Source organism: Pseudorasbora parva, chromosome 4, assembly GCF_024679245.1.
Source record: "Pseudorasbora parva isolate DD20220531a chromosome 4, ASM2467924v1, whole genome shotgun sequence".
NCBI classification, from domain to species: Eukaryota; Metazoa; Chordata; class Actinopteri; order Cypriniformes; family Gobionidae; genus Pseudorasbora; species Pseudorasbora parva.
In genome coordinates this window covers 13596413-13657360 of record NC_090175.1, presented here as the reverse complement: position 1 = coordinate 13657360, position 60948 = coordinate 13596413, and the positions used below count along the sequence as shown (strand labels likewise).

Here is a 60948-nt window from a genome sequence, read left to right as displayed (position 1 = left end):
AGAAATGAAATGGTTAGAATATTTAGTAGCCTATACTTTATCCATTTTTGCTTTGTATTTTTGTTTCTGGGGACCCCTTAGAACCTTCTGCAGGACCCCTGGGGGGTCCCCGGACCCCGGTTGAAAACCCGTGTTCTAATCTACAGACTATATATTAGTAAATTACCACAATAATTCAGTTTTAAATATTGACTACAAAAGCAGTGCTAGCCTTTGCACTGTAAAACATACAATGGACCCTTTTCATAGACTGTGATGAAGCGTTTTAACGGTCATTAATATGGTAAATCCTCCAACGTTTTTTGTATTTAATTTTTTTTTTAAATGTATGTACATTTATAACACGTATAGTTATATAGTTTGTATTATATTACTTTTGCATTACATTAAAAAAAAAAAGTACTGCTGCTGTGAGGGTGTTTAGCATCTATGGGAGTGATGGTAAAAATAACATCTTTCTCTCATTTCACTGCATGCCGTTATTAATCTTGCTCTTTTTTCCCCTCTTTTTGAAAGTTGTGAAATCACTGTTGTTGCGTTTTTCTTTTGCTATTTAAGCAAATGGGGACACAAAAATATATTTAGGCTAATTCTCTCATTCACCGCTATAAAAGTTAACCCAACTATGACGACTTCCACTCTGAGAAAACCGGAAATGTGAAAAGGGTCTATAATGATAATAAGGGGAAACCCTGTTGGACCTCTTGATATTATTGGCAGCAAAGGTTCCACGAAGAACCTTTAAAGGGACAGGTCACCCAAAAAGGAAAATTCTGTCATCAATGACCCTGTTCACAATTCCGGATTTCTCAGAAGCGGAAGTCATCGTGAACTGTTTCTATCCACATATTTTTATGCACATTTTGGGATATTGCAATAAAAAAATGTTGGATAGAAGTGGCAAGATGAGGCCTACATTTTAATAATGTGTGTAAAAACACGTTTGCACCTGGATACATTTTTCTTGATGGCAAGCAAAAAAAAAACATGTTACTGCGCGATGGGACAGTATAACACTGGACCAACCAGCGGGCTGATCTGTTTGCACAGCATCTGAAATGTTCTTTAGGTTGTTCTGAAATGCTTGAGCAAAGTCTGTTGACAAAGTGATTTGATTACCTCTTAGTCTACACGACTGCATTCCCAAACAACAGAAATCCAAGAAAGCAAGTTTACATGACTCTGTTTTGTCTGCGAGCTCTAAGGCGTACAGGCTCATACATTTATTGTATGCAGTGGCTGCTCCTACTGCAGCAACCTCCATTTTTCGTTTATAATTCTGATGGTTTTGTTCTCTTTATCTCATTGGATGAACACACTGCTTTATTCACAGATGTTTTATGCAATATTCCAATTTAGCTCATAAGTTAAATTTGCAGCTTTGGTTGGAAACAGCTATTGTTAGGTAAACTTCTATACAGCAGTGAAAGAGATATAGGCCTATAGGCTATATTTTTTGTGTTCCCATTTGCTCATTTAGTAAAAGAAAAACTCAGCAATAGAGTTTTCCAAACTTTCAAGAAGAGAGTCAAAAGAGAGAAAGATGTAAATTTTACCATCACATGGTAACTTCCACAGATGGTGTATTAGAAACACCCTTACTGGAGTAATTGATGCAAATCTAATACAAAGTAGTGTTATAAATGTACATTTAAAAAATGTAAAAACTTTGCAGGATTAATGCTGACCGTTAAAACATATCATGTGAAAAGGGTCCATTTACTTCAACTTCAACTTCATTTATTTATAGAGCACTTTCAACACCACAAGTGGAACCAAAGTGCTGTACATGAGGAATACAAGGAAATTAAAAAAATAATAAGCGCAAAAACAATACAAACATATGACATACACAACTTACAAAGCATTATCAAAAGCTAAGGAAAACAAATACGTTTTTAGCGCACTCTGAAAAACACCCAATGATGGACAAGTCTTTACAGACAGCGGAAGGTTGTTCCAAAGCCTAGGAGCTGCAACAGAGAAAGCCCGGTCACCTTTACATTTTAAACGTGTTCGTGGAACCACAAGAAGCAACTGATCATTTGAGTGCAGAGACCTGCTGGTGTGACAGCAGCTGATTAAATCAGTAACAGACCATGCAGAGACTTAAAAACATACAACAGCGCTTTATATTGAATTCGATATCGTATGGGTAACCAATGCAGTTTAATTAAAACTGGAGTAATATGTTCTCTCTTTTTAGTGCCCATTAAAAGTCTGGCAGCTGAGTTCTGAACAAGCTGCAAACGGGAGAGGGAAGCCTGACTCACACCCAGATACAACACATTGCAATAATCCAAACGCGTTGACACAAAAGCATGAACAACCTTCTCCATATTAAAAGTAAGGATAGATTTCAATTTTGATAGTAATCTTAGCTGGAAGAAGCTATTCTTAACGACAGTGTTGATTTGCTGCTCAAATTTCAGCTCACACATTTACATTTACTCACCCGCAAGTTCTTCCAAGCTGGTTGAACACAAAAGAAGATATTTTGAAGAATGTCTGATGGACCCCATTGACTTCCATAGGATTTGTTTTCCTTACCATCGACTGTTTGGTAACCCATATTCCTTAAAACATCTTTTGTGTTCAGCAGAAGGAAGAATTTCATACAGGCTTGGAGTAACTTGGGGGTGAGAAAATGATGACAGAATTTTCATTTTAAATGTTCACTAAATGTTCTTTGTAGTGTGAAGGGTGTTCTTTAGATAATTAGGACAATGTTCTTTACATTGAGAATTTTTTTTTTTTTTTAAAGAACTGATTACTGATAGGTTACAAAAAGCATAATATTTACACACTTTTGGGACAAGAGTTGATCAATCGTTCACTATGCAATTAATATTGTTTTTCTGGTATTTGATGTACCACAGCAAGACTATGACATTCTGCCATAAGGGATATTCAGTGAGTCATCTGCAGCCTCAGACAAGTTCAAATACATCTCACTGATAATGATCAGATAGTGTTGGAAGCAAATGTTTTTCATCTGAATCAACATTGTGGCATTTTCACACCTTTCCAAGTATCTCCATTGTCTTTCAGTTGCTTTGTGTAGAAACATATGGTTACTTGCCCTTGTTTTCTCTTAAAAGCATCCTTGCTTCTCCAGATCGAGATCCCCAATGTATTTATCTTTGTTACTCAGTGGTGGACTCCCTCACCTGTTAAAACAGCGAACACTCCACCCACATACAGATGAAGCCTCAGAAGATGTTCAGACAGAATTAATGAAATCATTTAGTCAGTGCCTCAGGTGATTTCACAATTTGTGGGGATCCACAAGGGCTGGTTTAAAATAAATAAAAGTCATGTTGACAGGATCGGCGCTTCATTTGCAGCCATGGATATTAACATTGCTCTCAGTCTGCTTGCTGCACTTGTTCTCACCTCACAGCCATATGATACAGAAGGTATGTTTCTGAAAATTATTGTTTTATTATTTACACATTCTAGCATTTAATATTTGAATGCTATATTTTGACAACTACATCAACAACTACAGCTACATCAACAATTACAACAACCTTTAGTCTTTGTTTCGAAGCTAAACCTAAATGACAAAATGCTATATATTAATATTAATATTATATTAATATTCTGTACTGAAGGGTTACCATTCATGTGTGTCTTTTTACAGGTATTATTTGCGGTAAAGATCTGCGCAGTAAGTACATTAACACAAATTATGAATGGTTACATTTCGAAATGTTCTCTGAACGTAATTTTTTTTAAAAAAAAAAAGTTTTTAAAATTCCATTTTAACATTATTTTGAACATTCTCTAAGCATTCTGAAATAAGTAATAACATTTTTTAAATGATGACCGTCCAATTAAACCTTAAACCTTTCCATGAACAATCATACAATGTTTCTTTGGCTAAAATTTTGAGAACATAATTAAAGACCGGATAACTTTGACTGAACTTTCTGTAAACGTTAACGGAAGAAGGTTTATTCGTATCTTTGAGAGAATGTTGGCGAAATGTTCTGAGAACGTTCCCATTAGATTAAACGAGCCATTCGATGGGTTATAGTCCCATTCTGAATATTATACTGAATTATGTTGTTCTAATATGCAGAAAATGTCCTATTTATCTCCACTGGTTTGACTGTGAACATCCTGTGTGTCATCTATTGATCAGATCTTCAGAAGCGTTCAGGTGAGGATGTTGCTCTTCTAGAAGATTATGAAGTTACACCGAAGGATGAGGAGAGGAACAGTGACTGTGTGGAATTCGAGGCAGCCACTCCTTTCCCCTCCCCTGATCTACAAACAACCACAATGAATAAAGTGCCATACGTGGATACGCCAGTCCCAACCCCCAAAAAACCATCCAAAAAACAGTTGTGCTGGGTTTATGTTAGGCCCGTGAAGCTGTATCTACCCATGAGGAATCTCCCCACACTTCCCAATCTGCAAGGGATTAAGCAGGTCTCTGGGCCGTATACAGGAGGAATGAACGGTTCTGTTAATACTCAACCCAGGGTAGTGTGTGGGAAACTGCAATGGCCTATGAGAAGTTTCCCTAAAGTACTTCAGGATTACACTAATGGCGGAAAACAAGATATTAAAGGATCAGGATCAGTTAAGCCAATAGTGGTCAAGCCTGCTATGGCCATTCAGGTGTCTGGCAGTGGAAGTTCCTCTTTTTACAACTTACTCAGATCTTCTCAGAGAGTGTCAGGCCTTCAGAAGCCAAGGGGAAGTTCAGTTTCCTCTCAGTGTGTTTAGGGTGAGAAAAAGAGAACTAGATTGATGTTCTTCTCTAAGTCCAAACGATTTCATTTCCATGTCTAGGCAACAACCTCTTTACAGCATACTCTACATGGGCTTCATTCAAACGATAAATTCTGTGCTATGGCATCGATGTGATGCTGATTCATACAGTGAGGGTTCACAAATGATAATTTTGTTGTTTAAGCTTTTCTTTATTTTGGTATAGTTGTATTGTACCAACTTGCAGCATGTCTCTAATAAAAAAAAAAAAAGTTTAATTCAAGTGTGAAAAGATTACTGGATATCTAAAACTTTTCTCATGTTCACATATAAACAAGTGTTCACCATAGGCTACTATTGGTCTCATACTATGGCAGTCGGTGGGGTCATCAACTGTTTGGCTACAGACATTCTTCAAAATATATATATTTTTTGTGTTCAGAAAAAATTAATTCATACAGGTTTGGAACAACTTGAGGGTGAGTAAATTATGACAGAAATTTTATATCTGGGTGAACTATCCCTTTAACCTAAAATGTCACTTTTTTGTATTCATATATAGTTTTAGCATAAGTTATATGTTCATTCATATATGATATTATCTCAATGGGCCCCCACACATCATATATCCTAACGAGACTTTCATTAGCAAAATATAAAAGAGAACATGACTGGCCGCGTTATTTTTCTCCTGCATGTTTTCTAACAAGTCCCGCCCTTGACTGATACTTGTTTGCTTTCGTTGCCACGGCTATATAAACGACTTTTTAACTGTCTAATCACAATCGGCTTTGATGCAATTCTGACCAATCAGATTGGTTAATGGGTGGAATCTAGACGTGTTAGAGGCGGGACTTATCGGAGCTCGATCACTTCCTGTGCCGCAGCCTGTAAACATAGACAGTAAAAGAAATGGACGGAGGGATCCCATTGCCTTCTACGGCGTTAAGTGAGGTCAGTATAGGAGCACTTACTTCCTGATGGCTGAGCGAACTGCGCAGGCTCAGACTGAGCTTGACGACGTAGATGTGACGTGAGCCTCCTGTCTGACAGCTGTGAGTCTTCTAGTAGATGTGGAAAGCGAAAGCTGAATCACGTTGTTTAAATATTTTCTCCCGTTGCTTTTGGCTCACTATGGGCTTCTCCCCATTCTTCTCCCTTGACTTTATCAGACTTTATGTCTCCACGTCCCCCCGACTGTCTCATAGACAGTAAAAGATTGCCTACGAGCGTCTCCTCAGGTCTATACGGTAATTTCTCAACTGTGCGACAGGGTCGCGTTGGTTATGACGCAATCGTTAGCCTATTTTTACAAAAAACAGCTTCTACGGGGCGATAGTGTAAGATACAAGGTAACGGAGCCTTTTATGCATTGTCGTGTTTCTTTAGAAATAAACAATGGACAAATGGAGTCTTTAAACGTCTCAGATGTAAAGTTATTCACTGTCAAAGTGACTCAAAAATGAATGGGAGTCAATGGGATGCTAACAGTAGGTGATGGCTTGGTTAGCAATGGCAGCCCCTAGGGGTGGAACGCTTTCCGAGCGCTAGATTACCCCCTTGCCTGTAAACCTCTACGCTTCCTTTTGGAGTTCAATACGGACAGTGCACCCGGCATTTGATTAAAGCAACTTCTGAGAATATATTTACACCACACTATTTATTTGTTTATCAAGTGTGAATTCAGCAGCTCAGAATGGAGACGTCTGGGAACTCGAGTAAGAAGCAGAAACTGAGTAACGCTCCTGAGAGCTGGGTGAGTAGCGGCTGTGAACTGAAGAATGACGTAACATTGCATTGCATTGCATTGCTAATATACTACAGTTACTGTACCACATATCGTGCTATAAATATGGTGTTTTGGTTATGAGAAATCTGATCCACACTGTTATAGTTCACAATATAAACGAAGTCCGTAATAATCGTGCTGGTAATGGAGGTCCTCGTCTGTGATAAGTGTATGAAAAGGATGCATATGATAATTTTATTTGTACATATTGGCTGTCTTAACCTAGTGAGCTTCTACGGTATTTACGGTATTTACTTTTTGGAAATGATAATAACTATAATACTAACATGGCTTCTTTTGAGTATCATGTAAATACCATGTTACATATCTCTCTCTCTGTGTGTGTGTGTGTGTGTGTGTGTGTGTGTGTGTGTGTGTGTGTGTGTGTGTGTGTATATATATATATATATATATATATATATATATATATATTATATATATCACACACACACACACACACACACACACATATATATATATAATTAGTGCTGTGAAATATTTATGTAAAAATGTAACTGTTACATGTTAAAATGTAATCAATTGCATCTAACATAAATTTGTGTTTATAGAATATATAATGTGTTTATAGAATATATGTACATTATGTTTACAATTTTCTATAATTTAATTAGTTATTTCTGGTGTAGTAAATAATGTATAGACCAGAAAAAATTATGTTTAAAAGAATGGTGGATTTAACATCAAAATTTAATGTCTAATGTAGAAATGTGTAACTTTCTCCCTTTAAATACTTCATAGAGTATTTGAATACAGAGAATACAGTTCAAGAATAATTTATGCAATTGTATATGATTTATTTGAAAGAATTAAATGTGGAGTTTCATGTCTGTCCTTGTATTGTTCAACTGGTTGAGCTTAATATGGAATTTTTTACATAACACCTAGAGACAAGTTTGTTCATAATATACTAATAATAACAATGGACAAATAAATAATGACACAATAAAGAAAGAAAACAGTACTACATTATTATAACACAATTAGCATCTGATACAGCCAATGTCTTGTTTATCCCTTAACTCAATCAATCAGGAGGCCTTTTGTAAAATATGAGACTGATTCAGTGACTCTGAATCTGCTGCAATTTGTACAGGGGATGCAAAGAGCCACCAATGTGACATATCAAGCCCATCATGTGAGTAGAAACAAGCGTGGACAAGTAGTCGGGACTAGAGGAGGATTTCGAGGATGCACCGTGTGGCTTACAGGTATAACATGAATGATGTGATTTTTCTCTTCACGGTTATGTCAGTAAATATGAAGACCTCTGTTCTGCATCCTCAGGTTTGTCCGGTGCGGGTAAAACGACGGTCAGCATGGCTCTGGAGGAGTATCTGGTGTGTCATGGCATTCCCTGCTACACTATGGATGGAGATAACATCAGGCAGGGCCTCAATAAGAATCTGGGCTTCAGCCCTGAAGACCGCGAGGAGAACATTCGCCGTATCGCGGAAGTGGCAAAACTGTTTGCTGATGCGGGGCTCGTGTGTATCGCCAGCTTCATTTCCCCATACGGCAGGGTGAGAAACATATGGAGCTGTGTGTATAGGACTTCCTAACCCTGTGAAGCATTGCATAAGAAATCATTTTTTTAAAAATAGAATAGTTTATTTGATACATGGTGTTTTAGGATTCAGTAAAAGTGCTTTTTGATTCAAAATATATTCTTATGATAACTCTATAAAATCATTAAATATTTCACAACCAAAAGTCAAGTGCATCATGTTTTTAGAGTTATACTACTGTAAATTCCTTCAATCAGACGACAAACTTAGATTTTGTAGATTGTGTGCAATCTTTCTAAGGCCTTAGAAACGAGAGATTTAAGGATTAAAACATTTGATTCATATATGTTGGGCCCCAGGACCGCCTAAATGCAAGAAAGATCCATGAAGCTGCTGGCCTTCCGTTCTTTGAAGTGTTTGTTGACGCTCCTCTGGATGTGTGTGAGCAGAGAGATGTGAAGGGGCTCTATAAGAGGGCTAGAGCTGGAGAAATCAGAGGTAAGATTTTTTTTTTTTTTTTTTTTTTTGCATATCCAACTCAAATCGTTTTTGTTTTTTTTGTAGTCTGCTGCAAATGTCCTCTTTAAAGGGTTAGTTCACCCAAAAATGAAAATTATTTAATTAATCACTCACCCTCATGTCGTTGGACACCAGTAACACCTTCCTTCATCTTCAGAACACAAATGAAGATATTTTTGTTGAAAGCTGATGGCTGAGAAAGGCTTCAGAAAGGCCTCCATTGGCATTCAGTACATTTCGGATGAGATGTTAAACCGAGGTCCTGACTCTCTGTGGTCGTTAAAAATCCCATGGCGTTTCTCGTAAAAGAGTAGGGGTGTAACCCTGGTGTCCTGGCCAAATACCCTCGATTGGCCCTTACCAATCATGGCCTCTTAACATGGCCTGGCCTCATCCACTGAATTGGCTCTATCACCCTCTCTCCTCTCCACCTATCGCTGGTGTGTGGTGAGCGCACTGGCGCCGTTGTACTGTGGCTGCCGTCGCATCATCCAAGTGGATGCTGCACTCTGGTGGAGGATGAGGAGAGACCCCTGACATGAGTGTAAAGCACTCTGTACACACTTTGGGTGTACAGTAGTACATATGAAAGCGCTATATAAATGCCTCATTCATTCATTCATTCATTTCCACTGACCCACTCACAAGACCCAAAAAGGCACTAAAAACATTGATACAAAGTCCATCTTATTGTACAGTGGCTGTACAATAATTTTACCTAGCGACGAAAATAGTTTTTGTGCGCAAAAAAATAAAAAAATACGACTTTATACACCAAGTTATTGACTAAAATCAGTGCATGCGCAAGAATATGACGCAGCTCCACCGTTCAATACATGACCCGAAAGAGAAGGAGCGCTGCTATGGCGTGAGTTCCAGGTGAGTTCACATCCGAGACCTACACGGAAGACAATATTTTGGTGGATAAAGTCATTATTTAGATTTTTTTTTTTTGCGCACAAAAACTATTTTTGTCGCTTGGTAAAATTATTGTACAGCCACTGTAGTGAGATGGACTTCGTAACGAAGTCTTTAGTGCTTTTATGGGTTTTGTGAGTGGGTCAGGGGAAATATTTTCATTTGTGTTCCGAAGATGAACGAAGGTGTTACGGGTGTCCAACGACATGAGGGTGAGTGATTAAAGGGGGGGGGGGGGGGGGGGGGGGGTGAAACACTCAGTTTCAGTCAATCTCATGTCAATCTTGAGTACCTATAGAGTAGTATTGCATCCTTCATATCTCCGAAAAGTCTTTCGTTTTATTATATTTGTAAAAGAAATATGGGCTGTACCGAGTCTTTCCGGAAAAAAACGAGCGCCTGGAGGCGTATCGTGTGGGCGGAGCTAAAGAATGACATATGCGCAAAGCGGTGACGTCCTCAAGCGTGGAGAAACCCATGGCTATCTCAGCTAATAGATATGATCCAGAATCATTCGGAGGCTGAAATAGAAACAGCAACAGCAACAGCAGGACGTACGTCTCTGTGGTATGTACTGTATTTAGAGGCCTGTCAACATGACATGATTCGGTTTATGGACTATTGTATGCGACCAAACCTTAGTAGCAAGCAAAACGGTTTTGCACGTCAGACTAGTGTAGCGTTATACATAGAACAGCAATGAAGTCCGTTAGTGCATTTGAATGATGAAGCACGCGATCGTGTCGTTTACTGATGTTTACTCACGCGACGATGAGCACAGCACAGACATTTGAAGCAGTTTTACTTACCGGCTGCTTCCAAAGCAGGACCGAACCTTTATCGCTGGGACGGCATTTCACCCCCACTTTAATGAAATCATTTTCATTTTGGGGTGAACTAACCCTTTAAATTAAATGGTTACTCAATAGATGCAAACTTTAGATTCTGTTTCATTGTGATTCATCACTCCACACACAACTACCTGGCCAAAAAAATAATTCTGTCTTGGATGTTTTTCTGAGACAGCAATAGCTTTTTAAGTAGTGCATTTGCAATTGAGAATTAAAATCTTAGTGTTTAGCCATATTTTTTGCCCAGGAGTGTAGATGCACTGCATGTTATGGAGATTTGATCACATAGTGGTCGGAAGTCAGTAGGGCAATCAGTCCAAAAGTTTTAAACCTAAACTGATTTGTGTGCTATCAACAAACTCAACACATCCTATTTTAATTTTGCACCCTGTTTTTGCAGAAATACTTTATTTGAAATGATTGAGTTAGAAAAGGCAAGGCCTTGGATGTTCTGAGGCACCGAAGGAGGACCAAATGCTTGTCTTAGAAGAAAACCACCTGAAAAGAAGTTGTGGAGTTTGTGGCTTTTTTGGTGTGTGTAACACTTCATCTTTGGAGTCACAATGTGATATGAACAGTGTGCCTTTGAGAGTTAGTTAAAGGTTTTTGAGAGGTTGCTCAAAACATTTTGAGCAAACCTGTGGTGATTCATCATAACGCTCTTGGTTTTCACACTCACAAACTCACACTCACATACAGGCTAGAAAGCAGGTTTCTGGTAGAAAATGTACAAGAAGTAACGACGAATCAGATGAAGAGCGACACAGGAAACTTTGCTTTGGTCTAATCTGGACTGATGCCAATCTGAAAGTTGCTAACATCTCTTGAAGAGAATGATTAATGTTCATAACAGGAACTGTCTTATTATTGTGCATATGAACTGATACATGCACAGCAGCACATTTGAGCAGCTTTATACGGTGGAGGAAAAATGATAAATCATTCCAGCGTTACTGAGAACTTCCAGTCAACTTTTCAGCCTCGTTGAATGGAAAAACTGCATGAACGTAGTGCAACTCTAAAGCACTGTTTCTGCTGATGAATGGATTGGGCTTGTAATATAAAGGGTTACTCTTGTTGTCCTCAGGGTTCACAGGAATAGACTCTGAGTATGAGAAGCCAGAGGCCCCTGAACTGGTACTAAAGACCGATTCCTGCAGTGTGAACGAGTGCATCCAGCAGCTCCTGGACCTCCTGCAGGAGAGGGTAAGTTCACTCCATTCATCCATGATAAAGTGAATTCTATTTGAATGTCTTTTCAAGAGTTTGTAATCCAAATGTCTCGTTTACAAACGGATTATTGCAAGCAGAGGTTTCAGTCACTGAGTGCATTTACATGCACATCTATATTATGATATCAATTGGAATATGGCCTTATTATGATTAGTATGATGTCATGTAACTGCCACTGTCACATTGATTGCCTAATAATAAGATATATAATTTATATAATTTATTCATGTGACAACAAAGCTGAATTTTCAGCATCATTAGTCCAGTCTTCAGTGTCACATGATCCTTTAGAAATTATTTTAATATGATGATTTGCAGCTAAGACACATTTCTTATTAGTATCAGTGTTGAAAAAAGTTATGCTGTGTAATATTTTTGTGGAAATCATGATATAATTTTATTCTCTGATGAATATAAAGTTTTGCTTTACTGTCAATTTTTATCAATTTAATGTGTCCTTGCTGAATGAATATACTAATTTCAGGAATGACAATGAATATAATTATCGTATTATTATTATTATTATTATTATTATTATTTTTGCCCGACACTTTCCATTTCATGCTGCTGGTGTTGTCTGGCATTATAGTGAAAAACTAGTAATAAAACTGAGCATGCTGTACAACCAGCGTTAGGTAGTTTACTTGCGAATTGTAGTCCATTAAAGAAAAAAATCTTAAAAATGATAATAAATAATTAAATAAAAATGTGTTTGAAAGACAAAAGCCTTCAAAAGACATAGGAACATGGTTAAATAACTTGCCGAGTGAATAGGATTTTTATCGGGAGTGATAAAAAAAAGAAAACCTCCTTAAAAATTAAATGTTTTCTGTAAATCCAGTGGTCAAATGCTTTGTGGCCTCTCGATTTTCCATGTGATTATAGCCACCTGACTAAAGTCTGGTGCCATTTGTGCAAAACTAGAAGATTTTCTAAATGTACATGAGCCATATGCTTTTTTTTAGAAAGGAAAATTTTAAGCATGAAAAATAAGAATTACGGAAAATCTATAAATTATGAATGATTTACTGCCTTATGTGAATATATAATCATGTAATCAACAAAAAAGTAACTGGAGTCTGATTACGTGTATTTTAAAATGTAATATAATCTAATTACGGTACCTAATTTTGGGAATATGATTATGTAATCCTGATTACATGTAGCCAGTTACTACCCACCACAGTGTATAACCAATGGCAGCATCTTGAATCTCCCAGGAAATAACAGTTGTAACAGAAAACATGTATGTGTAGATCATATTTACAACAATCATGTAAACAGAAATATCCTGATGCCTGAAATAGAGTTTGACGTCACAATAGAGTCATTATCACATTAGAAGATGTGGTTATTCATTTGCAACTACTGAACAAACTGCTTTCCGTATCTCATGATTTAAAGCCACAGTTGCTTTTTAACACCGCAAATGTTGCAACTTTACTTAACATCTTATCCAGATGCTTTCGTCATACTTGGATATAAATGACAGTGATGTCTCTTTGATAATGTCTTCACCTTCTGTAGGACATAGTGCCTGTGGACGCATCCTATGAGGTCAAGGAGCTCTACGTCCCTGAGAACAAGCTGGACTTGGCCAAGGCTGATGCAGAGACTCTTCCAGCAGTGGAGATCACCAAGGTATCTTCATCCCTCGAATGTCTTCTTCAGACCGTCTGCAAATCCATTTGGACTATTGGCTGTTAGCAGACAGTATGAGTTTGAAACATTGTTTGATCTATTGGTGTTAGACAGTCTAAAACACATTTTTCAGTGCTTGTGCAGTGTCAAACCTAAGGTCTGTTGTCTGTTGGTGGGTTAGGTGGACATGCAGTGGGTTCAAGTGCTGGCTGAGGGCTGGGCTACTCCTCTGAATGGCTTCATGAGGGAGAGAGAGTTCCTGCAATGTCTTCACTTCAACTGTCTGCTCGATGGTAAACGCATGATTTAACACTAGCATCGTCTTCTCCTGGCATGCTTTCATGCTCTTTTTTTTATTTGTTTCATATGCTGTTTTCTGAATGCAACACCAGATGGCGACATTAGACTACTACTACATTTTCTACTGGTCAATATTATGTTCAGAAATGATCTTTGAAATCATCTCCTTAATTTTCCCCCCCACTTTTTTTGTAATAAACTCATGATGACAGAATGGAAACACATTTTTGCACATTTATGAAAAACAAAACTACCTGTTCGGGCCCTTAAAGTTCTATAATAATATATATAAGTTCTAAAATAATAATAATATATATCTAAGTTCTAAAATAATATATATATATATATATATATATATATATATATATACTCACCTAAAGGATTATTAGGAACATAACCATTTCTAGGGTTTACAAAGAATGGTTTGAAAAGGGAAAAACATCCAGTATGCGGCAGTCCTGTGGGCGAAAATGCCTTGTTGATGGTAGAGGTCAGAGGAGAATGGGCCGACTGATTCAAGCTGATAGAAGAGCAACTTTGATTGAAATAACCCCTCGTAACGTTACACTCGTTACGAGGTCTGCAGCAAAGCATTTGTGAAGCCACAACACGCACAACCTTGAGGCGGATGAGCTACAACAGCAGAAGACCCCACCGGGTATCACTCACCTCCACTACAAATAGGAAAAAGAGGCTACAATTTGCACAAGCTCACCAAAATTGGACAGTTGAATACTGGAAAAATGTTGCCTGGTCTGATGAGTCTCGATTTCTGTTGAGACATTCAGATGGTAGAGTCAGAATTTGGCATTAACAGAAAGAGAACATGGATCCATCATGCCTTGTTATCACTGTGCAGGCTGGTGGTGGTGGTGTAATGGTGTGGGGGATGTTTTCTTGGCACACTTTAGGCCTCTTATTGCCAATTGGTCATTGTATAAATGCCACGGCCTACCTGAGCATTGTTTCTGACCATGTCCATCCCTTTATGACCATCATGTACCCATCCTCTGATGGCTACTTCCAGCAGGATAATGCACCATGTCACAAAGCTCAAATCCTTTCAAATTGGTTTCTTGAACATGAAGATGAGTTCACTGTACTAAAATGGCCCCACAGTCACCAGATCTCAACCCAATAGAGCATCTTTGGGATGTGGTGGAACGGGAGCTTCGTGCCCTGGATGTGCATCCCACAAATCTCCATCAACTGCAAGATGCTATCCTATCAGTGTACATTTCCTATTCAGTGGCCAACATTTCTAAAGAATTTCTAAAGCATACAATGGATCTTTTAAGATTTGGTTACCTGGACTTTCAGTGGAGAGACAGAAACTTCATAGGAAACTTATGGATTTGATATAGCATTAATGACAGATTTTTTATATATATATATATATATATATATATATATATATATATATATATATATATATATATATATATATATATATATATATATATATATATATATATATATATATATATATATATATATAATATATAATATATTCAGTGACTTTATGGACCACCATCAGTTGAACAAGAAACTACTGATAATCTAACAATAGCAAAAAAATTTACAAATTCTGTTTCTTGTTCAAGACCTCCTAGAATGAGTGACTTATCAAACATGTGAGGGAATCCGAAGGCCCTGCAAGTGGATTTTAAATGACAATTAGTGGTAGAAGTAAAAGAGTTATTATAATTTTAATGGAGCCTTGGGTTATGCTGATCATATGCTTTAAAGTACGCTTGGGCTTTTTAGAAACACGATCGTCTTAAATAAAAAGTCGGCATCTTTTTGATTACGAGAGCAACAAATGTGTGAATGGCTTTTTAAACCATGATATGGTCCTCACATTTATACAACCGGGTAATTACAGCAATTTTCCACATCCAGCTTGAGTTTCCAAAAAGTGTCAATTTAGTTTTACGGCCTCGTAATGCTCTGCCGTGTGTTGTCTTGCCTAGTATTCAAATTTGTCTTCATGGTATGCATTCACAGTCACACACCCCTATTAAGATAAAAAGTGGGCCTTGTAGACGTTGAATGTGACAGAAATACCGCAAGAGAAAGTTGTTAGTGGTTAATGCATTACATCATCAGCATCATTAGACGTGATTGCTGTACATCACACCTTGTGTTATTGTTTTGATCCTTACATTATGCCCAACTGGACTCTTGTTGGACCAGACTGGCGTCTTTATGAATATAACGGACAGATTTGTGCATCTTGCTGCCTGATACTAGTTTAATTTGGAATGAGCTGAAATGGGACACTCACAGGGCTCTTTCTTATGGAAAACAGCTGTTTCTGCTATGATGTGTGTGTGTGTGTGTGTGTGTGTGTGTGTGTGTGTGTGTGTGTGTGTGTGTGTGTGTGTGTGTGTGTGTGTGTGTGTGTTTTATTCTGAAAATGGATTTTAAAAGCTTCCCGCTCGTATTGCTTTAATCAAGGTGTAGGACCTCTTACTTTCTTAGAAAATTCACCACATTGACATTCAGAGTTCTTTCCCTTATCTCGCCCCATAGATCCTTAACTATTCCCCTTTAGCCCTTTCAAAGCTGTCGATTTCTCAAAGTCTCGGGTTGTTTGATGTATGTGCCGTGGATCTGACCTCTGTTCGTAGGTGGAGTTATTAACCTGTCTGTGCCGGTGGTCCTCCCCGTCTCAAGCTCCGACAAAGAGCGTCTGGACGGCAGCACCGCGTTCGCGCTGGCCTACGGTGGTCGGAGAGTCGCGATCCTGCGAAACCCAGAGTTCTACGAGCACCGCAAGGAAGAGCGCTGTGCCCGGCAGTGGGGCACCACCTGCAAGGATCATCCATACATCAAGGTCAGGGGTCAAATATCAAATAGCTCATGAACACCGTGTCCTAAATAGATAGACAGCATGTCCGGCTGCAAGAAAGCAAAAGATCTACGTGACCCAACACAGTAACAGCCAAATAGAGCATGTTTAGTTGATTTTCATTTATTCTATGTTCACACTGTCGTAATTACTGTAATGACTAAATCAGACTCGCAGCAGTTTACATCCTCAGAATTATGGATTTCTATGCTAACACTATTAACGGCTAAATTAATCTGTGTAACTTTGAGTAATCAATAGACTAAAACGCAAAACAACACATAATGCAAATGCCTTATTTATACATTTATAGTTTATTTATTTGTTTTCAAATTGATATTTTACTATTAATACATTGACAATAGTCAATTTATTAAACAGAAAAACATTGTAAAGTTTACAGTACTTTACAAGTAACTGTTACAAATTACAAAAGTAGTCATGTGAGTAGTTACAAGTCATTTTAAGTTCTTCAAGGATGTGAGTGCACTAGGGATCACGTAATGCTAATTCCGACTTGGTGTGAATGCATTTATACAAACTGCACAATTAATCAAAATGGAACCACACACGATTTGGCAAAGGCTGCAAATGTATTAATTTTTTTAATGAGCAGCTTTTCAGTGAAGCACAGCTTTGTGATCAGTAGTAAATGCTGCTCCATCTGAAAGCAGAGGTCGCTCTTGCACAGAAAGTCCAAATATGCCCCGCAGAAGTACAATACTGCACGTCGTTCCAGGAATTCCCTATGGGCATCATACTATCGCTCTAGCTGAATAAACAAAAGATTAAAACGCTTTTATTAAACATGACTAATAAACACATGAATACCACAATGTATGGTTTATCTGAGTTCTTTAAGCCTTCTCAGGTCATTTCATGATGATTAACTATATTTATACTTCAATGCTAATCGACAGCCTTTATTACTGTATAGAACACTGTTAAATATGTTGTGTGCCTCATCAAGAAGCCACACCATCTCATCAGCTGTCGTTATGAAATGAGTTTGGAGTAAAAACATGCTTGCTATTAAATGTTGTCTTTAGTTATACAAGAGGTTCATAAATGCTTCTCATGTTTGACGCATGTTGATTTTTGACGCGTGTTATACACTGATCGGGTATAGCATTATGACCACCTAATATTGTGTTGGTCCCCCTTTTGCTGCCAAAACGGCCCTGACCCATCGAGGCATGGACTCCACTAGACACCTGAAGGTGTGCTGTGGTATCTGGCAGGAAGATGTTTGCAGCAAGTTGCGAGGTGGAGCCTCCGTGGATCGGACTTGTTTGTTCAGCACATCACACAGATGCTCGATTGGATTGAGATCTGGGGAATTTGGAGGCCAAATCAACACCTCAAACTCATTGATGTGCTCCTCGAACCATTCCTGAACCATTTTTGTTTTGTGGCAGGGCGCATTATCCTGCCGAAAGAACCATAGCCTCCAGGGAATACTGTAAAGGGTGTACACGGTCTGCTACAATGCTTAGGTAGGTGGTGTGTGTCCACATGGATGAGGACCCAAGGTTTCCCAGCAGAACATTGCCCAAAGCATCACACTGCCTCCGCCGGCTTGCCTTCTTCCCATAGTGCATCCTGGTGCCATGTGTTCGCCAGGTAAGCGACACACCTGACAATCCACTTGATGTAAAGGAAAACGTGATTCATCTGACCAGACCACCTTCTTCCATAGCTTCATGGTACAGTTCTGATGCTCACGTGCCACTGTTAGCAGTTTCGTTGGTGGACAGGGGTCAGCATGGGCACCCTGAATGGTCTGCAGCTATGCAGCCCCAGGCACAACAAACTGTGATGCACTGTGTATTCTGACACATTTCCATCAGAACCAGCATTAACTTCTTGAGCAATTTGAGCTAGAGTAGTTCAACTGTTTGATTGCACGACACGGCCCAGACTTTGCTCCCCACATGAATCAATGAGCCTTGGCCGCCCATGACCCTGTCTCCGGTTCACCACTGTTCTGGTCCTGGATTTTGACACACAAATAAAAACTTTACCACAGACCTGATGCTGGTTTAGGATAAAGTTGTTGATTTAAAATATTTCTATCATCTTATGTAAGCAGTTGGAAATGATTAACATAGCCCTGTATCTAATTTTTGTTGTCAGCTCCCTCCCCTTCTTTCTTTTCTGACTCACGAACCACCTGGAAAGTCCGGATTACAAGCCTGCCTTGAATGAGAGCACTGTTTAGACTACATACATGTTAATATGAAAACAGAATCACAGTGATTCAGCAGCATGATCCATTAACGCATCGCTTTTCACCTGTCTGGCACAGGGCGCCCTTTATGGGAACACATTGTCCGATGGTACAAGCACAGAATTGTGCAAGACTGCCTGTTGCTTCATTGCTGTTAATGTTCAAGAGCAAATATAATTGCTCTTGCTTAGGTTCAGAACTAAATTTTATCAGAAACTCACCTCAAACTGTCGTTGTACTGATATTAGAGCTCAAGACTTAAGTAGTGACTAAAACAAAGTCTAAAATGAGTGAAAGAAGGACATTTTAGAAGGGACTCAGTATTTTGGGACAACTGTACCCTGATGGAAGTGAGTTTTTTCAGGGGCATTTTCTTTCAAATCAAATTTGGAAAAGATTTTCCACTTAAGTCCCATTTTTGAAGGTAAAGTCATGTATATCTAGCGAGAAACAGCTGACCTGGTGCTTTAATAGGCCCCCTGTGCGTCCGCATTGCGACGCTTTCTTTGGACGGCACTCTGAATGAAGACAGGGCCACGATGCCCTTTCACTAGGTCTGTGGAAACAGGGTCTCACTCTCTCTTTCTCATCTTTGTTCAGTCCTTGCTTTAGTAGTCTCTTTATTCCTTGACCTCCTTCATTTCACACATGTGTTTTAGTTGGATTTCTCACCCTGCGTTCTATCCAAACAGTGTTTAGGCAAGTGCCGCTCACCTCCCCTCCTTTCCCCTCACCTTCCTCTTACAAATCTCACAGAGTAAATACTGAACAATTGTTTCCATCTGTAAGTAGGGATTGTGGGCTTAGGTGGACTTTAATGGCTCCGCTCTGCTCCAGCTCGCACTAATGGGCGCCAACAGAGAGCTTTCGGACTCTGGAATGGCCCCATCTGTCTGCTTGCCTACGGTCACAAATAAACCCATCCCCAGACCAAAGAAAGAAATTGCACACAGTAAAGTTTGTTGCAATCAGCCCTCTTTTTATTTACAGTATTCTTATCTCAATGGCATTCTCTTAATAAAGTTTAGACTTTCACATAAACAATAAGTCAATACACAATGAAAAAAAAACAGTCAAGAGTTGTTTTCAAAAGCATTTATTTGAGCAAAAAAACCACAAAAACAGTCATTTTGTGAAATATTTACAATGTAAAATATATTTTTTTCTATTTTAATGTACTTTAAAATGTAATTTATGCCTGTGATCTAAGCTGAATTTTCAGCATTATTACTCCATTTCTTAGTGTCACATGATCCTTCAGAAATCATTCTAATATGAGGATTTATTATCAATTTTGGACACCGTTAATTGCTTCATATTTTTTTTGGAACGTGATACTTTTTTAGTATTCATTGATCAATAAAAAGGTTAAAAGTACAGCATTTTTTAAATTATAACAATATAAATATTTACTATCTGTTTAACATATCCTTGTTGAATAAAAGTATTAATTTCTTTAAAAAAATGAATGACTCCAAATATTTGAATGATGGTATATATTGTTACAAAATATTTATATTTTAAATAAATTCAGTTCTTTTTAAAACTTTTTATTCATCAATGAATCCTGAAAAAGTATCATAGGTTATAAAAAAAAGTATTAAGCCGCAGATCTGTTTCCAAAATTGATAATAATTCCGCATATTAAAATGATTTCTTAAGGATCAAGTGATACTGAAGACTTGAGTAATGATGCTGAAAATGCAGCTTTGATCACAGGAATAAATTATATTTTAAAGTATATTGCAATAGAAAACTTCTTGAAATATGCTGTTTTTAAAAATCACATTTACTGTTTTGTTAATTAAATTATTATTTTATATTATCATTTTATTATAAAATGATTGTAATATTGATTGATATTGTATATTTAATTATGCATGCTCATTTACACCTATTTGTACATTTGATATTTAATAATCTAAAAAAAATCTTAAAAACTGTTAAATCTTTAGCAAATCTCAAAATGATTATCTAATTTTTGTACTATACTTTATTATGTAGTCGTGCCTAAATTCATCATGTTATTTCTAGCATGCTTTATTTTACATTTTTATAGCATAGAATTTAAATGACATATACAGATTTGTAATATTGCATCCCTAGAAAATGGCTTGCAAATGCTATTCTGTTGAAGTGTTTGCATTTCAGTTCCTTTCAGAAGTTTTCAGAACTACCATCATGCCTGTTTTCATTTTACATGATCATTCATATCATTTAAGCTAAAAACCTAAAACAAATGAGTCTGAACTTCTGTTTGATTAATATTCTACCAGAGTGCCCAAAATGGAAACATTTGGAATGAATGTGGAATATGTGATACAGTGAGAAAATGTGATCATAATTTCACAGAATAGTTCATCTCATTACTTCACCATGTCTGGTTTGTATGTTAAACTCCGTCTGCTGAAGCACGTCAATCAGCGGGGCTGTAAAACCGGCCTCCATTATGTGTGGTAAATACTCTTTTCCTGTTTATTTCGGCTGTCAGTCTGACAGCTGGGTCCACATTTGGAGATTTGGTATGGGGGGGAGGGATGTTAACCAGACTTGAGAGCATTAACTTAATTGCATTATCTATGTTTTTTCCCCTCTTAGAAAGGGGTGCAGTGCCTAAACCAGTGCTCAATTATTCTCTATGACTGCTAATAGAGTTGATTTACTTTATAGATGTGATGTACAGCCAAAAGATCGCTCGCTGAGTTTTTCCATCGCCAGCCTCTACAACATAAATTAAATAAACGGCTGCTACTGTTGCTATACCGTGGCCAGAAAATCACAGCCGCACATGCATTCAGTCGTCAAATGCAAACGCATTGCAGCCTATCAAGCATTTTATTAACATTCACCACTTTCAGGCCTCTCCAAGTTTGCTTAATATGATCACATTCTTGCACATAAAGTTATCGAGCCACCAGTGCTGCTGTCAAGTCAAATCAATAGATGAAAGTCTGTGGGGTTGTGAAATAGTTTTCTCCATCCTAGCGGCCCCGAATCTGCTGCAAGCTGTGATATCCTCAGCATACTTTACTGCTTTTTAACTCTGGCCAAGATAGGGGCTCAACCAATGCCAGCGAAGACCTCCTGAAGGTAAAATATTAGTAAAAGCAGCCAAGAGATCTAGTCTGATTTTGTATGGTACTCCTATATTTAAATATTAATGCTTGGAAATTCAAGCTAATCAACAAGGGGCTATTGAGTCCCAAATTTTGGAATGATCTCTTGCTTTTAGAGCTTTCCAATTAAGTTTGTCAGACTTGTGCATGGAAACAAAGTTGTATATTTACTACTTAAGTTTCCAGGTTGCGACAATTAGAAGTTTTAAAGAAGACCAAGTTGGGTTTCACAACATTTGCAAGGTTAATGGCATCAAATCTTTGAAATGAATACAAGAGTTTCAGAATCAACCATCTGTCCCAAACTGGGGTTGCCAATTTCAAACCGTTTCTTCTGTGTTAGTGAGCATTTTGTGGCCAGAATATGCTACAATTTGGACCAGAGTTAAAATGTTAGTTGGATTTAGCTATATTAGACCACTTTCTTATCCCAAAGCACCATGCTGAAATTTTAGGTTATGTTCTTGTATGAGGTATTTTTATGTTCCTTATGCCTCACAAAGAAAGAAAGAAAGAAAGAAAGAAAGAAAGAAAGAAAGAAAGAAAGAAAGAAAGAAAGAAAGAAAGAAAGAAAGAAAGAAAGAAAGAAAGAAAGAAAGAAAGAAAAAGAGTGCAATTGTGGCAGTTTTTCCAACAACATTGTGCAAATGAGGTTGAAAGTTCATGGGTGCTGTTCCTGATGGTCTTTCCTCTGGCAGATGGTGATGGAGAGCGGAGATTGGCTGGTCGGGGGTGATCTCCAGGTGCTGGATCGGATCTACTGGAACGACGGGCTGGATAGTTACAGGCTCACACCAACCGAACTCAAGCAGAAGTTTAAAGAGATGAACGCAGGTATGAAAACACTCAGGAATTGCTTCTTTTGAGCTAATTTTGACTAGTTTGTTGGGTTTTGCCTTGCCCTCAAACTGTAGCAGGCAACAAACACATTCATTTTCTGAACTATTACATTAGTTTTTAATGCAAACACTATTATGAATAAACAAGTCTTAATGGAGTTGAATTGTATTGTCATAGTCTTGCATTGCCATGTCTATTAAAGGGTTAGTTCACCGAAAAAGGAAAATTCTGTCATTAATGACTCGCCCTAATGTCGTTCCACACCCATAAGACCTCCGTTCATCTTCAGAACACAGTTTAAGATATTTTAGATTTAGACCGAGAGCTTTCTGTTCCTCCATTGAATGAATGTACGGTATACTGTCCATGTCCAGAAAGGTAATAAAACATCATCAAAGTCGTCCATTTGTGACATCAGTTAGTTAGAGTCTCTTAAAGCTTCTAAAATACATTTCGGTCCAAAAATAACAAAAACTATATTTATTTTAACGTTTATTTAGCATTTTCTTCTCTTCAATCCTCAAACAAAGATTCAAACGTTATGAATCAGTGAATCGATCAATGATTCGGATCGCCAATGTCACGTGATTTCAGCAGTCGATACGCTGATTCATAACCTGTTCGAATCTTTGTTTGCGGATTGAACACAAACACTGAAGAGAAGACAATGCTGAATAAAGTCGTAGTTTTTGTTATTTTTGGACCAAAATGTATTTTCGATGCTTCAAGAGATTCTAATTAACCCACTGATGTCACATATGGACTACTTTGATGATGTTTTTATTACCTTTCTGGACATGGACAGTATACAATACATATACCATACACTAAATATAAAATATCTTAAACGGTGGTCTTTTGTGTGTGGAACGACATTAGGGTGAGTCATTAATGACAGAATTTAAATTTTTGGATGAACTAACCCTTTAACTATGCTGCAATACAATAATATTTATGGCAAGGTAAGTGACTTTACTCTTATTTTTTTGTTTCATTCTTTAACTCTTCTCTCATTTTTAGATGCTGTCTTTGCCTTCCAACTGCGAAACCCAGTGCATAATGGTCACGCGCTGCTCATGCAGGACACGCAGCGACGCCTAATTGAACGTGGCTACCGTCGACCCGTGCTTCTGCTACACCCGCTGGGAGGCTGGACCAAAGATGATGATGTACCACTGTCCTGGCGCATGAAACAGCATGCAGCTGTGCTGGAGGAGGGGGTGCTTGATCCCAACTCCACCATAGTGGCCATTTTCCCCTCACCGATGATGTACGCCGGCCCCACAGAGGTTAGTGTGCAATGAAAAAGGACCAAGAACAGACCCCTGAGGCTTATCAATTATTTACGGTCAGCTGGTCATTATAATGTTATCAGTTTTCTTGCTTTAAATAGAGACTTTTGATCATCTAGTCATCTATCCTAGATGCTATGCTCAGTAAATATATTAGTACATACTGAAAACCCTCAAGACCATTTTGTACTGCAGGTAGTAGCTACTCATTTTAAGATTCAATTTAGCCTTGTGGCCTTTGAGATCTTGTTCAATATGCATGCATGTATCCCATACTCTTGATACTTTCGTAATGGCTTGACATATGCAGTGTTTTAGAGAAGGAAGCTCTATCAAATGTTCTTTGTGCTAAGAACCATAATTAAAATGGCGTTTTAGGCCAATGAACTGTTGTATGGAAAGTTAGTGGTGAGGAAACTTGCGCAGGGCACATTCCTTGTTAAATCGGCAGGCGTACAGTGGATTGCTGATCCGTTCCACCTAACCTCCTGCTGGAGGCTGAAGACAAAAGGGACAGTCTCATCTTGTGGGCATCACACGTCTCTAGACTTTCCAATAGGAATTAATTTGAATTGATCTCCAAAAGTGGCTCTAAACAGAACCAAAGTGTTTAGAGAGGACTGTCCCTCTTCAACACACACACACACACACACACACACACACACACACACACACACACACACACTTATAACAGACAAACTGGGAGCTTTTTTCTGACAAAAATTGTTGCTGGTGTAGTGTTCCATGGCTATTTTGAAGTCTGTTGTTCTTTAATCATGTAGCCGGGGACATTAAAATTTTTATTGGGAGCAGACAGAGTCTGTAAGACTAAAGCAGCCCACAGGAAGCAGTCGTTCGCCTCATTGAGTTATGAGGAGGAAGTATGGGACATGCTGACTCCATAGAAAAGAATTAGCTTAGGTGGTGTAGGCCAATTCTAATCATGTGTCCATACTAAGAGATGTTTTCATTTATCTCAAAATTTTCAGATTTTTAAATTGTCCCTATCTCTTTGCCATTGACCAAAATTTCCGTTTGGGTTACATTATTATTGTCCTCCCAAATTTAAGCATAGGATTATTCATCAACCAAAAGTAAAATCTGTCCTAATTTTTTACTTATGTTGTTCCAAACCTTTTTTCTTTAATTAAAGTTTAGCACAGATTGTCCCAGATGCTTTTTTTCTGTAGCTGTTTGACTATTGCAGTATATTCCAAGTTTTCTAAAAACATACAGCAGTTATTTCTGAGTAAAAGACCAAAATTTAGTTCAATAAAATAAATATGAACTTTTCTTAACAGGTCCAGTGGCACTGCAGGGCCCGAATGGTTGCCGGGGCCAACTTTTACATAGTGGGCCGTGACCCCGCAGGAATGCCTCATCCAGACACGGGAAAAGACCTCTATGAGCCCTCCCACGGCGCTAAAGTTCTCACAATGGCCCCTGGACTCATATCGCTGGAAATTGTACCTTTCAAAGTGGCAGCCTACAATAAAGTCAAGAAGGCCATGGATTTTTATGATTCCAAAAAGTAAGTTTATATCTTATTTGCCCTTTTAATGTGTCATCTTTTTTTTGTAAATACAAAGTAACTACACAAAATGAGCAAGACGAGTGTCTTTAAGGGTCAAATTTGATCAACTTCGAGACTTAGACATACTAACAGTGGTGTTAAACTAAAAACATGAGTTTACTTCATATACGTGTTCAAACAGTCTATCACTGCATATCTTGAGTTAAACTTCCCTCCATGTCAGGCTTCCTCGATTTCTAACGGTGTTGCCAAGAAAAACAGGAAATGTTTTGTTGTTGTGTGCTTTTACCAAATTCTATGGCTTTGCTCCATTCTTTGAAGTCATTTCGAAGTGGAGATTTGCCATTATTCCTCTGGCGCTGTGCAAATGTTGCAGAAGATGACTAACGAAAATCATGCATGTTCACGGCGTCTCGTCTTGCAATTAATAGCGCCCGCCGCTATCAAGTTAACAGGCATTTCAGTCGTCCCTGATGAAGACCATGCAGCATGTCAACATACAGTAAAACTGACTGGAAGAACTGGAGACTTTAAATGTTGAATGATCTTTATGCAAATGCAATCCCACACAGAGTTTAAAGGAATAACTTACCAAAAAAAAAAACCCTCAGGTCATTCCAAAACCATATGTGGCTTTTATTTTTCACGGAAGAATAATTGCAACAAAAAAGATAGATCTTTAAATAGACGTTTCATCTGTCAAGCTCCATAAACTATGAAAATATTCCATACAACTGGAATACTAAATAAAAGAATATTAACATTTGTAATATTAATTATTCCATGTATGGAAAAGAGCAGCTTGGATATTCTGTTAAACATTATATTTTGTGTTTCACACAAGGAAAAGTCATATTAATTTATATCTATCCTCATTATGATTAAGTACTGAGATTGTTACTTACCTTGATATGTAAAGTCAAGTGTCATCATGGTGACAGTGGGGGTTTGAGGTTACTGGCATCACTTCCCTCCTCCATCCCAGCAACCCCAGCAATCGTTTTGGAGGGGGTTGGGGTGGCAGACTCGCACTCCGTCTGAGTTTCAAAGAGCCCCGCTTGGCGCCTTAGTAAATTTATGGTGTTCCGTCTGCTCCTTGAGCAGGGTGTTGGGCCTGGCCAAATTCGAGACGAATATGGATGCTGAGCCTAATTGCCAGCCATCCCCCTTAAAGTCCTCCTCTAAAATGGCTCAAATCAGTCCAAGCTGTTTCTCATTTAAATGCATATTAACGGTTCTCTATGGAGTCAGGGTTTATGTGTTCCACCCCTTCACCCCATTGAAGTGACTACCAGGTGGAATGGTGATAATATTCCATAAACCATCAGTTGTTGGTCCATCCAGTTGTAGGATGCTTCATATTTGCATCTTACCATTGGGTGATTGCTAAGGTGTGCTGGATGCTTGCTAGGGCGTTGAGTTTTTAGTGGTTACTAGGGTGTTGCTAATTGGTCACTAGGGTGCATCAGGCTCAAATTTTGAAAGAATGGTTGGGAGGAAGCGTGAAGAATCAATTATGTGATAAATGTTTTGATGTTATTTCCATCAAGAGGTGCATCAGTTTTTGGTCAAGATCTTGTATTGGCACACAGGTGTCAATTCATGTCTGAAAATTATTCTTCATACTTTCTCCCTCCAGACTGCGACGCTCCAAACGGTCACATTTTGTGAGCTTTTTTTCCCGCCTGTGCGATTAAATATCTTTACAGGTTCCACCACATTGCCAAACTGTTTAGAGCTGCCATTTCTGTTGTATATGAGAAGCATCAAACAGCAAATGAAGCGAGAGTGGAACGAAACTGTGCTTCTAGTTTGAACTGCTAGGACCAAATGTGCAGCGCAAGCTCAGAAAAGGTCCGACACCCTTACTACTACTCAGCGCTGGGAGATCCTGTGAGAAAGCGTTTATATCAGATCAAACAGCGCTGATGTGGAAACCAAGAGAAACATAAAAAAAACTTAAAGAAGTCCTCAAATCACCAACATTCACCATGGCATCAGTCACAAACGCATATAATGGTAGTGACAGTCTTTAAACAATCAGTGATTTGTGTTTACACGTCACTTTTTAGTATCGGTACGGCACGCTTGGAACCTCAACCAAGGTGGTAATATTTAAGCAAACCGAACCGAGTATGAAGTATGAAAAGTCAAGAAGTTTCATGAAAAACTAAAACTTCCACAGAATTACACAGAAAAGAATTACACTAAGCAAATAAAGAGCTTTCCTTTTATATTAAGCTGTCGGTCAGTTCAGTATAATACTATAGAAGATTAATTGTTGAATAAAAGTACAATATTAAAAAAAAAAAATGTCCCTATAAAAATTAGGTTGTTGTTAAAAGATAATTGTATCTGCATCTCAACTCAAGTGCTTTACTGTCATATGTGCCCCTTGTTAATGCAAAACAATAGTAATTTTATGATTTAATAGCTGTTGTGCCGCTTTAATATTTTTATGAGGTGTATTTTATAAGTTATTAGGGTCAGGGGATTGTTTAAATCCACTATTCAGAGTTCCACATTAAAAGCCCATATAAAATGCTTCGCTTGTCTAGACTGAAAAGCCATTCTGAATGACAGTGTTCGTTTAATGAGTGTGATTACGACAGTGCAACAGTGTATGTTTATAAATTCATTGTGCTGTGTGAATTTGTTTTCATAAGATCTGCGTCTTAATTGAAGAACCACTAATCCGTAACAAATAAACTCCATTCGTAGGAGCCGTTGAGGACTGTATTTAGACTAGCGTTGGAGTTTTATTCGTGCTGCTGGAGACTAATTAGCTCTATTTATCAGACCTTTTGCACACTGTTTATTTTCGAAGCATTTGTTTAAATGAAAGAGTGTAGCCGAGAGTTTGGATTTAATGACATTGGTCTGAAGTTTAGATTTCTGCTTCTTGCTAATTTATTTTTGTCTAGAAAGCAAAGTCAGCCTGTTTACCTCGTCGTCTTTGCACCGTTGAAAGGAATTATGTGGCTTGTAGAGCCACCTGAGAGAACATATTTTATCATAGAGCTCTTTTCAGAGTATAATACATCGTTCCCTCCAGAGCGAAAGCTCCTGAACAAAGGAGCAGTGTACAACACCTAGTTATTATCTCTGACGTAAACCCCGAGGTTATGTTTCTTTTTCATTTTCTTATCACATTGGGTACCACACTGTCCCTTTTCCTGTGCACATCTTAAAATTCCCTCCCCGTCTCGTTTTACCCAGACACCAGGACTATGACTTCATCTCAGGAACCCGCATGAGGAGGATGGCTCGCGAGGGCCAGAACCCTCCGGAAGGCTTCATGGCACCCAAAGCCTGGAATGTTCTCAAGGAATACTATCAGTCTTTGGAGAAGGCCTGAGCTGCACTGAGAGAGGCGGAAGCAATTCTGTTACAGTGAAAGAGGGAAAAGGAGGGAGAGGAGGTGATCATGGTTTGTAACAAACAAAACACAAACATTGGGACCACCCAAAGGACTTCTTGAACTCTTTTGGATTTTGTTCCTCATTAAGTCACTGTCGGTTTCATGGTTCTGAGTCTTATGGCAGCATTTTTATATGTTCGGTTTATTAAAAAAGAAAACAGTTGCACTTTATTTTGCAGTACTTACAATGAACTTGTCTAAGAACGTAATAAAGGTAACTACCTGGGTTAAGTTTAGGGGTCAGTTCAGGGTTAGTACCTATTACTATCATAAGTACATCGAATGTACATGGGGAATAGGACTGTAAAATAAAGTGCTGCCAAAAACAGAATGCAAGTTGACTTGTGAAAGGTACATTTTAAATATACAATACTGTAAACATAGAAAACTACACTCTTTTATTAGTAAATTATGCCATCTATATTCTTGTACTCCCTAGAATTCATAATCGCTGTTACAATTGGATGAAAGACATGCAATTTGAAAATTGCCCTACTTGCCTTAAAGATCATAAGCTTTTATTGAAACGGTTACATGTACAGCATTGTTCTGGCTTTAATGCACATTAAGCTCTATCAACAGCATTTATGGCAGACTGTTAAGTACAGCTGAAAATCATTTCCTCGTGTGTTTTTTTTAAAACTGCAAAATAGAGGTTGCAAAGCTATAAGTTTTGCACAATATGTTCTAGCGTACAAAATATTGTTTGCATAGAGAAATATCAAAACAAAGGAAATGTTTCAGATTTGTATCTAACTAGAAATGTGGCAATTCAAGTACAAGTATGCTACTGTAAACCTGTTTTTTGCTTTTAAAAATAAAGCAAATTAAAAATATTTTGTGGTAATCACCATTACTCTACAAATGCTGTCAAATGAGCTTAAAGTATTGAGCAATGAACAATCCTTTAAGCCAAAATGTGTGCCTGGATGTGACGTATACGGTTGGTTGTGCCCGTCCCTCTTTTAGGCGTAGTTTTTAGTTTATATAATTTGGGGGGAAACGGTTGTTTATTCAATAGTCTGAAAATATTTGTAGTTAATAACAGTATAGTTTTCATGGCAACATTTTGTTCTGAAATCTGTATTAAAAAAAATCTTTCTTGCAAATCAGCCATACATAAAATTCACATTTAAATCTGTAAGGTTTGTCCTTTTGACGATACTGGCATAACTTTAATAGAATTTGCTTAGTCCGTATTATTTCTAACCATGGTGTTTTGATATTTCTATGTTTGAATGTAGTGTTTTGTTAAACAAAATGATTTAGCTTTGTTTTAGTGTATTTTTTTGTAGTATTTATTTAGATTTTTTTTTGTCTTTTTATTGTATTATAATAGAAAGTATCATATTCTTTAGTTTCATAGTTGTCCTATTTGTTTGTTAACAACAGTATTGTCCTTCTTTACTCAGTGTTTTTAATAAAGCATTCCACCACCACCACCACCACCACCACCAAAAAAAAAATAAAAAACACAACAGCTTGATTGTGATTTTTAAAGTCTTATTAATTAAAAGTCTCACAAAATGCACATCAAAGGCTACATTAATCTGAATACATTTAACAATGCTGTTTTTGTTTCAAAATGTTCTCTATCCACAGTAGTGCTTCAAACCTTTTCCAACCACATTGAAATGTTGGAAAATGCTTGAACAAAACTTTACCGTGCGTGAATAAAACAACATAGACAAAACAAAACAAAAAAATCATTTCATTTCTCTCTTTATTGTCCACCATGGTGGAAATGTGTCTTTGGCTCACCAGAACATATAATGATTAGACAGGCATACAGAAAAACAACAACAACAAAAATGAAAATATGGACGTAGTGTCCGTGACGTCACCCATATGATTCTGAAGAGCAATTCTAAAGCGTAAAGTCGGCCATTGCCATCTTGGCAGCACTTCACTCTTGGATCACTAAAATGGGCAAAGAGGCGGGACGTGGGTGGAGCTGAGGTGACGTGATGACTAACAGACAGCAGACAAACGGCTATCCACCTGTCACTCTAAGTGGCCACGCCCTTATGCAGAACTTTAAGGCTTTAAATATTGTAAACTTAATGAGTTATGAGAAAAAATTTAACCCCATCACAGTTGTCATGAAGGGCAAAATTATCTATATAGATCAAAACCAATTTGTACCAGGCTGTAAATGTTTTTTTTCTGCTGTAAAGTTGGCCATTTTAACATGGGGCTCAATGAGATTCCGCTCCTTTCTGGAGCCTGTCCCTAGTAGCCAGTCGATGAATGGCAGTTTAAGTCACTTCCGTATTGGCTTCAACAGTAACTGGGGGAGGTTACTGCTTGGTAAAACGTAATAAAAGCACACTGAGATGATACAGAGACCAGACACATAAAAGTTATAATACAAGAGTCAAGGAAACAAAACTCCACCTTTGCCTTTGGCTTGGTTTGCTAAGTTGGGGACAACTAAATATCCAAATAAATTGAATAACTGAACTAAATTAACTATATAAACTTAATTATTGATCTCCCCGCATTGTTGCTATATGACAATTAAAATGAGCTAATGACATCACCGTTTTCTCCGGAGCAGCTGTACAGCCGAATCAAATTCTGTTGCATTATTTTCCTATTTCCTTTAAAACTATCGACAATGTAAAAAGCGCTAATTAAATAAAGGTGACCTGACTTGACTTGCTGTGGAATGCTTGAATCTGATTGGTTGACGAACGTTCTAAGGTGTGCAATTATTTTCAGGGAAACGCACGGCTTAAGTAGTGACAGGCAGGTCTTGACCAAGCAAATGAATATAGCAAACAATAGGATGAAAGCAACTTGTGTTCTTCTTACACAATCTTTTTATTAGCAAATTCTCCCACCACCTACTGGTGCGTACAGGTCACGCGCAATCGCCACTCCATGTTTGGTCTAAAAAGCAATTTCCCTCAGGATTTGCCGCAGAACAACAATTGCGAGTACATTTTACAGGACTGTAATATAAAGATTTGATAAAGTGTAGCTCTGAGATACACTCACCTAAAGGATTATTAGGAACATCATATACTGTGTTTGTCCCCCTTTCGACTTCAGAACTGCCTTATTTCTACATGGCATTGATTCAACAAGGTGCTGAAAGCATTCTATAGCAATGTTGGCCCATATTGATAGGATAGCATCTTGCAGTTGATGGAGATTTGTGGGATGCACATCCAGGACACGAAGCTCTCGTTCCACCACATCCCAAAGATGCTCTATTGGGTTGAGATCTGGTGACTGTGGGACCATTTTAGTACAGTGAACTCTTTGTCATGTTCAAGAAACCAATTTGAAATGATTTGAGCTTTGTGACATGGTGCATTATCCTGCTGGAAGTAGCTATCAGAGGATGGGTACATGGTGGTCATAAAGGGATGGACATGGTCAGAAAAAATGCTCAGGTAGGATGTAGCATTTAAACGATGCCCAATTAGCACTAAGGGGCCTAAAGTGTGCCAAGAAAACATCCCCCACACCATTACACCACCACCACCAGTCTGCACAGTGGTAATGAGGCATGATGGATCCATGTTCTCATTCTGTTTACGCCAAATTCTGACTCTACCATCCGAATGTCTCAACAGAAATCGAGACTCATCAGACCAGGCAACATTATCTTCTTCAACTGTCCAATTGGTGAGCTTGTGCAAATTGTAGCCTCTTTTTCCTATTTGTAGTGGAGATGAGTGGTACCCGGTGGGGTCTTCTGCTGTTGTAGCCCATACGCCTCAAGGTTGTGTGTGTTGTGGCTTCACAAATGCTTTGCTGCAGACCTCGGTTGTAACGAGTGGTTATTTCAGTCAAAGTTGCTCTTCTATCAGCTTGAATCAGTCGGCCCATTCTCCTCTGACCTCTAGCATCAACAAGGCATTTTCGCCCACAGGACTGCCGCATACTGGATGTTTTTCCCTTTTCACACCATTCTTTGTAAACCCTAGAAATGGTTGTGCGTGAAAATATGCGTGTGTACGGGAACTGAGCAGATTGTGAAATACTCAGACCGCGCCGTCTGACACACACAACCATGCCATGCTCAAAATTGCTTAAATCACCTTTCTTTCCCATTCTGACATTGAGTTTGGAGTTCAGGAGATTGTCTTGACCAGGACCACACCACTAAATGCATTGAAGCAACTGTCATGTGATTGGTTGATTAGATAATTGCATTAATGAGAAATTGAACAGGTTTTCCTAATAATATACTCAGTTCTTTTTTGCTCTTCCCTTGTGTATGTATAAAGAAATGCATCATCCTTTTTGATTTTCCTACTTTTTTAACAGTCCACAGTACCATGCAAAAACTACATTTACAAATGTATCCGTTATGTAGTGCGTTTTCAAAACAGCTCAGTTTTTGCTGGACAAAAATGGCATCTTGGTGTGGACAGAAGAGAAAAAGATGCCATTTCGAATGTTTTCGGATTACTGTAGACATAGAGAAAGACATCAATCAATCAATTAATCAACTTTATTTATATAGCGCTTTTATGACGATTGTTTCAAAGCAGCTTCACAGTGTTAAACAGGACAATATTGCAACACAATTTGACTTGGCTGTACAGTCGTGCTGGAAAAAACAGTGATGGTATCAGCTTATTTTAATTTATCATAAAGCGACAATGTTGGCAGATCAGTATTATAGTTTATAGAAATAAATAAATTATTTTTATTTGTATATTTAGTTGAATAATTTGGATCATAATTTTAGTGTCCCCACCTGAGCAAGCCAAGCCAAAGGCGACAGTGGCAAGGAACCAAAACTCCATCGGGGCGTGATGGAGAAAAATAAACCTTGGGAGAAACCAGACTCAGTCAGGGTGCCAGTTCTCCTCTGGCCTATTAACACACCGTGTGTGATTATTATTCTGGCAATCTCACAGGTCAGAAATCCTATTAGATCGGAATATTAAACATTTCTGGGTATCACGCAAGACACAGGTTTATTTAGGATGACACGTCGAATACACTATTTTTTGCACTTTGAGATTCTTCAGAATGAAAAGTGCGTTATGAATTAAATCTATTATTATTATTATTATTATTATTATTATTATTATTATTATTATTATTATTACACCAGAGTATGGATACATGAAAGATCGTAGTTATTGCGCCGGAGACGGGTTTATTGAGGATGACGTGCCGGTGAGGCAAATTCAGAAGAGAGACACCAATTGACACGGGCTCAGCAGACACTCCAGGATGCGTTGGTCATGTCCAGACGCAGGTCCACCATCCGATCTGGACACGGCCCGGATCCGGCTGACTGCAGTAAACCTCGGGATAAACAGAGAGACTAACATTAGTGTGGATGCCACTCTTTTTATGATGTAACGAGTACATCAGGTGTTATGGGAAGTGTTCCCGGTTCCGGCTGACCATGTTAATGCAGCCTAACAATCAGTCAATTGATCTGAATAATAAAAAATTAAAAATGTTCTATGTGTATGCCATAGTAGAGATGCGTTTTTAGTCTAGATTTAAACTGACAGAGTGTGTCTGCTTCCCGAACAATGCTAGGAAGACTGTTCCAGAGTTTAGGTGCTAAATAGGAAAAGGATCGACCGCCTGCTGTTGATTTAGATATTCTAGGTATTATCAACTGGCCAGACATGAAAACATCCGTGCATCATAATGTACTTTTTCGCCAGTTAAACAGTGGCGTGTGCAACTGCTGTATATGGTTAATGAAACGTATCAGAAAATACACACCCGCCCAGCTGGCCTCCAGATGCAGTCGCGCCCCTGTGAAAGTGGGACACCTCGGGTTAATCCAGACTCTTTCAGGAATATCCTGCCCTCTCCTTTGATTCCAGCTCAGAGATGAAATGTCCAAATATGCCAGCCGTCATGTTTTTCTCTGCATGTCGTCTGCCAGATCTTGTTCAATCTCTACTGCATGGAGTGGGGCTTTCAACATGACTGAATACCACTTCAATATGAACATGAACGTGGGTATAAAGTTACTTTTTCCGTCTTCGTCGGTTTACAGAAATTCTTTATAAGCTTGCTTGTTCTAATTATTTCAGTCGAGATACAAGATGAGCCTTACATCTTCTTGAATAAATGTGCCAGAACTAATTCAATACAACGTTCCCCAGTTTATGACTGTTCTATACCGTTCAATCAATCTTGTAACATAAATGATGTTTGTAAATGTAAATGTTTTTTTTTCCTTCAGCGGTGTCTTTTAACACAGGCTTTATTGATACTGACAGACAGGGAAGCAGTTCTCGGTAGCACCTGGTTCTTGTCTTTGCCGCTCTGCAGAAAAAGCCTCGGCCCTTTTGACCTTCCCTCCAGTGCTGAAAATGCAAACCACCGTAAAGGTAAACGCATCAAGTCATGTGGAAATCATTACAATATCCTTAACACATAAAGATGAGTTAGTCAAGTTGTTTTGAACGGTGACAGGGAAAGAATTATTGTGGTACAACTGTTTGTTGTTGTTGTTTTTGACAGATGTCTTTGTGTTCAGGGCATCATGTGTTCTTCTGACAAATAAATATACATTATAGTTTATTTCCAAGTATACAGACTCCAGACTCTTGGACAGTGTTCCTGAGACCGTGTTGCAGTGTTGTCTTTGAATGGGCATGACTAGCTTACAAACCTGATACATTTCCACAAATAGGGTACTTCACTGTTAAATGTTGATTTTGGACTTTTTCCAGCTCGTATGTTTTGACCTTCCTAACTCTATCAGACTATTTAAATCATAGCACGTCATAAATTTGATATTACGCTTTTTTTTTAAGGTGTCTACTGTATAATTATATATTTAAGTACTAAGTAATTTGAATTAACTACATGTACTTACTATAGAGTTATTGTAGGATTAGCATTTGATTGAGGGTTGATTGCATTTATGTATGATTTGCATGTAACACTCATGAAACAAAGGACACTGTAAAATAAAGTGTTACTGAGAACAAAAATCATGATCAAAAGGATAATTATGACTATTTAAAAATAATTAAAAAAATGTAACCTTTAATAAAATCGGGACACCCAGGAAAGTGACATCATTTGGACTCTTTCTACATGTGGGAAGAAAACAATCATTAAAAAACAAAATATTATTTGATATAATATAATTTAGTTTGTTTCTAGCAATGCCATGGTAATGGGTTCCATTCTTAGGGAATGCACTGATTTAAAATAAAAAAATATATATATAATAAAAAATTATTCCTTCAATGTAATTATACAAAAGCATCAAATATTAATTTAATTTTTAATTTTATTATTATTTTCACTTTAAAAAATATGCCTTCAATATTATTGGACAAATGCATCAAATGTTATTTTATTTTATTATAATTTTTGTATTTTTTTGATTGTATTAATTTAATAATTTAATTTAATGCACCTGCATTTATATATGTAAAAGTAAAAAAAAAAAAAAAAAAGAGGGTGAAAATACTAACGTGCCTACGAGATTGGAAACAAGATTTAATTTTTTTTGTCTGATATAAAAATGAATGCCAGAGTGACCGCTTACAAAACTCCTTGACCTCCTTATGTGGTTTTCATTTTTTGAAGATTATGCATCCCTTTTGTCTGAATCTTTGTTGTAAAGGAACCGAAATTTTGCCTGAAACTTGAAGACTTCCAGGTCCTGTTTTGTACCCATTTGTGGAAAGTGCCCGATAAGTCGCATGCATTACTGCACATCCTCCATGACTAATTAGTGTCACCACTCCATCATGTGACATCATCGGCTGTACCGGTAGATTAAACTGTTACGAGAACCAGCCACATTTTCCCTTCCATTTCCCCTGCATCTGCTTTTACTTCCATTCAAAGCCGTCCATGACAAAACCTGCCTCCTAAAGAAGAACAATGAAGTGGTGAGGGACCCAAACCTGGTTCTCTGAGCTTTACCACACACGTATTACAGGTTCTATAACAGCTAGCTGCTATTTAAAGGCTTCACCTCACCTGTATGAGAACGCTGACGTTCCTATGTGATTTTCAAGGCTTATATAAATATTTGCTTCCTTCTACATGTCTTCTCCTGCGACGTCTGATACTTGAGCCGTCAGTCCCAAACATTCATGGTTTTCAGTGACTACGTCCTTTTTCTTTTAATCATCTTTCATCCGGTTTGGAATATCTGCAGATATTAAAATCTGACATTTAGGGCATTACTTCAGATGTAAGGGTTTCTGATATAAAGAGATCACATGATAGAGGGGTATCATACATCAAATACTACAGCATGGCATGTTCACATCAAAGAGACGCATCCTTTTCATGACATGATGGTGGTTCAAGTCCCGTGAGGCATGAGGAGGAGGACATGACAGTCAGCCGTCTCGCGCTCTTCATCTCGTCCTCGTTCACCGTCTTGAGTGTCTTCAAATTATGGCAACACTCCAGCCTCATGCCACCTACCTGGGTATGCGAAAGTAATCTTTGTCATTACCAAAAGATTCTAACTCGGTCGTCTCAGTATCAGAAGGCACGCCTAAAGGCTGTTCACACACCATATGATGCATAATGTGTGTTTGAATGACAGGAATCTTTGAAATCTGCCGTTTCCAGGAGTCAGGAGTGAGCTGGGAGACTGTACACTGCAAAAAAATGCTCTTCTTATTGAGTATTTCCAGTCCAAATATCTACGTATTCTTAAATCAAGATTCATTTACTAGATACATAAAATGACATAAGATATTTTTGCTTGTTTTCCGGGGAAAAAAATCTAAATAAATTGAGTTTTTGCTTAAAACTAGCAAAATTATCTGCCAATGGGATGAGAAAAATAATCTTGTTTCTGTTTGGGACGGAAACAAGAAACAAGATTTCAATTAGAAACACGATTATTTTTCTCACCCCATTGGCAGATCATTTTGCCTGTTTTAAGCAAAAACTCACTTTATTTTGATTCTATTTTTACGAAAACAAGGAAAAATATCTTATGTCATTTTACTTCTCTGGTAAATGCATCTTGATTTAAGATTTTTCAGATATTTAGACTACAAACATGACAAAATTACTAAATATGAAAAGCGTTTTTTGCAGTTTAAACTAGGGCTGTTTCGAATGCCATTTTTTGAGCTTCGAAGCTTAGGTGGCAATCAATATCGAATATTCGAAGCTTCGGTGGGTGGGGCTAAATATATAATAATAGTGTCGGTTTGCATTTTTATCATCTTTCACGACTTCACGTTTCACTCTTCGGCATCGTAAATGTGTTGCGGCAGACCCAGTGGAGTGCAGTGTTGCATTTGGTGCAATATGATCAGGTGGCACACATTCTTTAAATATTAATAAACATTTAATAATCTTTTAAATAGAACAGTTTCTGGTACGCATTACACGGGCAGGTTTATGCTCCGAAAACGGACAGTGCACAAGTGATACAAAACACAAAGTCTGTTGAGAGCAAGAACTTTAATAAGGTATTCATAACGAACCTTTCTTTAAAACAAATGAATCCCAAAACAGAAATTAAATTAGTAACACACAGTGATTTCAACGAACTGTAATAAATAAAGAACACGGTAGCATGCTTATAAACAGTTGAATAAGAATAAATTAATTGTTTTTAAAATGACACAAAATGTAATATCTATTTTATTCTATATAAGGGATTTATTTAGTCTTTATTTTTACGGAAGTCACGTGTTGAAAAAAAAAAAAAGAATATTCGAATCTCAAAACTGAAAATCGAATGCCACCTCACCGAACGAATATTCGAATATTCGATTATTCTAGTACAGCCCTAGTTTAAACTAAATATGTAGAATATATAACTGAAGTTTTTTTATCTGTTAAATAAATGTTGCAGTTATGTCCTGACATAAGGAAGAGGTTAATTTAAAGGCTTCACAGCTGTGCCTTTTTTTAATACTGTCATATATTTAAACATCAGGCAATGTGAACTATTTCATACTTCACCTTCTACGGATTCAACAAGGCCACACAGACTCTGGTGAGTTGTATAGTTGTGTATTGTTTTTTAATGAACCATTGTACTGATATTTTCAGTGTCATGATCCATCACACAAATGATTAATTTTTATTAATCCTTTACTTAACCAGGAAAATGGTATCTTCTTCCAGAGAGCCCTGGTCAAGGCGGCAGCACAGAAAGTTTCACAAAGACAGTCACAAGATAACGGTACTACAAATACACATAATGTCAATAAATAAAGAAGAACAATTACAGGTCCTTCTTTAAAGCCAGGAGTCCTGCAGAGTTTAGCTCCAACCCTGATCAAACGCACCTGCCTGTAGCCTTCTAATAATCCTGAAGACATTGAGGAGCTGGTTCAGGTGTGTTTGATTAGGGTTGGCTCTAAACTCTGCAGGACAGTGGCCCTCCAGGGCTGGAATTGCCCACATCTAGACTGAGTACATTTTGCAGTTCCTTCCAAACCCAAGGAGCATCAAAAGAAAAAGCTATTTTACCAAATTCTCGAGTTTGGGACTTTCCGTGAATTTGAGATATAGATCTAGTTCAATAACTATTTGTGTAAAAGGTTAAAATGTTGGGAATATAAGAAGGTAATTGGCCTAAAAGTGCCTTTGCGATAAACATGGATATGCAATTTTCTCTTATGATGTAGAGATGAACAAATGCAGTGTACGTGACTCCGTCGCAAACAACGCATAATGCTGCATGATAAACAGAGTCTAGTTTCCTAAGTAGAGATGCAGTTGAATACATATTTAAAAGCTCACCATAGTCAGCTATAGACAAAAAGCTACTCTACAATTTTCTTTCTAGTCCCGTATAGGATTTTTTTTTTTTTTAAGTAATAAAAGAACCCCACTTTTGGCCTAATCTTCTTCAACAACCAAATGTGTATGTTAAAAGCGAATCCTTCATCAAGCCATATACCAGTAAATATTTAAACCAATATAAATATACCTCAATAGATCAATAGACTCAATTCAATATATATATAAAGTCAAAATTCCTTGGAACAAGCACAAGTTAAATTTGTCCTTTTTTTATTTAAAACCAATTTCGACTGGAACAATGAATGCTGGACTACTTGGAATGCGCTCTGTTGATGCTGTGAGGCTTCATTTATAGAAAATGGCGCTGTATAAATAGTGTCATCAGCACACAAATTTATTTTAGCTAAATTTATACCATGACCTAAATTATTGATGAAGATAGAAAATAAACAAGCTAAAACAGATCTCTGAGGAACCCCTTTGTTGACGAACTTTAATGCACAGAAACGCATTGGGTTCGTTAAAAAAGATTTAAGAGCATCTTTTAGTGCAAAATCACAACGATTTAAAGGGGTGATGAATTGAGAAATCAACTTTCCCTTGAGATTTTGATAAGCATGTGTAATTCAGTAGCCCCGCCCACCGACTCATGGAGCTGATCGGATTACATTGGCAGCAGCAATAAACATGCCGAAGAAGATAGAAAGATATTGTAGAAGAACACAGTCGCTGCATAAGCTTCCTTTGGATCCTAATATTAGGAATGTGTGTCATACTTCATTTATTTGTAATGACATTCCAGCTCTCATGGGAAAGACATGTACACGTGTTCGCAATCGCTTCATTTCACCGCAGAATCGTTTTTAAACAGGTCTTCGCTCGTGCTGGATTTGCAGACACAATGTTGTGCCTTCTATATTGGATCCGACAGGAATGGTGCAACACACTTATGTGAGTAAAACGTCTTTTTATGTAATAGTAGTCCAGGGGCTGTGTGTTTTCCAGACGGGCTACTAACATGTAAGGCTTTTGGCAGGCCGGTGAATCTTAAATAGTGAAATAATATTGTGCGTGTGTGCAGTGGCGCAAAAAGTGGGTATGCGCTATATGCGGTGCATAGGGGCGCAGCACCTTGGGGGTTCATGTTAACAGACCAGCTAGCGTTTGCTAACACTAGGAATGTAGCCAAATGGGGGATTCAATTAAGGCTAGTTTATATGCAAAACGAGGTTGCTGAGCTGAAAACTGGAAAATATAAGGTAGCAGGCCATGCCATGTACAATAAATTACATAAATTTGGAAAACAACTAATGCAAAATAATAACTGGTAAATATAAGGAAGCATGCACAATAAATGACTAGAAGCTGGAAAACATAACTTATGCATTATGTCTGGTTTACCATTGAATCATTAATAGATTTTGTTTTACCATTAGCTGCTGTTCATGTTAGCTGTGCTGTCAGACATACAGGCTATAGTTACATCTACATCTGTTGGGTGCCATGGAAGCTGTAATTACAGGGTCACATCTCTTTGTGAAATGTCTGTTATAAAATAATAAATGTCTGTTATATATATATAATATATATGTGTGTGTATGTATGTATTTATGTCTGTGTGTGTATGTGTGTCTGCCATATTTGTACTTTCTAAAATCCAAAATGTGAATGTAATTTCAACAGCAGCACAACCTTACTGCATAATAGTTGTCTTATCTGATGCCATCACTAGGCTGATTTAAGAATTGAATTTAGGCTGCTATATTTAACAGTGAGTTCATTTCATTCAGGTGTGAGGATGGTGGATCAGGAAAGACAGGGGAAGGAAACAGGTAGGTCTAACATTAGGTGGAAGTGTAGGGGGACCACTTGATACCAACAGATTAATTTCTTAATATTATTAGTATGGAAAAAGTAATATGGAAAATCTATTACATAATGTTTTTTTGACAATATGTCTTAGTGGAGAAGAACACAGGCAAGGAATAAAAGAGACAGACATGAGGTCGGCGATGGCATCAAGTAAAGATCCGATTGATAATGTTAATGTTTGTCAATTTGTGACTGTTTTTTAAATTAACATTGTTAACAATATATATGCACATACTGTATAATTATGGTTGGCCTACAGTGGCTGATATACGTTAAAACAAACCTTTATTATTTACACCCCATACATAATGATGTCCGGCTTTTTTTGGGGGGCGCCAAAATTGTTGCTGCATACCCCTCTGGCACTGGGTAGTTGCGCCCCTGCGTGTGTGTGTGTTTGCACGGTCCGCGCTTATATCCACCGATCGGGCGGGCCAAGTAATACAAAAATAATATTTCAATCAATCGTGGGTGGATGAGAAATAAATCTTTGTGTTTGTATGATAAAGACGTTTACGAGCCCTGTGATCGAGAGAATCATTCCGGTTGTCGCTTTCAAATCAACCCCTCCCTCATGTGAACAGGGGAGCTGAAGCTCATCTAATATGCAAATCTTATCCAATCTTAGCCGTGGGCGTTTACTTCCAAGTCTCCAGTGCGTCACGCCCATCAAAACCCAGCGTTCAGGAGAGAGCCTCAAAACCAGTGTAGGAAATAGCCTATTACTTATTAGTTATGATGTTTTTGAATGTAAAAAAACACACAAACATCATCAGTTGACCTCAGACAACAGTATAACATTTTTTTAAAAAGCCAGTTTACGACACCTTTAAAACTGTTTATCATTTTAGTCGGTCCTAATATTTATGTTTTGCCAGATTTTATAAGATGTGATTAAAGCCCGGATGAGCTTACATTTAAAAACATAGATTTTATCATTAGATGTTACATTTTGACATCACATCCACTATTGTTTTATATAGAATTATTCTGTACTAAATGCAGTTACATCAGAAGTAACTTTAATTAAATTACAGTAACTAATAGTAATGCATTACACCCAATACTGATTGTGAATTATAATTCACAATCAGTCATTTATAATTCATTGTGATTATAACATTCAAAAGAACAGTATTTATATAAATTTTAAATTAAATATAAACCTTTTGTAACATTTTAAATATCTTTACTGTTAATTTTGATCAATTTAAGATGTCTATGCTGAATAAAAGTGTTAATTTTCTTTCTTTTTTTGTAGCCAATTTTGCCAGTGAAATATTAATTTGCTTCACACTGTCTCATAATATTGGTTACTATTAAACCCCCGCATATGCAACAGTATCCAACTCTGTAAGTTACCTACTTATTTGCATAAACTGTGACACATCACTTCAAATTGTTAACTCTCATTGAATTGTACTTCCAGACTATATTCTGCCAGACTTCAGCTTTTCCCATGTCAGGTCATATTACAAGTCACTCAAATGGCCTGCCTGAGTGGTTTCATTACCAGAAATAGCAACAATATGCACCAGACTTGTCGCTGACAGGGATTTTTTTGTGTGTATGTCTGTGTGTGTGTCTGCACGTGTCTTTCTCAGGTAATTCACTTCAACCAGTCACGTTATTTGCGACAGGGAAGCTGCAGTGTATCTGTCCAGCAGATTGAAAGCTGTCATTGCTTCTTCATGCCTTTTGTCCACATTAAGTTGATGACGAAGGTAATGTTGATGCTATCATCCACTGTATGTTTTACAGGACATAACGGTGCATTAATAAGTCACTGGCGTTCACTGACACGCTACTGTATTCAAATGTAATGGCTTGTATGGAGCTGCCTCTTGCGTCAGTGCCATCGGAATGAGTCCTGATGCTACATTGTGCTCTTTTTATCTGTTCTTCCTCAATCAGCAGATTGAGATATTATCTGATAGAAGAGAAACAAGTGCTAATCCTTCGGTTTATTTGTTCGTCACTAGTTGCAGACCACCCTTGAGGGGGTAGGCTACCTCTCAAAGTAAACGCACATAGCGTCAGCACTGCAGGATGGTTGCTAGCTAATCTGGCAACAGTTTAACAGTTTAGTGGTATAAATTGAGTAGATTCATGTCACACTTAATATTTAGCAAGTGTTGCCTTCATTGTTGTATTTAATCAGCTGAAGGGGCATTTGGTAGCTTGGGTCATTTATATTGAGGAATTTTATGCTCAAAATGTTAATGAAATAAGTATTTAGTTTTTAAGATTAAAATAAAAGACATTGGATACTTAACTATAAGAATATTAAACTGTAAATGTTTTAAAGCCTTTTTGTTAACTTCACTCATTTCAAGCACATGCCCTTTTGGAGCTTCAAGTCATGTCAAATCAAATTCATATTAAAGGTTTGAACCAACAAGAACCACACTACAAGAGCGGGAAACTCAGGATTTTCGGTCACATTTTGAAGTGTGCAATTAAAGTGTGTATTATAAATGTAATTTTTACAAAAAACACATTTACATTTAAAGGCACAATATGACATTTTTAGCCACTAGTGGTAATTTATTCAAAACAAAGGTGTACATTTACATTTATGCATTTTATCCAAAGCGTCTTACATTGCATTCAAGGTACACATTTACATTTAGTCAGTTCTTGCTTTCCCAGCGAATTGAACTGAATTGAATTGAGCTACAGGAAAGCCAGGTTTAGCTTGATGATGCCTTGATTTTGCGTAATCCTCGGAGCTGTTGTCTTCACATCTACAGCCGGTGAAGAAGAATCATGGGTCTCAGGCAGTTATCCTATTCATTGATTAGCTAATGTATTAAAGATTTATTAAAGTTACTTTAGTATGAAGCAGGGTGGGGCTGAGAGCTATGGGAGAGGAACGAGGCCGCTGGAGCGATTGCTAATGAGAGATATGCGTGACACGGCTCGAGAACAGAGGAGCTTTTATTATGTCTCAGGCGACTCTTCCGCTCATACATTTGAGTGTGTTGAAGTTATGTAATAATTTTACTCTGTGTGTTGCTCGACGGCTACTATAAGACGCTTATTGCACACTACAGGGAGCTAGATATTAGGCATTGTAAAAACGTGGTACTCACGGTAAATCAAGAAAACGAGATTTAAACAATAAGCATTACATTTGAGATATATAACAATGATTAGTTTTCTGTCCATGAATGTATCCAAACAGTTGGTCACTTGTCTCATAAAACACAACATATTAAAGCGTCTGGTTTTTATTGTTAGTACAAAAGTCAACAAAATATACAACATAATTCAACAAAATATATAACATTGTTCTAGTGGTTTTTGGATATTTGAATCCAAATATCACTTAGAAGATGCTTTTATCTAAAGCGATTTACAAATGAGGAGAGCAATAGAAGCAGTCAAACCAACAACAGGGCAACAATCTGCAAGAGCTGTGACTAGTCCCAGTTAGTTTAGCATAGTACACATAGCAAGTTTTTTTTTTTTTTTTAATTGTATAGTAAGTGTTAGTATTAAAGGTCCTGTTCTTCGCGATTCCATCTTTCAAACTTTAGGGAGTGTGTAATGTTGCTGTTAGAGCATAAATAAAACCTGTAAAATTACAAAGCTCAAAGTTCAATGCCAAGCGAGATATTTTATTTAACAGAAGTTCCCTTTCAAAGCCTACAGCGAACGGCCGGTTTGGACTACAGCAGGGATGTAATGACGTCACTAGAACCGTTTGTTGACTAACCGTTGACTAACGTCACTAGAACAGTTTGTTGACTAACCTTGACTGACCCAGTTTGTTGACTAAAAATTAACATTTGTTGAAAAACAGGCAAAAAAGGGGGCGTGGTCTTGTTGCTCTCCCACGTGGAGAAGAGCGCGCATTCAGCGCTTGCATCTCCCCGTTATGGTAAGAGGCGGGACCTTTCCGGGCAAATTGCGCTAAGCTGCTGTCCAATCACAACACTGGAAGCGCTGGCCCAATCAGAACTCGTTACGTATTTCTGAAGGAGGGACTTCATAAAACAAGGAAATCATCAGGCCGTTTTTAGGACAGAGGAAACAGCGCTGTACAGATAAGTCAATTGTGTGAAAAATACTGTGTTTTTTTGCATGCGAAACGTGAGACAGTCTATAGTTTATATTATAATTATGTCTTGCACATTTCTGTATGGCTAAAAATGACAGAGTAGCTATTGTGAGTTGTTCCTGCTGTCGGGGCACCTTTGTCGGACAAGAAACAATATAGCTATAGCCTATTTATGTTCAAAGCTAGGCTGTTTAGATATTAGCCTATAATATTATTGTTTTAATTTCATATGTTGATTAACCCTTGTATGGTGTTCGGGTCTGTTGGACCTGTTTTCCTTTTTTATCGAAAGAAAAATTATATGATTAATTATTTTTGGCCTTGGCTCATTTTCTGTGAGGAATATATATCAGAACACATTTTCAATGACCACGCACTGTACCCCCCCCCCCCCCCCCACACACACACACACATTTATATTACACACAGGATGTTCGGGTCCACTGGACCCGAGGCTAATAAAAGTGTGGGAATTGTAGGTCCTGTGCAGGGGCGTAGCACCAAATTTTGGGCCCTGGGTACAAACCATCTTGCTGGGCCCCCGTACCATGTATGTGTATGTATAGAAAACTGACTTCTAAGGCCCCCCCCTGCCTCGGGCCCTGGTTACTCAGTACCCTTTATCCCCCCAGTCCCACGCCCCTGGTCCTGTGTACCTTTACTCTGTCCTCCTCCTGTCAGGGCTGCTGTTAGTGTGTGTGTGTTCATGTATATGGTTTATGAGGACACAAATGTGTATAATGACATGGAAATTACAACGTAAACATGGTTTATGACGATATCTGTGTCCTCATACTAAAACATACTAAATGGTGTTTTTTGAAATTCCAAAAATGCCAAAAGTTTTCTGTGATGGGTAGGTTTATGGGTATGGTTAGTTGGGGGATAGATTATACAGTTTGTACATTAGAAAAACCAGTATGCCTATGGAGAGTAACCATACACCACATATCCAAGTGTGCATGTGCATGCGTGTCTGTGTGTGTGTGTGTGTGTGGGGGGGGGGGGGGGGGGGGTTTGTGTGTGTGTGTGCATGCGTGTGTGTGTGTGGGGGGGGGGGGGTTGCATGTGTGTCTGCGTGTGAGAGAGATTGTGTGTAAGTGTTGTGTGTAAGAGTAGCTACAAGAGTGAGTTTTGTTTCTACCCCTGCCGTTCCCACACAATTGCAATTCTTAAATGTGATCTAACAAAGGTACAGAGAAAATATTAACCATGTATGCTATTTATATTGCTTGTAATTGGGATGAAGTAAACATCTGGTGAGTAGTTTAACATAACATTTTTGATTTTGTTGAATTAAAAACCCAAAAATGCAGCGGGTCCATCAGACCCACGAACACTGGCTGAGTAACAAAAATATGAACACCACACAAGGGTTAAGGAAAGGGAACAGCAAGAGTAAGATGCTGACTCCACGGCAGGCCTCTTAACTGGGGATTTGTCACCACATTTTTTCAACCAGTAATTTTCTTTTCGTCTGTACCTCAGCGCTGAAAACCAATGAAATAAGTTACTCGACAAAAGTGCATTATTGTTAGGCTACTTGCAACAGTATTCTTTGACAAAAGCTGTCCAATCCATTACAATGAATGTTTTTAGTAATCAATAAAAATGTTGTACAATCCACCTGCCACTGAGGCTGGTATACATGGCAAAGTCACCCGCCATTTTGAAAAAGTACCCGCCATTGTCTGGTGGCGGGTAATAATTTCCCACGCTGTGTATCACGCATATCATTTTTGTAATCTTTATACTGTACACTTACAATGTGTATTATTGATTTGCATGATGTGTTGTGAATCAGGCAGAAAATTGTGGAACGTTTTCCTGTGCATATGAATAATCCATGTACTTATCAGGGACTGAGACTCACTGTTTTCAGACGGGTCTCGCTTTGACATTGGTTGGAGAAACAAACACCCTAGTCCTGCCCCAAATGTATGCCATTGGTTGAACCAATGTTTGTGAGATGTGCAATGTTTTAATAGCCTCACAGAGTACCAATGTCTTCTTTCTAAAGAAATCAGTCTTTGAATGACTGACTTGTAGTTGTCTCTTGAACTACAGTAGGTATTTTAAGCTAAATAAGAAAAAAACATATACTGTATATATGAAAAAAATCACTTATAAGAATGGATATATCAGCTTACTGTCTACTAATGTGAACAAACATCTAAATGTAGATGCTATTTTATAATACAGTGCTATGAGCTGTCATTTTCATGCCATGCGAGGTAAAGCCTTTCTAAAATAGAGGCTGTGAGGTCATTTGTGTTGGTTTATGTGATCTCTCACGGTATTGGGCCATAAATAAACACAATCCGATGATATACGACCAAACTGGCATTTGCATTCAAATTGAAGATACTATCCTGACGGCATGCAAATAGAGCAGGAGCTCTGTGATGTCATACAAATATCTGTCAGCAATGTGCTCATCTTGACAACACAACTCATCTTGTGTTTGTTTATATGGTTTCCCAAAAGCCCTGCGTGAACAAACTCACATATCGGGCATCGCAGATCACTTGAGCTTTGTTCGCATAATTAATAACTGATAAATAAGGAAACATGAGTGTGTAGTTACATCTGCTTGGCATTTAGCCATGTGTTTTTATTAGTAATACATAGTGGCTCTGTTTCAGTTGGCTGAGCACCTGGTTGGCAATCTTGATTTCCCATATATCATCTGCGGTGGTGCTATTCGATGCCGCGATTGTATTTGTCTTGGACATTGTTCTAGCTTTGATCATGAGCAGCTGTAATTATTTGGCCCCGCACTTTCCGCAGGAGACAGCCGGTGCAACAGGAGAAGGCCGTATGTGTGTGTGTGTGTGTGTATGTGTGAACACAATCCCAAACAGACCGGGTACAGTGCAGGACTTAAGTAGAGGATAAATAGCCCAATTAAATACCTCCTTTATGGTTTTCATCAACAATACAGTTGGCTGGTATTGTGCAACACTCTTTAAGTCTGTGAATGAAGGCGGATACGTAAATGAATCAGTGGAAATTGAAGCAGGCCCGCCCTCCCCCTGTCAGGTCTTTCATCCTCAGGTCCCGAAACAAAAATAAACACATGAATTAAACCTGAGAGGTGAATGAGAGGGAATTGTTCATTTATGGATTCCGGAAAAACAGGAGCAATCGGGACGGAAAACAAGGGTGATTTCATTAAACTCCAAAAACCGCACATTTGACCCCTCCCTACAGCTCAACTATTGTAAGGAGCAAACAATGGAGCTTTTTGTACCCATTTTTTTAAATAGGCATTTTAAATAAATATACAGGTTAAAACAGACCTAGTTCTATGTTGACAAAAATATTTAAGATGAAAACTTTCATACTATACTAAATACTATGCACATGCATATGGTATTAATGTTATCTGTTTATCAGATTGAATTGAATAGGATAATATTTGATATAAAACAAAGACGCATATTCCACAAAGAAATTATATTCCATTCTTTATCAAAAACATGAAGTGCATTAAATATTACATCACGTCAGTTCCCAGTTCGTCTTTCCCCCCGGTTTCACAGACGAGGCTTAAGATAATCCCAGACTAAAATGCATGTTTGAGGTGTTTAACTGAAGTAACTCTCCCTGGCATATCTTAAAATATGTCAGTGCCATTGTTTTGTCTCAAGATTCACACCAGTAGCCATGTTTATAAAAGCTACTTGAATTTTGTAATGAAACTAAGGCCTAATCCTGGCCTTATCTAAGCCCTGTCTGTGAAACCAGGCTATAGTGGGGTTTTTGTGTGTGTGTGTGTATGTTTTTTATGTAATTAAACATTTCTGTCTTTTCCTGCTATTTTGATATTTTCTCTATGACTAATTACAGGGTTATATTCTCAATAATTCTATACAGAGTTTAAGACTGCTTTGGAAAATCTGTGATGTTTGTAAGTCTTGGAACAAACCCTAAAATATGCTGATTATGAAAATCTCTAATATTTTGTATTGAATCAATACTGAAAGCTAAACTGACAGACTTTAACTAGTGGTCTCAGATTTTTTTAACTGTACTGTGCACCCTAACAATGGCGCAGTAGCGATTGCAATTGATTTCTTGTCTTTTAGTGCTTCAGGAGTTACCAAAGACTCCATTTGATCTGCGTTTGGTAGACAGCCGCCCGCCCTGAAGTTCAGGTAATCCATGAGTTCCCCAGGGAGCTTCAGCAGGAGCTAGACTGGCCTATAGCTCTACTCCTGATATCCTGACTTTTATAGTTCACTGAGATTCCTCTATCCTCAGAGCCAAAGCCAAATGTGGGCTCTTTTTTTTTTACAAGTTTTTTTATAGCCTTTTATGAGTTATAAGTAGTATCGCATGTTTCCATTTCCATTGTCCAGAAATTCCAACAAAACACACATCTCTATAAATCAAGCACAATGAATCCCCAAGCAGTTTTGTTGCTGCCCTACTAGTTTAATCCTGAGCCAATTTTCAGAGTTTAGTGGAATGCAAACTCACTTTATATCGGACAGTTTTAATTAGCAATGACTGCGGAAAAGACAAAGACACATTTAGCTTTGGAATCTCACTTCATGATAATCACACTCTTGGAGGACAGTCAGAAACCATTTATTTCCCCTCCTTGTGTCGCCCCCTGACATTTTAATTTCTCTTGGCCACAACCTGACGAGATATATTCAGACTTCAGTCCTCAATAATATGGCTTCGATGGCTCTAGTTTATTGTCCATTATTATTTTGTATAAAATCCAAAAATGCTTATTATTCATTTAAATAAATATATAACATATTAGTTGTCTCAGCAGGTTTCTAAGCTTGTAATTTTATAATTGTATTCTTTGTACACTGCAAAAAATTGTTTCAACGTAGTGTTTGTTGAGTTTATTCAACTCAAATATCACTCAGTCCAACTTCACTTTTCAACACTCAAAAAAATGATACGTTGGATTTACGTTTTTTTTTTTTTATCTCAACAGGTTCCACGTAATTGGGTTATGTTGAATTTAATTAACATTTTTTATTTCGGTAAACATAATTTTTTTACGTAAAGTTAATTAAATGCCATTTAGTTAAATCAGGTTAACATTCTTAATTTTGTCCAAAACTATTAAGTTTAATTACTCTGAAATGAATATATAAAAAAATAAAACAAGTAATCCAGTTTAATTGATTATTTTTATTTAGTGAAATGCTATTTTGTACAACATTTAAAAAACCTTTTACGTTGCAAGATTGTATTGGCTAGATGGTTTAGTTACATCCATGGCATGCCCTAAGTAGCTGTTTTTAATTATTAAAACAACTTTAATTGTTATTAGCAGGTCCTGACCCCAAGCTCATGCTCTACACTTCACCATAATGGTAACGTCCAAAAACACTAACATAACACAAACTTTTAAATACCAATATAACGAACCCTTAAACATTAAAAAGTCTCTCCATTTTCTCATCTTGTTAGAAATGCATAAAATAGCACTTTATTTAAACATTTACTCTCCAAATTCAGCCCATTTGCAAAGCATGATGGGAAATGAAAGTCCTGTTTAATTGGGTTACTTGATTGAAACATGTTATTTAAAAATAAAAACATCGAGTTATGTCAAAGAGTAACAGTTTTAAGTCAGTTTAACATGAATCAATTACATTTGAACCAGAAACCTCATATTATGGTGTTAAATCAAGATGAATTGCTTAAATAAAGTGAACAGCATCATAAGTTTGAGTGAAGTTGATTACACTAAAAATGTTTAAGAAGCACAATTACTTTAAATTGACAGTGTAATTTATAAAATCAACTCTTGTCGTACCACCTTTTTGAAGAAGTGTGTTTCTTCATTGAACGACATACTCTTGTATGACTTTCTAATTTCTACAATAAAAGTCAATGGGGTCCAATATTGTTTTGGATTTAAAAAATAAATAAAAAATTATTCAAAATATCATCTTTTGTGTTCCATAGAAGTCGTACAGGTTTTAAACAACATGAAGTTGGGCAAATGATGACAGAATTGTCATTTTTGGGTGAAATATCTCTTTTATATTCTAATTCAATTTGAATATTTGATATTCTATATATTTTTTTGTATTGTTTTATATACTCTTTCATTCTTCTTATTTCAGATGTTTCTTAAATTCATTATGAGAAATAAAAATGGTATAACTTGGATCTTGGATCAGTATGATGAGAGATTGGAGAGAACGTTCTCTGTTTGCATATATTTTTAGTCTGTTCAGTTACACCCAATTCTAATATAATTGGTCCAATGTTTTTGTAAACTTTCATAGTTTCTTAAATGAATGTTTTTAATTCATAGTTGCATGCATCAACCAGCTTCTGCGCGGAGTCGGGACAATGCCGTCTGCCAAGGAACATGGTCAAATTCTGCAACTGGCTCTCAGTTGAATTCAGTTGTCATATTATATTATTTTGTACAACTACTTGACTTTAAATAACTCCAAACAGCACCAACACAAACCTTTACAGAGACCCATGGCTGTTCTGCTCAGTGATCTATTCATAAACACACACATTTGTGTAATGCTTTTTGCATTGGTGCGGTCGTGTTTGTGCTTAATTGATTGTGAAGTGTTGCAACATGAGTATTTTATTCAATTTAATAATAAAGAATAACATACAGGTGCATTCACTGAAGGGTGACGGTGTATCAACATACATTTAAACAAAGAGTTTAATTTGAAGTTTCATGTGAGATTTATTTGGCCCTCAGAGACATGCCTGAAGACACAGAAGATGGGAATTTTACTGGGAAGTGTGTTCGGCTAAATGACAGATGTTTTTTCTATGCCTGTAGATCGGAATGTCCATTTATTCACTTTCTGAAGACAAAATTCCAGCTAAGTGGCCAAGACCTCTCGGCATATGAATATGAAAAGAAACGCGTCCAGCATGCGTGATGCATCAGCCCTCAATGACTCCCCGGAGACATTTCAAAGTATCATCTACAGCCCGAATCAAGGTAACAAATGTGGTTCTGTATCACGACTATGTGGTTCTCTGCCAAATGCATCCAAATCAACGTTTTATTTGCGTCATGATTTTGGTGGAGTGGGACAACACAATTAAACGGTCTTTCGGACCTCCATGAAGTGTAACATCTGTGATGTAAACACTCTGTCCCACTGAATCACACTTATTATAAGGGGACATTGCAGTCCTGCCTTTTGTAAGCACTCTGTTACTGTTGGAGTGGGTTATTTATGTGAGAAATTGCTGTGGTATTACTGACACTATCCCCTTGTGTATATTTGGGGGAGTCTGGATTCCACCTCTGCTCATTTACACCTAATCATTCTTTAGTGTGAAAATCAGGCAAGTTGGAAAGGCAGATGGAACATATTAAAATATACTGTATAAACGCGCACACACACACACACACACACACACTGCTAATGCTTGTCAGAATGACAGTGGGCATTCTCCATGCACATGGATTTCATTTGCGAAGCTTAGAGTCGACAGATTTCTACATGATTTTTTTGACTCCTTTAAAACTTCCATTTTGTTGTCATGCCAGTGAACTAGGGCGTCAAGTGGGATCTAGTTTTTCCGGATACACTTTCAAGGACCATCCCAACAAATCTTCAGGTAGTCAATGTATGTGAAAAAGGATACGATACAATGATGTGAAACACGGTTTACTTGTATATGGTGTATATCATAGTATTGCATTCATATGGATCATACAAATGCTTATTTTGATGAAAATTTGAGCGCTCTGTATTTAGTAACACTCATGCTTTATCTTGTGCACAGATAATCTTGAGTGAATGTGTAAAAAATGAAACATTTATTAATTCATCATCAGCAACTAATAATGAGTCTATCTGATAGATTAAGTCAAAAATGAATTGCTGTTAATTAAATGTAATTTGTGTATTAAAGCCTTATCAACATACAGTATTAACCTATAGTGTGAATGAATGTGTTAATTACCACAGTGGGTCAAAGCCATGTATTTCAACTTCAAAAAGTTGGGGGGGGGGGGGGGGGTTGACAGTTTCAGTCAATCTTATGTCAATCTTGAGTACCTATAGAGTAAAAACGAGCGCCTGGAGGCGTATTGAGTGGGCGGAGCTAAAGAATGACGAGGGCGCAAAGCGGTGACGTCCTCAAGCGTGGAGAAACTCATCGCTATCGATCTCAGCTAATATATATATGATCCAGAATCAAATCTGAGGCTGAAATAAATTGAACAGGAGAAACAGCAACAGCAGGACGTCCGTCTCTGTGGTATGTACTGTATTTAGTGGCCTGTCAACATTTGCGCTTGTTTACTCGCAGTTTATGAGGACATGATTCGGTTTATGGACTATTGTATGCGACTAAACCTTAGCAGTAGCAAGCAAAGCGGTTTTGCACGTCAGACTAGTGTAACGTTATACAGAGAACAACAATGGAGTAACCGTTAGCACATTTGAATGACGAAGCACGCGATCGTGTCGTTTACTGATGTTTACTCACGCGACGGTAGCCAACAGCAGAGACATTTGAAGCAGTTTTACTCACCGGCTGCTTCCAAAGCAGGACCGAACCTTTATCGCTGGGACCGCTCCGTCAAAAACACACTTCTTTGGTATGATTTGGTGAAGTCCTGTGACAGCAGTGACCGTGGAAATCTGCAATGTTGTGAAGCTTCCCGTCATTTCTGCGTTCAAATCGGTTCAAATGGACTGCATTTATATAAATGGACTGCATTTATATAGCGCTTTTATCCAAAGCGCTTTACATTTTTGCCTCACATTCACCCATTCATACACCGACGGCGATGTCAGCCATGAAAGGCGCCATCCAGCTCGTCGGGAGCAGCTGGGGTTAGGTGTCTTGCTCATGGACACTTCGACACTTGGTCAGGTGGAACCGGGGATTGAACCACCAACCTTCTGGTTTGTAGACAACCTACATGAGCCACTGCCACCCCGGAAATGCAGCGCTGCCTTCCCGGAATGCTGTGCTGAAGCGTTGAAGACGCTTGATGTCACCCATAGGAATAAAGTGGAGCACGGCGCGTGACATAAGTCTTCACGGACGAGTGGATCTGCACCTGAGAGAGTGTTTACGGCGTGCATTTCCTCTCTCGCTCTAGTCACGCGCGCGCGCGCGCACCCTACCGGGAGAAGAGCCCGTACAGCTCATACAAGGACCTTCCGCTCTATTAACGTCAAGCCGAGCCGTACTCGAAAAAAACTCTCCGAAACTTGTGATAAACCGGAAGGAGTATTTTTGACAAAGAAATACTCCATCAAACGTCCAACAGTAGTTTTTGAAACTTTGTCTATGTTTAGGATGGGAATCCAAGTCTTTAACAGTGTAAAAAGCTCAGTATGCATGAAACAGCATTTCACCCCCCCACCCCCCCCACCCCTTTAATCATTAGCTAATGATTTGCAAAGATATCATTGGCCCTGTTTACCCCTGGTATTAAGATGCGTTTTGGTCAATCGGGTCACAAGTGGACGACGCTGAATACAGGTGGAAACAGGGTCTAAATCATCTTAAGCTTGTCCACTTTTCACCACTTCCAAAGGTAAACACATTTCACTGGATTGCTTCATGGTCAAACATTCATGTGGGCAAATGTGTTCGAAAAGAACGCCCACTCTCTGCCCACCGACCTAATGGGAAGCGCGCTAGCCAAACGGAATTGAAACTGTGACGGCTGAAGAGCCAAGTTTCTGATCTGATCAACCAAAACGCATTATGGAATGACTTTTAACTCCTTGTTAAGTAATATGGCATTTTGGTTTCGACACAACCATGATTCTACTGTATCAGATTAATTGGTGCATCCAGTTGTTAACGGCACATGAATATATGTCTGGTTGAAGCTTAGGGTCTAGGATTCAAAGGCACTGAGAACATGTGGCGGGGCACTGCTGTTTCGTTACACCGTGAACATGCCACAGGACAAAAGACAGTTGACTCGTTATAATCAGCGAGACAGTCTACACTGGATGCGGTGCAACATTGCACGACACATCAAATCTCTGACAGTTAACTGATACCTCAATCTCTTTCGGACGTACTCCAAGTGCTTGCGCTACTTCTGACATGAAGCACCAATTGATTTGCAATGGTCTGCTACGACCAGTGTAGACAGCTATTGCGGCACAATGCGATGGCGATCATGTCCACTGTAAAGACGGCGTAACAGCTGTCAATAGTTCAGATTCTGATGTGCTAATATTTGTATGAAGCCGAATTTCCCTGTCTTATAAACACATTCTCTGACATTACATTCACTGTGCAACTCTTCTACAGTCCTCTATCCACTTTAGTGGGGATGTTAACCATAATGACATAAAGTGTTGGGTAAGTTACTCTAAAAAAAGTAATTTAGTACTATCTACTAATTACAGCTTAAACTGTAATTAGATTACTGTACTAATTACTCTCTCTAAAAAGTATTCAATTACTTTTCTATTATTATTACAATTATTTCTAATCTTTCTAGATCAACCTCAACCAGTTGAACAATACAAGGATAGACATGATACTACTCTTTTAATTTTTTCAAATAAACAATATTGCATAAATTATTCTTGAAATAATCATTAAATAATGATTAATTAAAGCAGACAACTGGAAGTTGAAATGCATGGCTTCAACACAGTGTTGATTAACTCTTAAATACATACTTTGGGTCTTTAGTTATTTTAGCATTCCTTAAAGGTGTCATGAACTGGCTTTTTTTCTTTTTTTATACTGTTGTCTGAGGTCAATTAATGATGATCGTGTGTTTTTTACATTCAAAAACATCATAGCTAATAATAGGCTATTTCCTACACTGGTTTTGAGGCTCTCTCCTGAACGCTGGGTTTTGATTGGCGTGACGCACTGGAGACTTGGAAGTAAACACCCACGGCTAGGATTGGATACCAGGAAAGTTTTATATTATCACAGCAGGTACGTGTTCGAAATATATCTGGGTCACTAAAGACCAGAATATGTAATAGCCTAACGATTGGCGAAACATGCATTTTAGAGTTTAACACGTTAATTTACACTATTCGTTAATATTGTATGTTGATAAGGATTGCATACATGACACAATTAATTAATGAAGACTCTTTATTAGTTGATATTGCTAATGCAGTAATCAATAATGAATGGGTTAGTTCTTCATGAGTCCTTTATTAACTCATTAACATTGATACACTAACATTAAGGATTAATTGTGCACAAGTTAAGCATAAATTACTGCATATTAGTTTTGTAAAGTGACCCAATATTTTTATTATGAAGTAATCCGTATTATATTACATGCGGTCTATAAAAACGTTGCTGCAGCAATTGGGCAGTCGCTTTATGTCTGCCTTATGAGATTGCGGACTCGCACTCTTTCATGAAAACGCAACTGACGCCATATTGTGTAATCAATTTGTAGGGTTGCACTTTATTTTACAGCACTTGTGTGTACTTACAGTGTACGTGATACTGGGTAATATAAAGTAACTACAAGGGTTAAGGCTAGGCTTAGGGGTAGGTTCAGGTTTAGTACCTATTGGCCAGTTATTGTAATAATAACTATAAGTACATAGTGTGTAAATGGGGAACATATTTAACATGTAAAATAAAGTGCTATAAGCAAATGGTTTAATACACTGTAATTGACTCCTTTTATTCTCAGTGGAAGTTTTAAGATAATTCACAATCACAGATAAGTTTATAAAACGGTTTTGAATAAAATCTACATTCTACAATGTGCGATTAGTCTTAAACTCATGATAGAATGGGCTCTGGACTCATGCCAGTGTAGGTTTTCTTTCAATGCCTTGAGGAAGTGGCTGTTGAATAGATTTTCAATGTACTTTGGGTTTGCTTAAGGTATTACAGAGTTCTATGAGGCCTTTTGAACTGAAAATAAAGAAGTGTTTCCTCACTATTCAGACAAATTACATTTGATCTTGTCTGTTTCCTTTCTTTTCAAATCCCTTTTAAGTTGCCTGTTAAGTGAGGGAAGGCCAAAATTACTTTCTTGGTTGAGCTGAAAGGCCTAAACCATATAGAGCTAATATACACACAAAGGCCCAGCTGGTGGGTTTGACTCTCACTTTCTTAACATATATGAGGACTGAATAGACTGTTTTAAAGGGATAGATCACCCAAAAATAGAAATTCTGTAATTTATGGTACCATTGCAACCATTGTGACTGTTTAGCAAATAGGGCTCTCTTCTGTCAAAAAAAAAAAAAAAATGTATATATTTTTTTTTTACTGAAAATATCCACATCACTCTTCATGTTGCGCTAGGCTTAACGGCATTGATACCATCATTCCATGTCTGGTGAATGATTGCGATGCACACCAGTTATAGGAAAGCATGATTTTCAGTGAATAACAATTAAGATTTTGGTCTCTCACACAAAAGCTATCATTAGAAGACGGGGATTATAATGCAATGTTGAGATCGATGGTTCTCCCCTGTCGAAGACAATACTCAAAGGCACTTCTATAAGGTCATATGGAAGCTGGTTTCCACCATAGAATACAAATAAAAGGGTAAAAGCACATTTTTTATCTCAATTCTGTGGGAAAATTCGGTATTGCGAGTTAATAATATACATTTTAATTCTTAGAATTGCAAGACAAAAAGTTGCAATTAGCATTATTATTATTTGTATTCCATGGTGAAAAGCTTCAATAGATAGCCTATATACTTCTATTGTATAAAACATAATTAAACTAAAAAATAAAATAAAAAAAGTTTGATATTGTACATTTTTTATGTTAATTAAGATTTTTAATATAACTAAATTTAAATCACACTGTAAAGAAATGTGTTGGTTTTTGTTGGTTTAACTTAAAAAAGTAAGTAACCTGGTTGCCTTAAAATTTTGAGTTTTTTGAAATTAAAAATTTGAGTTGATACAATGAAGGAAATTTGTTTAATAACAGAAACTCAAAATATTATTGTATCTGAACCACATAAAAAATGTGATAAATCATGAAAATAGCACTATTTGGCATGTTTCACTGCATCATCAGAAATAAAACACACACAATTACCCAATATGCTTACAAAATCTTTTAATAATATTTTAATAAAGGTTGCCGAATCTCAAAAAAATTTCATTTTATTAACTCAAAATTTTAATCTCAATGAACTCAAAATTTTAAGGCAACCAGGTAACTTTTTTCTAAATAATTTTTTACAGTGCATTTTTAAACTCATTGAGGCCCTCTGGTTGAGAATCACTGGCTTATATTGTGTTTTTTTGGCCCTTTTCTGAAGACTGACAGCCTCTGGGTACTGTAAATATTATGTGGTGAATAAGTTAGGACAGCATTTGTTTTTACATCGCTTTAACTTATCAAAATAAGTTATGCATTTTTCAGTTAAACATTTTTTAGCTGTAGTTGAAGTTGAAATGACTTAAAAAGACAAGTTGATTGTACTTTGATTGTAAGTTGATTGTTGGAACTGCTTACAATTCTTAGAAAATACCCTTTATTCTTTTGAAAAAAAGTAGCCTAATCGCAACCAGAAAGTTTAAAAGAAAGGAAATTAAAAAAAAACATCAATTCCTCTTATCTTCACTGTTTCACCCAGAGTGTTAAAAGCTATTGCAACATTTAGTCCAGCATATGGTTACAATATGCTATGCGCCATCACACGCAGTTTAAAATACGTCTCAGTATATGGTTTTACTATTTTGTCATTTGAATTTAATTGCATTAATATATGTCTTCCAATTTAGTGTGTGGCTAATATGAATGTGCTAATTTACTTTTTAGCTCCTCGAACCCAGCCTAGGCGTCAGACTGCAGTCTTCCCTGTTGAGAAGCCAAACTTCATTAGACGGTGTGTATTTATGTTCCAGTGTTTATTAAATGGTGGTTTGAGTATTTTAGTAATGGTACGCTTGCTCATCACTCTTGCTGCCCAGAACTGGTATAGTTAGTGTCCAAGAGCAAGAATGATGGATTTTGATAAGACAGTCTTAATTCCGCTTGGAACATCTCCATGCTTGTTTAAACCCAAACTATTCGCTGCAAACAACATCGATGGCCAATGGTGAAAAGCGGCTTAGAACAGAAGTAGCTGTCATGGCAGCTGAGCAATCCTTCATTTTAGATGCTTGCGGTACGGCAGAGTATGGAACATTTTTCTTTTTAAATGTTACCCACAATTCTTCCTTTTACACCCAGAAGCTCTTCTGGAACCAATTGTCGCCTCAGCAGTGTGTCAGCACCTCTGAAAGTTGTCATCTGACCAAAACTTGCGCTTCCCTCCGGCAGTAAGTGTTCAGATGTCACCCAAGGCAAAATCGCAGCCAGCATAGTAACTCTGTTTCACATGTTAGTCCTCTCACAGTCCACTGCCTTGATAGGCAGCTTTCTTTTAAGGGCAGCACTCTAAACAGCATTAAATGTAAATGGGCTGTTGATTGTATGTAAATGTATCTAAATGTATTCTTCCCTGATGATTTCCTTGCCATATTCTGAACCAAAATTATGAAGAATCTAGCCTGGATGCCAGCCGAACTCAGCCCCGCCCACAACATTTTTAGGCATGGCGGTTCGGTCTGGACTTGATCCATAGAGGAGTGATTATCCCCGAACAGAAACTGTTCAGACCAATGAAATCATCAGGGCAGGCTTTAGATGATGATGGACAGATGATCAACAGTAACGTAATCATCACTTCACCAAAGGGGCTTGGATTATATTTGTTCGAATCCTAAATGGAGAGCTTGTTTATATATGCATTCACCTTCACTATTTCTCTCAGAAATGATGATCATGTTGGGTAAGTACTCTGTGTATCATTAAATTCTTTTATTTTTTTACAACACCAGCAAAGATCGTGTATTCTAGTGTGTGTGCAGACAGGGTTGCCAAGTTTTTACAACAAAACCCGCCAACTACTAGCCCTAAACTATAGCTTCTCGGGGGGTTCTCAGGGGAAAAAAATGGCGTTTGGAGGTTAAAATGTGTGTTATTTTGGCAAGGTTGCCTGCTAAAATTCGCACTCATGGGTCTATATATCACATAACAGTTGCTTTAACCCGCAGAAAGAAAACAACCCGCGGAAAAAAAAAAGCAGCGGACTTGGCAACACAGTGCAGTTGAGCTCTGTTGACATCGCTTCGTTGCTCTGATTGGTTGTAGGTCTGTCCAATTGATGTCTTCCCTGGTTGGGTGGAAACACGCCCCATAATCACAGCCCAATGGAGCAGAATCAGACTCATATTCTGACTAGAATTGAGTATGACCATGTCAGGCTATGAAGAAACTATTTCAAATAAATTATGGTAATTAAACTTTCTATTCATTAAATAATCCTGAAAAAAATGTAAAATTTAATAATCCAGTTAAAATAAAAAAATAAAAATGAAGTGGCTCAACTGTTTTCAACATCAACAAAAAATTACAATAAATGACACCTGAAGACTGGTGGCTGCTGAAAATTCACCTTTGCCAGGAATAATACAATTTAAAAAATATAATAACATAGAAAACATTTATTTTAAATAGAGTGCTTCAGTTCCTGCCTATTTTTTCTGTTTTTAAA

The 60948-nt window shown here is 37.6% G+C and overlaps 2 protein-coding genes across 2 annotated transcripts; both read left to right on the top strand.

Moving 5' to 3' along the window:
* The first annotated feature begins 2207 nt into the window (after window positions 1-2207).
* LOC137073915 (uncharacterized) lies at window positions 2208-4964 on the top strand. The gene is made up of 4 exons (XM_067442626.1): window positions 2208-2346; window positions 3155-3419; window positions 3647-3673; window positions 4151-4964. The coding sequence occupies exons 2-4, from the start codon at window positions 3350-3352 to the stop codon at window positions 4738-4740; spliced, it is 687 nt and encodes a 228-aa protein (XP_067298727.1). The 5' UTR covers window positions 2208-2346; window positions 3155-3349; the 3' UTR covers window positions 4741-4964.
* A 1329-nt stretch (window positions 4965-6293) lies between these two features.
* papss1 (3'-phosphoadenosine 5'-phosphosulfate synthase 1) lies at window positions 6294-30275 on the top strand. Its single transcript, XM_067440984.1, has 12 exons — window positions 6294-6481; window positions 7629-7743; window positions 7820-8055; window positions 8400-8538; window positions 11416-11534; window positions 13089-13202; window positions 13384-13495; window positions 16136-16341; window positions 22401-22536; window positions 23563-23831; window positions 25136-25365; window positions 28588-30275. Exons 1-12 carry the CDS (start codon window positions 6422-6424, stop codon window positions 28724-28726), a joined length of 1875 nt encoding a protein of 624 aa, XP_067297085.1. The 5' UTR covers window positions 6294-6421; the 3' UTR covers window positions 28727-30275.
* Window positions 30276-60948: the final 30673 nt, after the last annotated feature.

Coding starts and splice junctions, on each gene's coding strand:
- LOC137073915 (XM_067442626.1), top strand. CDS start 3,350: ATGGATATTAACATTGCTCTCAGTCTGCTTGCTGCACTTGTTCTCACC. Junction 3,420..3,646: donor ACAGCCATATGATACAGAAG/GTATGTTTCTGA, acceptor GTCTTTTTACAG/GTATTATTTGCGGTAAAGAT. Junction 3,674..4,150: donor TTGCGGTAAAGATCTGCGCA/GTAAGTACATTA, acceptor TCTATTGATCAG/ATCTTCAGAAGCGTTCAGGT.
- papss1 (XM_067440984.1), top strand. CDS start 6,422: ATGGAGACGTCTGGGAACTCGAGTAAGAAGCAGAAACTGAGTAACGCT. Junction 6,482..7,628: donor GTAACGCTCCTGAGAGCTGG/GTGAGTAGCGGC, acceptor CAATTTGTACAG/GGGATGCAAAGAGCCACCAA. Junction 8,539..11,415: donor TAGAGCTGGAGAAATCAGAG/GTAAGATTTTTT, acceptor TGTTGTCCTCAG/GGTTCACAGGAATAGACTCT.